Below are 72,089 nucleotides of genomic sequence, written 5' to 3' on the forward strand. Positions count from 1 at the left end.
GATAATGGAAGTAACATTTAAGAAAAAGGGATGAATTTCCAAGCAAATCCTTAAAAGTGAAGGGCTTGTAGATGATTTTGGGTATACAATTTTGGAATTAAAAATCACATACTTGATGAAAATTATAACAAAATCATGTGGATCTGTAAATATGAAAAGAATTCATGATTGCAATATTTTACATGTGATGGGGCATACAGTGAATTAATTTAGGAAGCTGAAAACTATATATCTAAAGAAGAGAGGCATCCATTGCAGGAATTGGTGTATTTCCTAGTTTATATTAATGAAAGGAAAATATAAATGGCACTAATGTGCTGGAGAAAGTGCCATAATGCAAAGTTGATATTGAGAGTGACAGCTAAGAAAAAGATGGAAAAATGAGTGAATTCATAAGAAAATCCTTGAGAGGGAAGGATTTGCAGGTGATTTTGGGTATACAATTTTGGATTTAGAACTCATATAGTTGATGAAAATTATAATAAAATCTTGTAGATGTGTAAATATGAAAGGAATTCATTATTTCAATATTTCACATGTAATAGAGCATACAGTGTGTAACTTCAGAAAATTGAAAGCAGTACACTTAAAAAACATAGGCTTCCATTGTATTAACTGGTATATATTTTACAGTTTATATTAATCAAAAGAATAAATAAATAGCACTAGTTTACCAGAGAAAGAACCATAATGCAAAGTTGAAAGTGAGAGTAACACCTAAGAAAAAGGTGGATTTAGAGGTTAATTTAAAAGCATATTCTTGAAAGCGAAAGGCTTTAAGGTGATTTTGGGTATAAAATGTTGGAAATATAATTCAAACAGTTATTGTGAATACTATGTTAAAAGCCTTTAAAAGTGTAACTATGATAAGAATTCATCATTGTAATATTTTGTATTTTATTTAAAAGAATAATAAATTAATATTTTGAATTGAAACTTTACATTATGGAACGATGAGAATATTGGAAAATGTTTTGTTAGATTAAATTAGTTAAAATAATTGATTAGTTTGAACTCCTATATTCTTACAAAACGTTATAAGATCCCACCAAAAACAAGCTTCGCTTGTAAAGAAAGAACGGCAAGTACATAAGTCGTATCTAACATAATTAATATAGTAATATAAAATATTTTAATTAATAAAAATAACTAGTGAAATCGAAATGCTAGGCAAATATAAATTTTTGTTACCATGATGAAAGTTAAAATTTGGAAAAAGGAAAATAGTAACACAAAAATTATACTTGCCGGGCCCGTAATATTCATGTGTAAGTCGCTATCTTGCAATTTAAGCGTTGCTTCTCATAAGTTAAAATCGTGGCTATTTAATACGATTGCATACGACGGGCCACCGGCAAGTATAATTTTTGTGTTACTATTTTCCTTTTTCCAAATTTTAACTTTCATCATGGTAACAAAAATTTATACTTGCCTAGCATTTTGATTTCACTATTTTTTTTAATTAAAATTTTTTATATTACTACATTATTCATGCTAGATATGACTTATGTACTTGCCATCTTTTTTTTTTACAAGCGAAGCTTGTTTTTTGTGGGATACTATTTTATCCTCTATCCCCCTCTCACGTTCCGCATCCCTTGTACATATCTTCTTTGTTCCGCCCTTTAGTCCCCGTTCCGTCCCCACATTATTTCTCCGACTCTAGCAGTTCCGGCACTCATCGGCGTTCAAAGTCCACGCCACCAGAGACAGCATTATCACCTCATCTCCAAGCAGTGGTCCCAACCAAGTTTCGTGCCGAACTCCGGAATGGACTAGAATAAGGATCGATCCTGCCAATTGATTGAAGATTAATAGGATCACGCCACCTGTCACCTATCCATCAGGGCCGTTGATTGGCTATTAAGTAATGAAGAAGACACAGAACTAGGTAATTAAGCCAAGAAGAAGGAACAAGGCTCACTTCTTGTGACGCCGCACGGTGGGAAGAAAACGGTATTTTTTGACAAAAATCTGCCTACAAACGAAATCTCAATCGATTTAAGTATTTTTTTTATATTGCACGCGAATATATCTAGTTTTTGGTCTTACTGCAAAACAATTAATATCTTTTACCATAACCTGGAAATAGTTGCTTCAATCCTATAAAGATGTAAAACGTGTAGAGTACATGGATACATTTTTTTGTAAATTGAATCATTTCTCATTTTTCATAATTCTATTAGTATATGCATATGTGCGCACATGTTTTCATGTACTAATAGAATTATGAAAAAGTATAAATGATTCAATTTACAAAAAAAATGTATCCTTGTACTCTACACGTTTTATATCTTTATAGGATTGAAGCAACTATTTCCAGCCTATAGTAAAAGTTATTAATTTTTTTGCAGTAACACCAAAAACTAGATATATTCGCGTGCAATATAAAAAAAATACTTAAATCGGTTGAGATTTGGTTTGTAGGCAGATTTTTGTCCAAAAATACCGTTTTCTTTCCACTGTACGCCGTGCCGAAGATTGATCCATCGAGCGATTCCGCTACCGCTCTGTAGTATCTCCTCGCCGTCGTGCAAAATATGTAAGGAGCCTCAGATCAACCGATTCGGACTGTCTACTTGTGTCGCCGTCGGATATACAGATTGCTGCCTACATTGGAAATCCGCGAGAGTGTAAGCCGGTATTGTTCCGTAGGAACAGTCTTCACAAACCATATATATATACGACATCAAATACACAGGAACGTGCATGTCGTCCAAGACCGTTCGGCGGCTTGACGGTCGCTGTTGTTGACGTCTAATGGGAACCAATAGAATCGTTCGACATCAGGGAGGGATATAACCTTTTCGTGCGGACCGGCATACTCAGTTCGGATAGAGGACAGCGAGCACGAATTTGTGATACAAATTATATTAAAACTGTAAAAGTGTAACATTCAATAGACGGGGTTTTTTGCAATAAGCTTTTTCCCCAAGAGCCGAATAAATGCAAACCATAAGGCTCAATTAATGTGTATTAATTCACTAATCACCTTACCTAAATATGTAAAGAAACATATACACGTAACAGGTATTGCTTCTCATATTTTCCCTGATTTACCCCTTTTCTCACTTCCCGTTCATCCCCCAATATACAGGGTGTAACGAAACGACCGCCTTTTCTCGTAACTGGAGGTTCGAGGTGACCATCCAAATGCACGTGTAAAATTTTGTTCTAATCGTTCAAGGGGTTTAAAAGTTATTTCCATTTAAAACTCACCCTTTTTCGGTCCTTTTCGAACGACTTTAACTGTGCAAAATAAAGTGGAGAAAGTGAAAAAAACAATTGACGAACACCCCACTAGAATGTAAAAATTATCGATCGCGCGCGATAATACATTTGCTATTTATTTCATTAATTTGGCTATTAGATTAATTTTAAAAATAGCAAAATCTATTTCATTACAATTCCAAATCAATTCAATAAAAGTATCATTGACTGAATTGACGGAAAGAGGGAGAAGATAGAATGAAAAGGAAAATATCAAAAGCTAAGATGTCACGCGACTGCACTGATAATTTAATAGGAAACACATCAAGGCATTTTCTTTCTACAAACGAAGGTAAAAAGAATGATTTAAAATCAATTCATTGATGATAGAAAAAATTAAACTTACCCATTATTGTTCTCCAAGTTCCTTTACACCGAAGTTTTTGAAAAAGCTTCAAACTGGCTCCTCGATGGTTTCCAGAATGCACACTTTCATTGATTTTGCATTTAAGAACTCGCGAATTTAAGCAAATTAGGTGTTAACCTATGTTTCTTCAAAACACCGGTTAATTTGACACTTTTTGAACTGTTTGAAGTAGGCTGAAAAGAGAGACACAGAGAGATAGAATAATCAATAATTCGTTTCGACCACTCTTAATCACCCTACTTCAAACAGTTGAAAAGTGTCAAATTCACCAGTGTTTTGAAGAAACGTAGGTTAATACCTAATCTGTTTAAATTCACAAGTGTTTAAATGCAAAATCAGTTATAGTGTGCTTTCTGGAAATCATCGAGGAGCCAGTTTGAAGCTTTTTCAAAAACTTCGATTTAAAGGAACTTGCAGAACATTTAATGGGTGAGTTTAGTTTTCTCCTTCATCAATGTATTGATTTTGAATCATTCCCTTTAGCTTCGTTAGTAGAAAGAGAATGCCCTCATGCATTGTCTATTAAGTTATCATTGCGCTCGCGCGATATCTTAGTTTTTGATACTTTCCTTTACATTGCGTCAACTCGCTCTTTCCATCAAATCAGTCAATGATGCTTGTACTGAATTGAATTGGAATTGTAATGTAAAGGATTTTGTTATTTTTAAAATTAATCTAATAGTCAGATTAAAGAAATAAATAGCAAAAAAGTATTACCGCACGCGATCGATAATTTTTACATTCTAGCTGGGGGCTCATCAATTGTTTTTCACTTTTTCCACTTTCCATTATGCAGTTAAAGTCGTTCGAAAAGGACTGAAAAAGGGTGATTTTTAAATAGAGATAACTTTTAAACCTCTTGAACGATTCGAACGAAATTTTACACGTGCACTCAGTTTGTCACCCCGAACGTCCAGTTACGAGAAAAGGCGGTCGTTTCGTTACACCCTGTATCTCTCTTCTCCCCAACCCTACCGCCCAGATCTCCCTTATTCCCCGTTCCAAGTAAAAAGTGATTGTTGAGTGCAAGTGCGTAATATGACCGAATTGTATAATAAGTGTGCGGGAGTCCTGGCAGGGCTACCCTTTATTTTGTATAGCTTCCCCCCTTATATCTTCCCGTTCCGTAGATATTTGTTAATAAAGCAAGTGTCCTATAAGTTTAACTTTGATTTTATACATTTCTCATAGTCAGATTGGGACGAATAATTTGATAGGCCCCCTGTTATAATATACTTATTTACTATTTTTAAAAAATATTCTATAAGCTTTTACAGATATTACAAATTACAAAAATTCATATAAAATAATAAGAATATTTACGATATTTTTATAGGATAGCAATTCTTGCCCAATTAATGAACAGAAAACTTGATGGAAAGTCTAATAGAGTGCCAGTCACAGTGTTTTATAGTACATACTTTCAAAATACGAGCAAAGCGCTGATAATATTTCTCCGACGTTGCCACATTTTAACGTAAAGCTAATAATGGTTGGGTAGAAAATACATCATACATTTTCGGTATTTTCGAGTTAATTATTGAGCATTTTTTATCGGCAATCCATGTTTTTAGCGTTATCAATAAATGCCTCATCATTTCAGCTTACATAAACAATAGTTACATTATAATCTGTAGTAATTAACGTAACTAAAATTTACAAATTGTAGACAAATTGTATCGTAACACATAAGCAGATATTTGAACTTATAAATTTGAACTACCGACCGGTCCTTTTGACCAGTTGGTATATTTAAGTATATTCTGCACATATATTTGTTAACAAAGTAGCAGTGAAGGAACGTTTTAATTTTTAATATTATCGAATACACTGGTTTAGAAAAAGTTATAATATTACTATAAAATATGGAATGAAATTTAAAAAAAAATTCTTATGTACAATTGTTACAACCCGTGAAAAGTACGGATCGGTAGTTCTAAGTGTTAAATTTGAAACATTTTTATTTTTTATATAGGGCGTATAACAGCAATGATACTATTAATTTTAACCATATATTCTTGAGGAAAAACTGAGTCGTAAAGTCATATATTATAACATCCCTAACATATTAATTGCTGAGATAAATAAATTTTAAACCGATAAATCAAGGCTTTGATTCCACGGAAATATGACTTTACTGTCAATCTCTATGACACTTCCCTTTCTATAAACAAAAGAAGCTCATGCTTCTCCACCGTTCCGTATTGCCACATGTACAATCACCTGTATATATGGTGTCCCTTAATGCATTCAGGAACTGCGTTTTAGGGCCCCTCACCATCACTAACTCTAAACGGAAAGCAGAAGTTACCATACAATTGAGATTAAATAATCTTGGAACAATAAAATTTAAAGTTTTTTTAATTCAAAATGTATGCAAATTCGAGCTTTCCGGTTTGAGCTACTGATGGTGAGGAACTTTATAACGTGGTTCCTAAATGTGTTAAGGAACACCATATATGCCGGTCATTGTACACATGTAAAACTCTACCAAATATAAATATAACTTAATGACGTCCTGCATTCCTGATTTAGGGGCTATATGAATTTTATTTTTTGGCTATTTTTAAAAGGATCCTCGAACGCAGCTATTAAGTTGAAAATTCTGTTCAACAATACAGCGTTATTTGTAGATTAATTTTGAACTCGTCTTATTTTTTCGGTCATATGCCTCATGAACAGCTATATCTAAGAATGTAGTGAAAACATAAGTATTTTATTAAATAAGCAATGTCAAGAAAATCTTTGTTCGCTTTTTGACAATTTTATTGCTCTATTACATAGAGGAGATTGCTACATTATTAAAATAGTGAAATTATTTGAAAATCATTTTTCACACATATAATGACATAATCTTATTTTAAAAATTCGACATAAATGGAGAACGTGAAGGATCCCTTTAAAAATAAACATGCCATTTTTCGTTTTATGCAGGGACAAGTCGCAAAATTAAGGATAATGTTTTGTTAATGACGTAGATTATTATTCATACGTTCTGCACGCATTTAAATACGAAAAGATTCAAAATAAGTTAGTAAATACTTATGCTTTCCTCTTCCTTTGATTACAATTTCCTTGATAGTTGATGAATTGGTAAATATTTTATTTAAGATAATACTATCTTCTAATTACAATGAACTAGAATCTGACCTAGCAATTAGTTAGTTTTACTGGCAAGTTCAATTAGTTAGGAACTGTGCAAAACATTCTAAACAAAAACTATGGATAATCTACGGCATACAAAAAAATTATTCTGAATTTTTTGTTTTGCTCTTTCATAAAATGGAAGAAGGCTTATTATTCTTAAAGGGATCATTCAATCTCTTTACCTATAGGTCGATATTTCCAGAGAAAACTATGGCCTTACTTGAAAAATCTATTTTCGAGTCATTTTGCTCTTCCAATCAGGCACAGCAATTTTCTCTATATAATAGAACAGTAAGAATCTCAAAAAGCAAACACAGATTTTCTTCAATTTGCTTTTATTAAAATAATACTAATTTTTTTACTACACCTTATTAGATAAAGCAGTTCATACGGCGCATCACGAAAAGATAAAATGACTTCAAATTTAATCTATAAATAATGTCGTACTATTGACCAGAATTTTAAACTTGATAGATGCTTTCTAGGTTCCTTTTAAAAATAGCCAGAAAATAAAATTCATTTAGCGCCTGGATCAGGAATGTAGGACATCATAAGGTTATATTTATAATTGGTATAGTTTTACATGTGTACATGTTTCAATACTGAATGGTGGAGAAACATGAGCTTCTTTTGTTTATTGAAAGGGAGGTGTCATAGAAATTAACAGTAATCATTTTTCCGTTGAATCAAAGACCGGATTTATCGATTTAATATTGGTTTACTTCAGCAATGATGGTTTTACGGATGAAATAGTATATAACACACCCACACTTTACGATTTAGTTTATCTTTAAGAATATCTGGTTAAAATTAAAGATAACATTGCTGTGTTACATCCTGTATATACATAGCAACTTAGCTCCATATTCCACCGTAGTATGTATTTATGCCTATATAATATATCTTTTCAATTTTTAGTGATTCTGCAGAATATAGTTTTATGATCGAGCTACCTTAATGCAGAATTATTATAAGAGTGATCATTTATTGTAAAAATACTGTAGTCTCCACGCCATTCTATAATGGTGATATTATAAGTGTTGTTTTACATTATGCACTTGGGAAGTCAAAATCTTTAATAATATAAAAACTGTCGATTTAGATGTAAGATGTAAGTATATAGTGTTAAGGAAGAACAATACTAATATACCTCCAGAAATTTTCCCGCTTTCCTCATGTAAGGACACGAATATTGATGCAATCAGAAAATTACCATATAAAAAATCTTTAAATATTTACAACTTTCTTCATAGTGCTTTTATCATGTATATAAATACATGCATACTATGAAAGATGGAAAAATAAATCTATATGACACTAAACAATGTTTGTTAATGATTTCTTTAGCGTATCATATTATTTTATTGTTAGCCTTCCGGCTTTATTGCTACGTTAAAGTCACATGCACTTGAAAATGATATTAAAAATCAGAGATTATTTGCCGAAGTCATATAAATTCTAGTGAATCGTGAGCGCAGTAAAATAATAATATGATAATAATTTTATATAAATACTCATTCTAAGGTTCGCACTTAACAAAACAAGCAACAATGTTTAATAATTTTGCAATATTTTTTGTCGCTCTAAGTGTAGCTTTATTTGGTAAGTAACACATATTAATATTTTACATTTTGAGATAACTGAGTCAATCCTGGTAAATAACTGTTTATAATATTTTGTTTCCAAAATCTGTCGAAAGCAGTTACAAAAGCATATATTATGAAATGCACAAATTCTATGCCAAAATATATAAATTACTAGTAAAATAAAAAATCAATTGCCACCTATTAAATTACATAAAATATTTATTTTAACCCCTTGACTGTCGACGCCATGTGTGTGTATACGTCTCTGCCAAGTGGCCAAATGTTGCTAGGAACGCGTATGCACTTCATTATGATTATTTCGATTAAATTAGCACAGATCTTTTAGCAACTTAGTATTGAAAATTGTTTATAGTATTTGATATTGAGGATAACGGACATAACTTAAGGTGGTCTTAAATTATAAAAGTTTAATTGATTTTCGCAAAATTCAGTACCTAGGTTGTTCTTTTAATGCTAATTAGAATTCTTTAAATTTTCGAGATTCAAAATAGTGGAACTAAAATAACGTGCGCGAACGTAAAAAAATAAAAAGCCAAAAATTTTAATAAAATATAGTAACTAGAATTTTTTGCGGCACTGCTTATAAATTTATCATGAAATTTCTGAAATTAATAATGAATGAAATAGTACGACAAGCCGTAACTTGATATACATTAATTAAAATAATTTACGATAATTGAAGAACGGTTCAAAAAATACGTAATGAATAAACGGTAAAATATTGAACTATATATTTTTCTTTAAAATAACCTGTGCTAAATAGTGATTTATCGCCCCACACTACACTGTATGGAAGTGGCAGGTAGATTTTTGCTTCATTTATTAATTTTTTAGTTTTATTAAAATAGGGACTGCAATATTTATATTTAATATGATAGGGTCTCATTTGAATATTTACAAGTATAATTTAAAATGTTTTTAGAAGATTTCTGTAATTGCTCAGTGAAAATTTGCTACAGAAGGTTCGAAAATTGTTAACAACCCAATTTTTATATAAACTGTTTAATTTTATAAAACTTTTGGCAACATTATTAAATCCGCTACATTAAATATATAATCAATCTTTGATTTATATTTAGGAAACAAAATAAAATCCACATTATACAAATTAAAAAAAAATCGGATTAGATTTGATATTGTTATCGCCATACGGGATACGATATTATATATATTTTTAACTTTAATTACAAATTTATTGTCAGAAGAACGAAATAATTTAAATATGAGGCGTTCCACATCAAATCGAACATCCTGGGACTTTTGCATTTTTTATTCTTTCCATCATTTTTTTTTCTGCTAGTACTGACTGAATTTACCCTTCACGACTTTTTTCAAAATTTTTCATGAAGCCATGCGAAAGATATGAATTTTGGAAAAATAATGATTTTCATTAATACTATATTTTAAATGCTCATTACTCTGTGAATTATAGTTGATATTGATTTTCCTCCTTTTGAATATGTCTATTTTTAAACACACTTTTTAATAAACATATATGAAAATTAATTACAAATACATTACTATGAAGTATTCTCGTATAAACATAAAATTTTCATTTTTAACAATATTTGTATTGATTGATTTTGTTTTTCAGTTTTTTATAAAGAAAATGTTATTTTTTAAATAGATTTCAAGACTAATCCCAAAATGAGTAAATTATGGGAACTATTTTTTTTCTTTTTCGAATTTTCAATTTTATTTTTCAATTATTCGTGATAGTAAAAAAGGGAAAAAGAATTTTATACTAAGAAACTACTGACATTAATTATTTTTCTAACGCATGGTGATTGATAATTATTTAAACAGGGATTTGGGGTAAAAGGTATAAACAAATAAAGTATTTATTATACTAGGTTATGTTTTGTTTATTAAACATTATATAATTTGTACAAGTTTAAATAAATATAATTCGAAATTCAAAGGATATAGAAACAAATGAAAGAAATAATAAGAATCATATTGCACATTTATAATAGATAATCAAATTTACAATTAAATTAACCCTTTAATGTACAAATTTATAAAATTTGCACATTTATTTCAAACACGTGCTATTTAAAGAAAGAAAGTTCTGAATAATTAAAACTCCACGTACATATGTTTCAAGGGTCGCTCCTTCGACTGGTATATTCAAAATAACCAAAATATCAATCTACGCCTTCTATTTTCCAAAAATACAAAAAAAAAACATTTTTTGAGTAGGCATTTTCTTAAATCGAATATTTACTATGTTATCGGTACTTTAGTAACTTCTAGTTAATCAGTTACGTGTTCTCGAAATATGTATTTCAAATATATGTATTCAAATTTTTTTGTTTTTTTTTTAATGTTTTCTATTTCAAAATGGCGTGTGAACGATTATATTTGTTCTACGTTGAGAATATGGCTATATTGCGGATCTTTAAAGTTTTTTTGCAACATATTTATACAAATTACGTTATTCTCAATTTTGTATTATCGATTTAAATGAGAAGGATGGTATATTATCCTAAAAAATAGAATTTGAGGATGGCGACTGTTATGAAACTACTAAAAATAGGTATTTTTCAAGTTTTGTTATATAAAAGAAGGATATAATCTACCAAATACCATTCTTGGCATCATCTTTATTATAAAAAAACATCTTATTTTCAAGCCTGTCTCTCCCCTTTGCAAGATAAGCGACAATCTAAAAGTATCCGCGGTTGAAATTTTAAATACTTTCCCAAAACTACATATTATCTCTTGCTATAGAGTTCCCAATTATTCGGTAACTGAACAAGAATGGAATCGGCTCTTCTCTTCAATCTCAACCCTTGGATCGTGTCTTATCCTTGGGGATTTTAACGCACACCATCCATTTTGGAACTGTCCAAAAACAGACTATCATGGTACCTCTCTTTTTAATGCCATAAATGCAAGTAACTTCATTTTGGTTAATGAACAATCCTCCACTCATATTGACTTCTATCGTAATTCATTTTCCAATCTAGATCTTATCCTCTCATCTCCCGACCTCTTCGATAAAATTGACTGCCAAGTGTCCGACGATCTATGTGGCTCCGACCATTACCCTTTACTAATCAATGTTACCGCTTCCAAACATAAAAACTCCCTTAATAAAAAAAAACATAGAATAACATCGAAAAAAACAGACTGGACACTCTTTCACTCCATTATGTTAGACTCCCTCCCTTTCTTCCTCTCTTCTAAGTATGCAAATTCCAATATCCAGGACAAGTATAACTACATATGGAGCCTAATTGTTGAAGCCACCGAAAAATCTACTCCCACAAAAATCTCTCACCAATCCAAATTTACACACAACCCTACTCCTTGGTGGGACAATGAATGTGACAAAATGATTAGATTACGTAAAGCTTCCCTCAAGAAATGGAGACATTCTCACAAAATTGAAGACTACATAGAATATAAAAAACATGTGGCTTGTACTAAAAAAGCCTTCAAACAAAAGAAAATTGCATCTTTCCACAATTTTGCCGATACCATAAACTTTAATACTTCCCCCTCTTATGTATGGAATTGTTGTAAAATCTTAAAAAATCGATTTGCTCGCATATCCTCTAATCCCTCCTTTTTTCCAGATCCAGATCAAAACCAAAAAATCTCCCTTCTTATAGACAAGCTTGCTCCTCCCTGGGTTCCATCCTGCCCGACAATTTTTGAAACTCTTGAAAGTGACACAGTTCCAAATCCCACTTTCGCTTTTCCTACATGTTCCTCCTCTTCCTCGTCTCCGCATCGTTCCAAATCCTTTCCTTTCACATACCTAAATGACCCATTCCATCCCGAAGAGTTGCAGTTAGCCCTTTCTAAATGCAGTATTAAAGCCTCCCCTGGCCTTGACCAGATGGAATACTCGCTCTTTATTAATCTTCCCCTATCTATTAAAAAAGTATTTCTCGATCTTTTCAATGAAATGTTTCTTTCCCAACAGTACCCTTCAAGCTGGAAAAATAGTCGTACTTTTTTCATCAAAAAGAAAGACAGCTCCAAATTTCGCCCCATATCGCTTACTTCTTGCTTCTGCAAAATTATGGAAAAAATGATCAAAACCAGACAACTATGATGGATAGAAACTTTGGACATACTTCCTCAAACTCAGTCTGGCTTCAGAGGGGGAAAATCATGTTCCGATAACCTAGCTACACTCCTTTTAACGGTGGAGGAATCTTTTCATAAAGAACAGGACGTATTGGCTTGTTTTCTGGATGTTCAAGGAGCATTTGATAATGTCATTTGTGATATCCTAGCCGCTAAACTCAAAAAACTGGGATGTCCAAACAAAATTCTCAGATTTATACACTTTCTCACTTATAGGAGACAAGTGACATTTATGCTTAATTCCGTTGAACACATTAACAGAACTGTCTCCAAAGGATTACCTTAAGGAGGCGTACTGAGTCCACTGCTTTATCTTATCTATGTAGCAGATATCATGAAGGGTCTAAACAGAAAAATTGTTGTTTCACAATTTGCTGACGACATTGGAGTTTTCCTTCCTATTTCATTCCCCTCTCAAAAATTTATTCTGGAAGAATCCATTATGAACATAGGATCAAACTTGTCCAACCTCGGACTATCTCTATCCCCCGAAAAAACTGTCTTAATCCACTTTAACAAAAAAGGGATTAAACCAGGTACCTGCTCCATTAAAATCAACGGCTATAAGATTCCTTCATCTGCATCTACTAAATTCTTAGGTATTATATTCGACTACCAACTTAACTTTAGAACACAAATTGAAGAAATACGTAAAAAATGTTTTAAAAACATTAACATAATTAAATTTATCAGCGGTACAGGTGGGGTGCTGACCCGCACACAATACTCAGTCTATACAAAAGTCTTATTCGTTCTGGTCTTGACTACAACAGTTTCATTTACTTTCCTAAAAAACAACGCGAGCTCCTAGCAATTGAAAGAATCCAAATCTTAGCCATTCGCATAGCAATGGGATACAGAAACTCTACCCCCACAAACATTCTCTTAGGAGAATCCAAAATCTGTTTCCTCGAACATCGCTCTAACTTTCTTTGCAACATATTTATAGCTAAATCCATTTCTTATAATTCTTCTTACATCTCTAAACTTATAAAAAAGCTTATGTCTTCTCCTTACTTGGATTCCATTATCAAATCTTCTTCGACACATCTAACCACTTGCATTAAAAATATACGTCCATACCTTCCCTATATCAGAACAGAAGCCAAATTAACTCCTTTTTTAACTGATTACTCTCCTTGTCTTTCATTTGACATTGACTCGTCTCTAGGTCTCATGCTTAAATCCTCCAATTTTCCAAACCTTCTCTTTCTAGAGCACCTTTCCAATCTTCCACCTAACACTGTCACAGTATTCACTGATGGCAGTAAAAACAATGAGCTTAATAAAGTAGGTGCAGCCTGTTTCTCCCCAGAAATTGAGATCCTCAAACAGGTTAGTCTATGTGGCTACATGTCTTCTTTCACGGCAGAATGCATAGCTATTTTACTGGGTCTTAATCAACTAATTGACTCCACTTTCAATAATATTCACATTTACTCTGACTGTTTGAGTGTCATCAATGCTCTCACCTCTCCTTCTTCTTACCAAGCACATTATAACCCATATTTAACAGAAATTAAAAATCTTATTGGCTATAAACTCAAAAGGAATCACTCAATCAAGTTGTTTTGGATTCCAGCCATTCAGGCATCTGTTCCAATGAGCATGTAGACAATCTTGCCAAACAAGCCACAAAACTTGACATTTCTCCCCAATACCTATGTCCTTGGTCAGACTTTTCACAATCCTTCAAAAATCAAGCCCTCAAAAACAATCTTAATTCCCTTAAGGAGGAGGCTAAATACAAGGGTGTTAAATTTGTCTCACTTTTCTTCCAACCGAAGACATCCCCTTGGTTTTAAAAAAAAAACCTTGCTAGAGACTTTATTTGTTGGGTCAATAGGATTCGTTCCAACCATTACCATCTTGGTTCCTCGTTGGCAAGAGTTGGATATATTCAGAACTCAAATTGTCCATGTGGTTATGATCAACAGGATTTAAACCATGTCATCTGGCAATGTCCATTACTCTACAAGGGCAGAGACAGGTTGCTTGCTTTTCTCAATAAATTGGGGCAGTACCCTCCTTTCACCATAGATTCTTTTCTAGGAGTACCAAATATTTAACCGCTGTTGTACATTCACAAATTCCTAAAAAACCATGAATTGCTCATATAACCCTCCCCTAGCCCTTCACACGATACTAATACTAATAAGACTATGCATTATAACATTATGTAATTTATAGAGCGAAATTGTGTCCTAATTAACTGTACAATGGAATAGCCATTCTGTGACCAAATAGTATTAATGATTTAATGTATTACTATTTATTAATCTTGCTTATAACCTAATAACGGTTCAGAAGTAATTAAAAAAAAAAAAAAAAAATACTATTCTTATGTGTCCCTATATGATCAATGAATTTCAATCTGATGTAAATTTTCGAAATTTAAAATGGTCGATTTAAAACGGCAGACCCGCCATACACCAAAATTCGAATAAAAAGAATATAAGGAGTATTTTTGATTTGGAATCTCACGTAAAACATGACATTCTTTTTCATTCGAATTTTGGTATATGTCGGGTCCGTCGTTTTGGATTAACCATTTCGAATTTCGAAAATTTACCTTACATTGAAATTCAGTGATGATAGGGATACATACGAATGGTATTTGGTAGATTATATCCTTCTTTTACGTAACAAAACTTGAAAAATACCTATTTCTAGTAGTTTCATTACAGTCGCCAACCTCAAATTCTATTTTTTAGGGTAATATTGGATCCTTCTCATTTAAGTCAATAATACAAAATTGAGAATAATGTAATTCGCATGAATATGTTGCGAAGAAACTTTAAAGATCCGTAATATAGCAATATTCTCAACGTAGAACAATCATAATCGTTCAAACGCCATTTTGAAATAGAAAACATTAAAAACAATCAAATTTGAATACATATATTTGAAGTACATCTTTCGAGATCACGTAACTGATTAATTAGAAGTTACTAAAGTACCGATAACATAGTAAATATTCGATTTAAGAAAATGCCTACTAAAAAAATGTGTGTTTTTTTTAGTATTTTTGGAAAAATGGAAGGCTTAGATTGATATTTTGGTTATTTCGAATATACCAATCGAAAGAGCGACCCATAAAACATGTATGTGGAGTTTTAATTATTCACAACTTTCTTTCTTTAACCCTTATGTGCACAACCGGGTACCCGTGTACCCTTTTGGTGCTGTTTATGGTTGTAACTAAGAAGAAAATTGAAGTATCGTATTAAGGCTTTAAATCCCCTTTCGTTATCTTATTATAAAATGAAACAAGTATTGATAAATTCGTTTTTAATTTTTTTAAATAAAATAATTAATGATAAAGTTGAAATACCAAATGGCACAACCGGGTACCCGTATACCCACTAGACTAAAAAAGATGTATTAGCTCAGCTATTCATTATTAACTTTTAAAAATGTTTCATTGGTATAACGGGTATACAGAAATTTTCCGTGACATTTTATCCCCTCTTAATATTTTACCCATCACACACATAAAACTGTGGTTCAAAACCGGTTGCGCGCTGTCTGAGTAATACTCAGACCCTAATTTTTTCTTGTTTCTTAGCCATTCCAATTTATACTAATAGTTGTAGAAACTTTTAAAAAATTTTTTATTTTTGTTGCTTATTTATAATACGAAATTATTTAAAACGTTTCAGTTTGCACAGAAACTTAAAAAATAAAAAAAAATAAAGTGGATACACGGGTACCCCGGTGGTGTATAACGTATATGAAGTTGGTTGTGCACATAAGTTTAAGGTAGTGTCCAGTAAATCGACCGGATTTGCAGGTTTTTTTTCAGCAATTTTTTTGAGTACCTAAATGAAATGCAGAAAATCTGAAAATTTTATGTTATTAATACTATATTGAATTATACAAAAATATATATTTTTTTAATTTTTACGATATTTTATTTAAATTATATGAGGTCAAAGTAGGTGGAAAAAAACATGTGCTGCTAGCCCGTGAGGTATCTCCAGATTGGGTAATTAGAAACAATAAAATGCAACGGATTATTGTGCGTGCGTGTGTGTGTGTGTGTGTGTTCAGTAGGATTGTCATTCTGGCAGGAACTAGACAAAATTAATTTGGTTGAAAAATAACAAAATGGCGAACTTCGAAAGAAAAGGGTACAATTTTTATAGAGTAAATTGGGTTGTAAATTGAAAAGAAATGGATGAAAAGTAATTATTCTAGATCCTGTCAGAATTACAGATGTGTAGAACAGCCTGCAAAAAATTCAGCCCAATCGGTTCAATAGAAAATCTGTTATGCCTCGGGCTGACCGAAAAAACGTGGTTTCGAGAAAAACGCGTTTAAAGTATGGCTATCAGAACTTTCATCCTTAAACTAATCGTCGATCCCTGCTGCGTACAACAAGCCTTTGGTCTTTTCATCCATATCAAGCACGGGTAAATATAATTATATCCTTTCGTATATCAAAAAGTATGCGAAACTCCAAGGAAATATTAATATAATGAATCATAATAGCGAGAAATAACCGTTAGCAGCTGTCGCGCAACTTACAGCGTTCAATTAAGGTCGATTTATACTATACGGCACCAGACCAACACGACACGGCACAGCACCGACCGGCACAGCACGGCAAATTATATGTAGCATTTATACTATACAGCACTGGACCGGCATAACTGGCACAGCAAAATAAATTTTTTATACTCCAAATCCATTGCTGTTTGCTTCAAGACGTGTCGGTCCGTGCCGTTTCCTAATTCAAACTATCCGGCAGACACCTTCATGACCCGGCAGCAACCTGCACGGACCGGCAAAACATTCTTTGCCAGAATGTCGGTCGGTTCGCGCCGGTCGGTACCGTTCTGTTGCTGTACCGTGATGGTCTGGTGCCGTATAGTATAAATCCACCTTTATGCAGCGCTCTTGAATATATGTTATATCTTTGTTAATATTTTGTATGTCGGTTTAAAATTTATTCATCATATTCTAATGTTGGTATACTACCGAAATATGAAAAAAAAAAAATTCAACACAAACAATTAGACTACTACCTTAAATAGCACGCGATTGAAATCAATGTGAAAATTCTGTAAATCTGTACATTTAAGGGTTAATGTAACTGCAATGATGCAACCAACGCTGATGGAAAGAAAAAAATGTCGTAAATATTAACGGGAATCCGTATACCGACATTACAGAGCGAAAACTATTTCGCATGCAGCTTCGTTATTTGTTGACGGATTGTAAAGTTATTACAGGTTTTTGGAAATGCCAGAAGCTTATCTACTAAGTTACGTTAGGAAAATTAACAAAAAATGAAAAAAAATTTTTGTTTAAATAAATATATTAACATTATTGAGAAACAACAATTAAATCGCAAAATCCCCCAACGTACTTTACTAGATAATGTTCATACGTTTCCAAAAAGTCCACATAAATGCAAATCCGTCAAGAAATGACGATGCTGCATGCGAAATAAATAATGGAAGAATTTCGTGTTCGGGAAGTCGCTAACACGAAATTCTTCCATTATTTATTTCGCATGCAGCATCGTCATTTCTTGACGGATTTGCATTTATGTGGACTTTTTGGAAACGTATGAACATTATCTAGTAAAGTACGTTGGGGGATTTTGCGATTTAATTGTTGTTTCTCAATAATGTTAATATATTTATTTAAACAAAAATTTTTTTTCATTTTTTGTTAATTTTCCTAACGTAGCTTAGTAGATAAGCTTCTGGCATTTCCAAAAACCTGTAATAACTTTACAATCCGTCAACAAATAACGAAGCTGCATGCGAAATAGTTTTCGCCCTGTAATGTCGGTATACGGATTCCCGTTAAGCAAAATTATTTGTGCGAGATTAACATAAACTTTAAACAGTGTTATTTACAAATCAACCTATAAGCAATATTGAATAAACTTTAAATTAATCTTGCACACACAGTTTAGTTAAAATCTAGTTAACTTTTGACTTCCCACCACAGCATTTGCTGGAGATCACTGCAGTCAAAATAATTTAAATTTAATTTGATCACAGGATCATAAACGTGCGGTACTAGCTCTTATTATTCCTCCCATCTGCAATTTCTGAATTTCGAATTCTCTACGTATTTACACCTGTAAAAAAATAGACGAGGTTTACTAAACGGAACTTAACTAAGTATAATAAACGCTTTATTTGTTTATACTTTATACTTTAAATCACTCTACAGGGTGGAACGTTAACGTCCCACTTCCTTGAAAAAGTTGACTCCTAAGACCTTTCTAAATAAAACGCCCCGTTGGCCGTTATTAAATCTAGCCACTGGTTAAGGAGAGGTAAAAGATTAAATTTTGTATGCAATTATTGATTACCCATATGATTGCAGTAGTATTGGAATGTACGTGTGACAAGTGCAACTTGCAAGTATCAGAAAGAAGTTGCTGCTATGACGTTTCATTCTCCCCCTTTATTGATTTTTTCTGAATCGATGAGAAGTTGTTGCCGGTTTGCTGTTTTGCCTTTTTATTGATTAATGGCAAATTTTCAAATTTAATTCACGTTTTCGCGCAAAAAATAACGCGTACGCGCAATTCACCTACGGAGAATCCTGGTTAAATGTTATTGCACGTCCCTATACAATTTAATTTCCGATGCCAAATAATTAATGGGCAAATCGGTATATTGCAAATAAAATTCTATGAGGATTTTACAAACTTTAAACCAAAACTATGCTGCAGTCAATGAGCGCTAGCTTGGGCACATCAGAGCGCTCATGGGCGCTCATTGACTGCAGCACGGTCTTGGTTTAAAGTTTGCAAAATACTCATAGAATTTTATTTGGAATATACCGATTTGCCCATTAATTATTTGGCATCGGAAATTAAATTGTATGGGGACGTACACTAACATTTAACCAAGACTCTCCATAGGTAATTTGCGCGTACGCGTTAGTTTTTGCGCGAGAACGCGAATTAAATTTAAAAATTTTCCATTAATCAATAAAAAGGAAAAAAATAGCAAACCGGCAGTAACTTCTCACCGATTCCGAAAAAATCAATAAAAGGGGAGAATGAAACGTCATAGCAGCAACTATTCTCTGATACTTGCACTTGTCAAACGTACATATCAATACTACTGCATTCATATGGGTAATCAATAATTGCATACAAAATTTAATCTTTTCCTCTCTTTAACCAGTGGCTAGATTTAAAAACGGCCAACGGCGTTTTGCTTAGAAAGGTCTCAGGAATCACCCCTTTCAAAAAAGTGCGGGGTTAACGTTCCACCCGTATAAATAATTAGCAATCACCATGCGTTAGAAAAATAATTAATGTCGGTAGTTTCTCAGTAGAAAATTCTTTTTCCCGATTTTTATTAGCACGGATGATTGAAAAATTATAATTTAAAATTCGAAGAAGAAAAAAATTGTTTCCATCATTTGCCCATTATAAGATTATTCTTAAAATATATTAAAAAAGTACCAGTTAGTTTATAAAAAAGTTAAAAAAAAAATCAATCATACAAACATTGTTAAAAATGAAAATTTTATGTTTATATGGAAAAATGTCATAGTAATATGTTTGTAAATAATTTTTAAATATTTTTACTAAAAAGTGAGTCTAAAGCGAAGTTATTAAAAACAAGAGAAAATTAACTCGACAATAATTCATGGAGTTATAAGCATTTAAAAAAATAGTGTTAACGAAAATTATAATTTTTAAAAAATTCATATCTCTTGTATGGCTTTATAAAAAAGTTTGGAAAATATCATGAAAGGGGCAACATCCACCAGAATACTAGCAGAAAAAAAATTATTGAAAAAATCACAAATGCAAAATATCAAAGGTGTTCTATTTGGTGTGTATTTAACGCCCCATATACAAAAATATAAAATAAATTTGAATCGCCTAAGCATTTTGAACCCCCTTTAAGGATATCGAGACCGACAATCAAAGGGTTAAAGAAATTTTTGCAAAATTTTTAATTATTATGGTTATTTCATTCTATCTCATAATAGTGCAATAGCTGCTTAGATAACTTATTTAACTGGTTGATTGTATTTACATAGCACCTAATGTCTCGTTAAAATATCTTTCGCACAAATTAGATATATTCATATTTTTAGGCGTTCTGGCCATTGAGTTTAAAGGTCCATCCTTTGGCGAGATTGCAAATGCCAACGAGGCTCCTTATATGGCAGCTATAATACTAAATGACAAATTTCATTGTAATGCTGTCATTATTAGCAAAGATTTTGTAATGACTTCGGCAGCCTGTGTTCTTCATATTAAAGATAATCTAGACAATATTAAAGTCCGTGTTGGATCAGTTAAGCTTTCGCATGGTGGTGAAATTCACGCAGTACAAGCTTATTATATACATAATATAAGCAGAACCCAAGCCGATCCTGGTATTTTGTACACACTCGGCGCTTTAAAGGTAAGTCCTGTTTATTTATTTAATTGTGCAGGTTTTAACACCGAAATCGCATCAGAACAGAAAGAGAACAAGAAGCACATGACGGGGGCTGAGGCACATGGTTGTTCAGAGATCAACAGAGAGTGGGATCAAAAGTCGGAGAAAGGGAGAGCTATATTCTGGTAGATATTTGGCATATGAACCCCTTTCCTTTTACCTTTAACGCTACACGAGTAATCACAAGTTTTTTTTGTCTCTCTCTCTCTCTCTCCAAATCTCCGGACAATAGTTCCTCTGTCCTAGCCACGCGCGCACGTGTGTTCTCTGTTCCCTTTTGGTAATGGTGTGCCTTTTGTGATATACCCTGTATATCGCAATAAAGAACAATATTGTTTCAGCTGAAGACTCCTATCGATATCAATTCTTCACAGAAACCTATTCAATTTTCCAAAGCACCGGAAGGTCTTTATAAGGACCTAGTCGCACGAATATTTTATGAAAATTGTAAGATTTTTTTATATATAAATACTATAACATCTAATTTCTAGTAGAATCTTATTAGACTTCTCCCGCTTCATAGATTTTTAATTGTATCACTTTAATGCAGCTCAAAGTACGCTGTTTTTAATATTGATTGTGTCAATATTATATGATAGAACTATTTAATTAACTATGTTGTAAATTATATCTTTCTATCGGAGATAAATAATTAAAAAATGTGTATAAATTTAAATAAATCGAAATTTATAGAATTATTAAGACTTTATCAAACAAGTTTATATATAATGTATGTAATTGTGTTTACATAACTCTGTTGTGAGGTATCGATGCAATTTAATCTATAAGCATTTCGAGAATAGAATTGACATTATTACAGGTTATACCAACAATGATGTTTTTAATTTTAACCACATATTTTTGGGACTAAATTAAGTAGAAAAGTCCTATACTATAAGGGTCCGGAGAAGCATCATTGCTGAGATAAATTAATTTTAAACCGATAAAACAAGGTTTTGATTTAATGGAAAAATTACATTATTCTCATTTTCGTAGACAGTTCCTCTTAAAAAAACAAAAGAATTTTGCACTGCTCGATCGATCCTTAATGTCGTACACGTAAACATACACGCACGCAACTACGCCGATTATTAAGGGGATCCATTGCGCGTCGAGAAAGTACTTCGAAATTATCTTCTACAATTTAAAAAATTTGAATATATTCATGAGGACCAAATTGGCTCGTATTGATCTGCTTAATTAACGTAACGGCTTATTTTCTGGATAAAAACAAAATTTTTTAAATCGGATATTAATAATAATATTTTATTTCCCATCAATAATTTCGAAAAAGGGAGCCTTTACGACGTTGCGCCAAACTTCAACGAGTAATTTAAGACCAACAAGAAGCAAATATTCCCATAAATGTAGAAGATTTTTTGGAAATACTATTGTAGCGCAACAATGGCAAATTTGCAAATTTTTCCTTGTTGCGCTACAATAGTATTTCCAAAAAATCTTCTACATTTATGGCAATAATTGCTTCTTGTTGGTCTTAAATTACTTGTTGAAGTTTGCCGCAGCATCGTAAAGGCTCCCTTTCTCGAAATTATTGATGGGAAATAAAATATTATTATTAATATCCGATTTAAAAATTTTTTTTTTTTTTAATCCAATAAATAAGCTTTTACGTTAATTAAGCAGATCAATACGAGCCAATTTGGTCCTTATGAATATATTCAAATTATTTAAATATGTAGAGGATAATTTGGAAGTACTTTCTCGACGCGCAATGGATCCCCTTAATATTAACTCCTGCCGTTCTACTATCCTGATCCGAGCACCGTATAAAATTTATTTATCGTCTATTTTTAACAGAATCCCGATAACCTACTTATTGATGCTAAAATTCTAAACAACAACATTGTTTTATTTGAAGGAAACTGACATGGTCCTAGTAATAAATTTATCATTTCGCCGGGGAATATGCAGTTAAGTAGAAAAGACTTACTTTCTTGCCATAAGTAAGTCTGCTAATATTTACAGCGAAATTATTCCAAATCTGTTTTCGTTCGTCAGTCGCCTGAAGTAATGTTTCGTCACTTTATCTCGTCAGTCATGTTAAATCGTCGCTCTTTGTCTATACTATTTTAAAAACTGTTTAAAATGTCTCCCCCCTGCTTCGATACAAAACCGCGCTCGTTGCAGCAGTTCTGTCTATACGTTGTCCATCGTACGTTCGTCTATGTTTGCAATCGCCGCCTTTAAACGTTCGAGCGCTACTTTCGGCGAGCAAGGCATTGTAACATAAACTTGATTTTTCAGGTGACCCAAAAAAAGAAGTCCAGCGGTGTCAAATCACGAGAGCAAGGGTGCCACCTCACAGGTCCTCGATAAGCGATCCATCGATTTGGAAAATAATCTTCCAAAATCGTGGAAGCTCGTCGAGTGTTATGAGGTGGTGCACCGTCCTGCTGAATCCACATTGTGATTCGCAGGTCTAACGGTACATCTTCAAGAAACCCAGGGAAATCTTCCATGAGGAATCTCGCATATGCTTCTTCGTTAATGTTCTTTGGAAGGATGACCGGCCAGATCATATGAGTCCCTATTAACCCGGCCCAAGCATTCAATTTCCACCTATGCTGGTAATTTCTCACACATACGGCGTGTGGATTAAACTCGGCGTAGGTATGAGAGTTATGAAAATTGAATGTTCTGGCACGATTAAATAGGGACTCATCAGTGTATAAAATTTTGCGACGAAAATCAGGATTGACTTCTGATTGTCTCAGAAGCCAACTACAAAAATTAACGCCCCTTGTGCGAAATCACTTTCCAAAAGATCCTCAACGGGTGTTTGATCTTACGGATAGATATTCTCATAGCCTTGAGATTTCACTGTACCATCATATACGAGATTTTGACTTCTCGAGCTATTCGGCGAGTGCTTGTTATCGGGTCAGCTTCTACTAAATTTAGTACTTTTTCCGTAACGCATCTGTCACATATGTTATATCCGCCTTTCTCTTGTTTTGGAAAAAAAGAACCCGTATCCACCAATCTTTGATAAAGGTCTGTAAATGTCTTCCTATATAGGTGTCGTCTGTTTCGATATATTTCTGCGTAAATTCTCGCTGCTTCTGCCACCACTCCTCGAGCTTCTCCCAGGATGAGCATCATTTCAGCGTGTTCTGCATTGGTAAATTCTGTATTTTTAAAATAATATCAACTATTACTTATTTTCCGGGATATGCAGTTCACTTCCACTTTATCCGAAAGATCCGAAAAGACCGATTGTTTATTATTGTGACACTTGACAACGCATTAGAAGAAGATGCCGAAAGATGCTTTATCTATTTATTTCGAGAACATGCGACTGGATAAAATGTCGAATTTTATCAATGAAGAGTATGCAGAGATAATGCTCATCCTTCGAGGAGCTTCAGGAGTGGCGACGAATATTTACAAGCAAAAGTATCTAAATCGCAGAAATGTTTTCTAGAATTTTATAATTAATAATTAAATCACAGGGTTTTTGTTAAAAATAGATGAAATAGTATATTGTGAAACAAGTGCGAGAAGCATGTGTTACACTTATTACTTTTTGAAACATTATGCGAGAAGTTTAATAGAGGCCCGAATTTACATATGGAACTTAAGCTTAGCACGATCTTAGGTAAAATCAATTGTCTTACTTTAACTTTTAATGCAGTACTATGTGCGGTCTTCATCTTAAGTAAATTTCTAAGCTGAAATTCGAAGCAAAAAGTGGTCAAAGGTGATATAAGGTGGGCGCAGGCCCCAACAGGGATCGAGGTGGCGAAGCCCCTCGCGGGGGGTGGGTGCGGGGTCCTCACTGGGGGTCAAGGGGGCAAAGCCCTTCGCGGGGGTGTGGGGGCGGGGCCCCCACTGGCGGTTGAGGGGGCAAAGCCCCTCGCGGGGGAGTGGGGGCGGATCCCCCACATAGAAAGGGAAAAACTCTAATTAATTTACATAAAACATCACATTCACGATTTTCAATTTTTCGATAACCGAATCGTTGCAGGACGTACGATTAGTATGAATACAGATGCTTTTGCCCTGTAGACTGTACTGGAAACTGTCATTTTTCATGGGAAGTGGCTTGCTTCATTTCTGCTCACAAAAAATTGAAAATCGTGATGTTTAATCAATAAAGTATAGCTTTCTTTTTATAATTTTAGGAGTCTCCAATCGATGCAGAACACAGTTGCTGCATAATAAAATTAATAATTAACTATTAAAGCTTTCTAATTAAAAAATGTTAAAACGATTTTTAGATGGAATGTTAAAAAAAATAATCGTTATTAATCAGATTTGTATAGATTAATAGAACATCTATAGATAAAATTAGTACAATTAAGTTTCATTAAAATATTTCTTTCTTTTAATAGAAATGTTTAATTTTCAGAATGTTCAAAGATCTTATCAATTGTGCACAATTATTTGTACAGTGTGAGAAACAATAGTTTATCACTCGAAATTGCTTCTCGCACGCGTTTACAAAGAGTGCGCAAAACAGCTGCTTCTCGCACGCTTGCCTTGCATGAAACATCCCACTTCTCACATAGTGTTTCAAAAAATAAATTTCATACGGTGCTCGGATCAGGGTTGTAGAACATTAAGAGGTAATATTAATAATCGGCGTAGTTGCTGGCATGTGTTTGTGTGTGTACGACAATACTGATCGGTCGAGCAGTACAATCATCTTTTGTCTTTTAAAAGGGAACTGTCAACAAAAGTGAGAGTAAAGTAATTTTCCAGTTGAATCGAAACCCTGATTTATCCGTTTTAAATTGATTTATTTCAGCAATGATGCTATTACGGTATTAATGATATATGACTTTTCGACTTAGTTTCTGCTCATGAATATGTGGTTATAAATAAAAGCATCATTGCTGATACACCCTGTATAACAAGATTTGGTAACTAATCGTGATTGATTTGCCTGTTGAGGTGATAATATTTGACGAGGTTTATCTGCAAGGAATGGCATTTTCAGAACAAATCCTTTATTGATTGTTTCATTAATAGTATCACAAAAACTTTGATCAACTAAAATAACATCACCGTTTTCGAACGCCGACCAACTAGCATATACATCATCAATCAATAGTGCATTCATAATTAATGCATTATTTTTAAATTTTTTATAAGGATTCCAGACATTTGTAATGTAATCCTTTATGAAAACCCATGATAGGTTAGACTAAATTACGATGATTGTGGCCGGAATAAGTTTTTCTTTGGAAGTCGAAATTATCAGTTTTTCGAATAAATAAATAAGTTCCATGGAAAATCACAATGATCTTATCTTTTGATAGTGCGTGGATTCATATTGCAATCTCATTATTATGCTGTAGTATCAAATCTCGGGATGCTGACAGTGTTAAATATTCTGCACATAAAGTATTAATGAGTATTTGGCGACATAAATCTCCATATGAAATTATTGTTTGACACGTAATGCTATAGCGTAGAGCTAATTCATCAAAGGTTTATCTACGGCGTAACCGTAAAAGTTATACTCCTAAAGCAACCTCCCTATCGTTTACTTTTATATCTATGTGTTTCATAAAAAATTAAAAGATATTTAAATTGTTCACAAATCAAACTTGTTTCAAAGATCAAGAGATTGTCTTCCATACTACTAAAAAATATACAATTATTATTGGCTCTTTCAATCTAATTATACTTGCAAACGTCTTGAAAGAAAAATGTGCCTCTTCAGCAGTTAAAAGTACACTGACCATATTTGTATTGCAGCCGCTTGAAATAATTGAATTATTAGTATCCCAATGGACGGAGCAAGCGCGCGCGTGTGCATCATACTTAATATATATTTATTTTTGTATATACAGGGTGTAACAATGATGTTCGGCCAAACTTTAAGGGTGGTTGCATGACATCATTGTAAACATTTTTTTTTAACAAACCTTTAGTCTATCTATTTATCTCTGCTTCCTCTAGGTTTTCGAAGTTGGCGCGTTTCAGTACCATGTGCAGGGCCGTAACGCCTCTCATATGCCTGGCTATAACCCCACCAGCTTTCACTACACCACAATTCAGTTAACTTAAATTCACATTTACACAAACCACAAATAAATATCGTTAATGACTACGTATTGATGACTTACGATATCAATTGCACTGTTAGTTGTACTGCTGCTGTATTGTGTTTACAGTACAAATGTTGGAAATATTTTCCGTTAACGGCAAGCACTTTTCACACCACTTGACCATTGGAATTCGTACTTTATTAAAAAATGTCTAATTTTTCTTAAATGTCATTGAAGGCTATAATGATACATATCTGCTGTAAATGCAATACAGCAGCAGTGCAACTAACAATGCAATTAATCATAAATCATTAGTAAGTGATCATTAATAATATTCATATGTGATTTGTGTGAAAGTGAATTTAAGTTAACTGATTTGTGGTATTGTGAAAGCTGATGGGATTTTTACCACGCATATGAGGAGCGTTGCGGCTCTGCATATAATATTGAAACGCATTAACTTCGGTTGTCTCAAGGAAGCAGGGATAAAGAGATAGACTAAAAGTTTGTTAACAAAAAATGATCATAGTGATGTCCTGCAACCACCCTTAAAGTTTGGCCGGACATCGCACATTATTACTCCCTAGATATTTTATGGCATTCATTTTTTAGTATACAGGGTGGACCACATAATTTGCCCCAGCCAGTGAAAGTCCGCTGGAGACATGTGGTGGGGGGCTACGCTTATAATTGGGAGTTGATAAAACGCAGTGAGACGGCAACATTTCTAACGTCGCTGCTATATCACTCATAGTAGTCTCTCTCTCTCTCTCTCTCTCTCTCTCTCTCTCTAGAAGCCAATGATCAATCGGTGCTTCAGAGAGAGAGAGAGAGACTACTAAGAGTGACATAGTAGCGACGTTAGAAGCGTTGCCGTCTCACTGTGTTCCGTCAATTCCCTATCATACGCGTAGCCCCCTACCACATAGCTTCAGCAGACTTTCACTGTTTGGGGCGAATTATGTGGGGTCCACCCTGTATTGGTGGTCTCAATTAGCATAAAAGGAAAATAATTTTCCCAAAGTTTGAAGTATTGATGTCATCCATGTCGGCCGTAATTATAAAAAAATGCTTTTTGGTTTTTCTCAATTATCTCCAAAACGGCTGGGTCTACAGTAAGCTAACAAATAAAGGATGGACAAATGATTAAAATATATCCAATTATGTACAATTAAGTAATTCTACTAAGGTTGTTCGAGCGCCAATGAAATTTCTTCAGAATTATTTAAATTTTTAAAGAAACGTTACTTAGGCTTAAAGGAATAATCTACTAAAATATAGAATGATATTACCGATGATATATGCAAGAAATAATTATTGGAAATTGGCACTTTTAACATGTAGCCAGATGGGCAATCTAAACAGTTTTAAGAAACTTATAATGTCCCGTATTGCAATGACTGCTCAAAGCAATACAAAACTGTAGTAATATATTTCAAATTATAAGCAATTATTTAATCACCGAAAATGTGTATATTACCGATAATAATCTCCTATTATTACTCGTCAAAAATTAAAAATCTCGTACTTGTCAATATTATGTATGGAAACGTAGCAACTACTCAGCTCATATTCGCGTATTTCTTTTAATTGTTTTAAAAGGTTAATAAAAATGAATAAAAATAACACTTAAATCATATATTTTTTACAAATTGACTTTCTATCATAACCAGAATAAGTAAAGTACTACTTTCAATTTTGTAACTCCCTGTAACTCTATTTGACTAGAGTCGCGCACGAACCACCTTAAGCGACCTAGGTGCTTCCATTTATAAAACAAAGCTTAAACTCACCGCCATCTCTTCATTCTTCGAGGAGATATAACAATTTTTTTACATAATCTACCTACTAATACAGTAATTCTCAGTTTTTTAAATTTTTGGGTTGGTGTTACGATACTATAAATAATTTAAATGGTTTTTAATACAAAAATCAAGAGAATTAACGCCTTAAGAGAATTTATTTATGTAGAGAAATGTTCAATTACTTTGTATAAATAATTTATTATCTAAACCAAAATTTGATAAATGCAATTAATTAAAATGTGAAGTTAAAATTAAATATTTGTATTGTTTTGTTAATGTATAGGATAATATTCATACTACATAAGAGCTGGCTGTGTCACTTACAAAATTATGAAGGACTCTGGTGCAACATAATTCGTCAAACAATTTGAAACTCAGAAAATCGTCGAAATTTAGGGCTTATATTTAATAACGACGAAACTAAATCCAGATATTTGAGTTGGCAGCACTGAGAAATATAGCTTTAAACCATTATCAAATAGAAGAACGTATGTACAAACGTAATTCCACTTGAACGATTCTTTTAAACCTATATTTAATGTGATATATATACGATAATATTTAAGAATCCCTTAAGGTTAAGCGTTTAGCGACCTTTATAATACGATCACATATTGTTAATAACCTAAAATTGCTAGATGACTTTATTCTTCTAATTAATTCTTATTAACCTAATAATGTTTGAATATACGTTTTTCAATATCCATGTTTAAAATGTTACCGTGTGATTGATTTCACTAAAAAGAAATGTTGGAACCGCTGTTACTTATCCTTTTTGGGGTACTGGTTTTAATGGTAATAATTGCAAGTTTCTGGCATAAGTTTTATTATGGAAAAATTATAAATTAAAAATAAACATAATTTTTTTATACCAAAAATTTTGTTCTTAAAGTTATTTTGGTTCTCTACTTGTTTTACAAATTCAAACGAATAAATTTACCATCCATAACAATTATAGTAAAAATTGTTGGCTTTATATTATTTTAATATATTTTTGTGCAAAGACAATGGCGCTGGGAATGAAAAATATTATTTTTTAACGTCACCATTTTTTTATCGAATACTATTGACTTTGGCAAAAATTGTTTACTAATGAAATTGTCTTCGAATCATTCAGATAATTCCCTTAAATTTTTCAGTTGTTTAGGCAACTTTAAGGAAACTCTAATTTTCATTTTTTCAAAAGTCAAAATTTTATTAACAAATTCCGAACAAATTTAAGGGTATTACCAGATTGATTTTAAAACAGTTTCCTTATGACCGGAACACCCCGTGTGACGACCGGTTTTTTCATCTTTTTTCGGGAATTTTTTTTACAACAAATAATAAGATACAAGTTTAAAAATTTGATTCCATATTTATTAATATTTTGATAATAATCTTAAATTTTTTAATTATAATATCTTCATAAATAAATGTGTGGTACCACTCCTAATTCATCCATGTCGAAAAACGGATATCAATTGTCCCCACGATTCCGGCTGATTGGCTTATCTAAAATTAATAAACCAAACGGCATTTTAATCTGTAGGATTGTAGGTATAGCGCCAATTTTGACTTTTTGAAAATTTGGAAAATTGAAAAATTTACATAGGTTAAGAAAATTCGATTTTTCAAGCTTTCTTTTTCGATTATTTTATCACGTAAAATAAGCGGCTTGGAAATTTTAAATTACCCTAGTTTGTCCTATACCTATGAATGTGTTGAAGATACCACTCAAATTTCAAAGCAATTGATCAAGCCGTTTTCCTGATATCGTGGAAATCAGTTAGAAAAACATAGATTCGAGAAAAATACGTTTGAAGATTCAGTTAAGCTTACTCACTATTAGTTTGCGTCTGGACCATAAAGAGTTCCTTCTTAAATCTTAACTTCTAACCTCTCTGTATACTTTTTTTTAACCCGTTTCGGCCGAAAACGACATTCTCGGTACACCGGTCTTTCAGAGCTTATAACTAATGTTGTAATCATTAGCAAAATTTGGGCAATACATGATTTTAAAGCTTAAAAATTGTCCTTTCCGATGGTAAAATGGAAATTGTTATAAAATATGGCTAATTATGTGAAGATATCATTTAAACACAAAAAGAACAGAGTTTTTTCAATCTTTTTTTTTTAATCAAGTTTTCAAAGATTTTTCCTTCAACAAATAACTTTGGACCTTTTTAACCAGTGGAATAATTTTCTAAAGTTAAAGAATACATTATTCAACAATTAATTTTTCTCTGCGGTAATCTTATAATGGCGCCCAAACCGCAAAATTTTTTCCAATACATGTATGAATTTTCTCCTCGTAAACGAGAAACTTATCAGCAGAGTGTTAAGAGGAAAAAGTTTTTATAATCTTTGAAAAAATATGTCTGAATTTTTTCAACGGGTTTTAATTAATTTTTTTGTTTCCTAAATGACACAATTTTAGCAAAACCGAAAAATTGCTCAAATCGCTTCGAAAATATTCTGATATATTCTTCAGTTAATTTTGAAAACATTTTATTCTTGTCAATTTTTTCTTAAATTAAATCGCATCTATCGTCTGTCTGCCGTAAATACTATTCACGTTGCCCAACTTTGACCAACATGGAGGTCGACGAATTTAGATACTCTCTTTATTTCTTTTTATACTTAGATGTTTTATTATACTATTTCATGAACCTTTCACACTTTCCACATTTTCACGAAATATGCGAACAGATTCAAATTTCGATGAATGCAAAGAGAAATGAAAATTACGAATGGTTCTGTCGAAAATCGTATTGAATAAGAAAAAATTGTTCCCTTGCAGATAAAAAATATTCCAAATCTGAGCTTCCAGTACTTCTGTAGTGCAAAAGTAACAAAAAATGACAGAAAGCACCGAAAATGAACAGAGTTACCAAAATGTATCCCGAAAGCGAAAGAAAATGTTATTTCGAATTTTATAAATTCTTTATTCAAAAAAAAAGTACGTTTTAAGATAAAATTGAAAAAAATAAAATTTTTGCAAAATTAGCTCAAGAATAAATAAGAATTTTTTTGCAACGATTTGAGGAATTTTTCGGTTTGGCAAAAATTGTGTTATTTGCGAAACAAAAAAATTAATCGAATCCCGTTAAAAAAAATTCGGATGTAATTTTTAAAAAATCTTAAGAACTTTTTTTTCTTGGAACTCTGCTAATAAGTTCCTCGTTTACGAGGAAAGTATTCATAAATGTTTTGGCAACATTTTTGCGTTTTGGGCGCCATTTTAAAATTACCGAAGGAAAAAATTAATTGTTGAATAATGCATTCTTTAAGATCAGACATTTATTCCACCGGTTAAAAAGGCTCCAAGTTGACTACTAAAGGGAAACTTGAAAATTCAACTTTAAAAAAAAGAGTGGAAAAATCATGTTTTTTGTGTTTAATCGACGTTTATACATAATTAATAATATTTTTTAGCAATTTTGAATGCACTCTAGAAAAGTGCAGATTTCAAACTTTAAAAATATTTACCTCTCAATTTTTTTAACGCTTGTAAAATTAGTTGTGAGCGGTGACAGAACGGTGCACGTTGAGTGGCATTCTTAACTGAAACGGGTTAACGCAACCACTTAAAAGCGTGCTTAATGTAATGTATTTTAAACATTTGTCTATCCTTCAGTTATCGGCTTGTTGTAGGCCCATCCGTTTAGGAGATAATTGAAAAAAGCCAAAAACCATTTTTATATGATTACGGCCAGTATGAATGATATCAATACTTTAAACTTTGGGAAAATATTTTTCTTTTTATGCTATTTGAGACCCCATATAAAAGAATTGAAAAGCTTTAGGAGCATTTTTAATATTAAATCTGGATAGACCCTTCGTTCTCAGAAGAACGAAATCTGAATTTATAATAATATAAAATATAATTGAACCACCCGAATTGCCTGCGTATATATAGCTCACTGTAGACATTTTGAGTTCGTTAGACAAAGGGTATATTTATGGCCCCTTCAAACCATAATTCAACATAAGTATTCGAGCATTCTAAAAAACAAATTGTCTTTTTCTGAAAAAACAAGGCTACCTATTCATGAACCTACCTTGTATACGTATCGAATATGACGACACACTTTTGGGGTGTGAGTTAATAGGGGAGCCTCGTGTAACATCACGAAAAATTAGCAGATTTTGGGATTTTTTTTTCAGGGATAAGGGAATATATAATCGAATTGCTATTTTTGCTGTTGATTATATGTATTCTCAAAAGTATTGTCATATTGTTTTTTACATTAGTTAAGTTACAAAAAAAGTTATTTAACTTTAATGTTAAAGCGTCCGCATGAACATCCTTAAACGGCGTGACGTGTAGCTTCCCTAAAAAAGCAAATATTCATGTTTTTCTATTTTTACTACAATCCTAACAAAATTCCTCTCTGGATGAACTTCGTTTCATTGAAAAAAAAAATGATAAATTAAACATAAGTCTCAACTGTGAAAAGTAAAGTCTAATTTTGACATTTTATTTGTTCATTTTTAAAATAGATTACTAAATATTAATTCGCAAAATATTTTTAATTTGAGGTTCATCTATAGGGGAATTTTATTGCCTTTAAAATAAAAAAAAATTTAAATCGATTGAGAACTTTTCGAGTTATGCGTTAAGCCAATACGGAAAAAGTGGTTTTGAGAAAAACGCATTTATAGTTTCCAGTAGGAAGGATACTCTCAGCTTACGAATGTTAACAGTATCAATAACTGTTGACTATAACAAATAGTTTTACCAAACTTATTTGAAATGTAGTCTTAGACAATGTATAAAAACAAAGTTTAACTGTACACAGAAATAATAAAAACTGTTGTTTCTAGCGGAACAGTACGCTCCCCGTAAGCAATATTATTGCATAACGTACAACTACAAAAATCTCTATAACTGTGTACTCGGCTCGAATTTTAATATAATATTTTAATGGTAATATCTTTAGGATATGTACTATACATATATGAAAAAAATCGATTTTAAAATCTTATTACATGAAGCTCCCCGCTTAATACATTATTTTGAAAAATCTAATATATTAGCTATACGTTTTAGATATCTATTAAATTTGGTTTAATTTGTTAGAAGTATTTAAAGAAAATTATCTCTAATTAGCACGTTAATTAATTAATAGGGCACGGACAACTTTTTGGCTGGGGAATCGACGCAAACAGCAATTCTGAAGCTACACTGCGAAAAGCGGAAATAATAATTGAAAGAGTTCCTCACTGTAGAGCTATGATCATTGAAGCTGGCTTACCCTATTATGACCATTACTTCTGTGCTTACGGCAAGGATGGCCTTATCGTAAGTATTGCATAGAAATTTGTTTTCATAAATCTCTAAAATCTTTACCAAACAAGCATTATAAAATTATCAATATTTTAGGGAAATAATGGTGGTGTTGTAGTTTTGGATAATAATCCTATTGGAATGGCTATATATAGCAACTTACCCATTACAAATACTCTAGGTGCAACGAAAGACGGCAACGTCTTCATTTATGTCGATAAACTAAAAGGTTTCATTGATCAAATGCTAAAAAATCCTTAATACAAACTTTTAGCTATATCAAATGTATTGTTAAAAAAGTAATATGATTTATAATACACATAAATAATTTGAATTGTGAATAGTAATAATGTTAATAAGAAAATAAAATGAAAATATTTTTTCGCAAATTTAAGATTTTAATTTACTCACACTCAATATGCATTAACCCTCGAACCCAACACTATTACCGCACAATAAAAATCTTAATTAAAAGTTTTTTATACCCCGTTACTTTCGTGAATCTGCGACACTGTAAAATTTTAGCTACCCTTAACTAAACAACGTAAATATGTAACTGCTGTTACGTACTGGGGAGTCCTGGCCGCCTATCGGTCGAGTTTCAGCTGACTTGACACTACAGTCTGAGTCAGTAGAACCGCTGATTAGGTTTTGCGACTCACAGTACAATGAACTAAAATATTACACTCCGAGCGGTAAGAATGTAATGAATTGACAGGATTCGGGGTGAATGATAGTATGTATATACATACGTTGGAACAGCAGATTTGACACAAAACTATGTATTTTTAGGTATTACAATTTTACTTACAGTAAACGCTAGTTATGATGCAACAGCATTCGCAGTTTATTACTATTCTTTACAACTATTAGAGAGGAGTAGTGGTAGCTAGGGGGTTCCTGTGACACGGGGGTGAGGGGAGTGCGGGTGTGCGGGGGGGAAGTGTCTTGGGTTCCTGTGACACGGTGGTGAGGGGAGTGCGGGTGTGCGGGGGGAAGTGTCTTAAGAGAGCTGGGGTATATTGGGAGATGAGGGGGAGTGCGGGTGTGCGGGGGGGAAGTGTCTTGGGTTCCTGTGACATGGAGGTGAGGGGGGTGCGGGTGTGCGGGGGGAAGTGTCTTCTTAAGAGCTAGGGTTTATTGGGTGATGAGGAGGGTGCGGGTGTGCGGAGGAAACGCTTTGGCTATGGGGAGTTAGAGAGAGAGAGATCCCTCTCACCCTCTCTTTCTCTCTTAGAGTCTCTCACCCCTCTCCCATCAGCCTAGGGCCCGGATGGTTAATTATCCTACGGGTCCACTAGTTCTCTAAGGCTTACCCCCTCTCCCATGTCACTAGGGTCCGGATGGTTAGTTATCCTACGGGTCCACTAGTTCCCTAAGGGTTACCCCTCTCCCATCACCCTAGGGCCCGGATGGTTAGTTATCCTGACAGTTACCCAGATAACTTTTTTTTGTATTTTAGTTGGTGGAGGAAAAAGTTTCTTTTTTCTCCACTAGGTGGCGATCACGAAAATTACTGGGGCAGCTACACCGCTAGGGGTCCTAAGCATCTTACGGACTGCCATTTTTGTTTTCTTAGTCCTGCCCTCGGAGGATCTTTTCTCCCTCCACATACTTATCCTAGACCCTCCCACTATTTTCCTACTATGGACCCGCCATTTAACTTGATTTCACATTTAACCATTTTTCTTCCCTCTCAACCTACCTCTACACCATTGAAGGGTCTTTTTCCCTCCACATACCCATTCTATTCCCTCCTACTATTTTCCTCCTTGGGTCCTTCTTTTAATTTCACATTATACCTTTCTTGAACCTTGGGCACAGATTCCTTTTTCCTTATACAAGCTGTCGATAAATATAAAGTGAAAAAAATATGCAGTATCAAGTGATTATTAATTTAGCGTATAGACAGAATTCTCCAGTAATTCATATAATTACAAGAATAATAGATGAAATTATGCAAAATTTATCACGAGCGGTAAATGAAGAAACAATCGAGACGCATGGAATGGAGTATGAAAATAGTAAGTTATTATGAATGAGATTGCATCATACATTTTTCTAAAATCTGATGATTTTTTACAGTAACACGCTGTATACAACTGTTGATGAGAGGTATCAGAATGATTGAGATAGAGGCAGGGATAATTCCGCAGGAAGAGGAGGAGGAGCAGGAGGAGGAGGAGGATGAAGAGGAGACAACGATGGAGGTAGCAAGGGCAGAAGAATAGCTTGATATTTTAAAATATTATATGTTAAAACTCTTTTTAGTTATATATATATTGAATAAAAGTATTATATGTTAAATCTTTTGAATATTGAATAAAAATTACTGTAAGCATATTATAAGTGAATAGATTATTCATTCCATCTTCCTGTAAACATGCTCTACATGTCACATAGTTAACAGACATTATTTTTCCTTTTGCGAAACAATGGGGAGTGAAATTCTAGGGACCACCCAATGTTCCTCCTATGAGCTTTCCCAGGGCTCTCTAAAACTGACCCGATACCTTCTGACCATATTTTACCCTCTCAACCAGCCTCTATCTATTTTTTCGTGACTTTTCCTCCCTCAAGCAGACCAGACAAATCATTCAGCCTCTAGCTATTTTTATCTCAAGACTTTTCTCACAAGCAGAGCAGACAAATGATCCCACGTGCTAAACAGAGTCACAGTGTGACGTAAGATTGTCGAAAAGCCATTGATGCGCTCGTAAATTTTAAGCTGCACTCAGGATATGTCCTTAAGATGCTAGTATTCCCAACGCAAGTAATAATGAACGTATATTTCACGACTCGTTTCTAAATAATGAAAAGTTTATATTTTAAACTGTCATTACTTTATCTGAGGAACGTGACTATCTGCACCATCTAGTACGTGTTATGACACGTTTGAATTAAATATATTTGTTTTAGATGACGGTTATTTGATCTGAAGAACGTGTATCTCACGACTTGCTTTTAAACAATGAAAAGTTTATATTCTAGACTGATGTCACTTTATATAAGGAACGTGTATATAATTAAATGGATTTATTTATTTTAATTAACAACTACTTGATCTAAAGAATACATGTATCAACAGGTTTAAAATAATGAATTCTCTTTGAAATCTACAATCATGAGTGAGTAACCCATCAAAAATGTCGTTCGCCTGCAACAGTCCCTCCACTCTCAATTTCCAATAAACGTGTATATCTTATCCCTTCCTACAATATTATTCAAAGCCACCCAAGTTTCGTTTGCCTGCAACACTTCCCCTACTCTCAATTTCCAAGTGTGTATATCTTATTCCCTCCTAGGATATTATTCAAAGTCACCCACGCTAGCAATTAGGAAATTTTATTCAGTCTCGATTAGAAGCGTGAAGCAGTCGAAAGTTCAAGTCTGTAACGCTGCAGTCATAATATTTTATTGTGGTGTAATAGCAGTATTGAAGCTTCAAGCAGTGCAAAGTACCAGTTTCACGTTGCAAACAGAATATTTTTTTATTGTCACGTAATTGTCGTAGACAATCTTTAGAAGGTAAGAATTATTTTTTCTTTTTTACGTTATTCTCTATTCTTAATATTATTTTATTATTATAGAAATGGATTTAACTAAGATTAATGAACTCGCAACTGTAGAACCAAAAACTTTTATAAAACTGAATACTTTGGAGATTGGGGGGTCATACCGAATAACTGAATTATCGAAAATTAAAACCAAATATGGAGAGAGAATAATAGCAAAGCTGCTTACGAAGGAATGGTTCTTCTTGCCAGCGAGGATGATGGCATTACTGGAAAAACCAGAACAATTCAAGAATTTTCAAGATGCAGCTTCAAATCAAATATTAACATTCACGTATCATGGTGGAAATTACAATAATATGACATTTGCAATTGTTAGTCAAATTTCAAAAGATTAATTTAGAAAACATTTGTAAGGAATGATTTAAACACAAATAAATGATTATTATATCTTATTTATTATTTTTTTTCCTTCATTATAATGATAAGCTTAACTATAGTCTATTAGCGATTAACATACATTTCTAACTATTAGCGATTAACTTACATTTCTAACTATTAACGATTAACTTACATTTCTAACAATACTTGTAAGCGGGTTATATTCAACAATTTTATCATGTATAATTAAACAATACGCAGTAGTATTACTTGCAATATTTTTAGAACAATCGATCTCTATTTTAACGTCAACTGTGCCAGATTTAATAGATTCGTTTTGATGCGAACAATCAATGACAAAGAGAGGGCCATATTCTAAGAAATTGTTGTAATCAAGCATTGGTTTCGACGGTTTTTCTCCAGCATAATAGGATTGGATAAATTTAACATACATATCATATAGTACAGAAAATCGTGATTTTTCAGTATCAGTATCAAGTCGATCATACGGATAAAATTCAGAATTAAGATAGACTTTAATATCACGAACAAAACTATCATCGAAGTCAAGCACCTTCATATGCTGCGTATTCTTCTTATTTCTTCTAAATGCTAGAATAACGTATCGAGGCTTCTCCAATTGTGTTGCAGCTTTTACAGCCCACGTATGCCTCTGTGTTTCTGGTAGAAGCGGGTATTCGTAGAATTCCCAGGATCGAAAAGCCATGGTGAGGCTTTTGTTTTGGTCGATAATACGTAGAAATTGAAGTTTTGTGTATTCATTCAATGATATATGAGGAATTCTCCATTGCACTTTTTGAACATCAATTTTGGAGTCGGTGATTTTCGTTGAAGAATATATCGAATTCGTATCATTACGCGCTCGAATGAGAACGAGCTCATGACGTGCATTTATAATGACTCTTCTATAGTCTTAACAAAAACCCAACAGCATTTTCAGTGGTACGCAAAAATTAAAATATTTCATAGGCTTATAATCTGATAGAAAGCATCCTGAATGGCGTAGACTCGTACTCTCCTCCCCAGTCAGAGAAATGAGATTCTTCATGGAACTAGTAATACCCACATTCTTACTGCGGTCAATCTCAATACCATTCAATTCATAGCGAATTTCATCGAACAAGAATGCCATGGAATTGCAGTCAAGTCCCACTGTATCTTGAACTGTTGCACCCTGAGCACGAGTGCCCTCGATTAATTTTCCCTCTATGTATAGGTAACTCTCACATGGTAGAAGAATTAAATCTTGCTGTTGTATTGGAATTCGAATTTCGTCACTATTTCCCAATGATGCATTTGCATACGGATTGTAAGCATGTATTTCCATTTTAGTAATGCGATTGTCGTACACAGGTTGTGCGTTTACGTCCAACAGGTCCATTTTTATTTCTGACCTTGAAACCCAGTGATTGAAGAAAGGTTATATTTTTTCTTGTTAGCGGTCTTCTAACGTAATCCCCACCCAATGTATCTGCTCCTGCAGCAACTGTTGGACTGATGATAGGCTCATCTGGTATCGGTGATTTATAAGTATTCTTGTAAGTTAGCATTTTCTAATGTGTAATCGAATTGTAATTTCTTCCCCACCGAAATTTACTAGACGGTTTTCCTGATCGAGAATGCGCAAAGCAAGACGGTCAATTACTTTCACAATGACTGGCAAGTAAATGACGTTTTTCGGTGTTTCCGTGATTTTATAGCCTGGTGGCACGCTTGGAAAAAATTCATGTATAACATGTTGAGGTTTGCCGTTTGTATATGCACCAGCAGTAATATTACATTCAATTCGTAAAATATTGACCCTTATAATGTTTACGGGCTGGTCTGATTCGGCTAGAGTGTTCGGCTGAATAATTCGATCTGACGAAAAACCCAATAAAGAGCCTATATTATTAGGTTTTGTAAAATCGATCAGATATTTACACTTTATTTCACTTTTCAACGTATTATTATTAGCACGTAGAATAATGACATCTTCATTATCCGCCTCATGCATCAATGTACGCAAAAGATCATTTATAGCACTCAATTCATAACAACCTGGAGGGTAGTCAGATCTTCAGTATCGTAGTAAAACTTATTGTTCGACTCATCAACATTAGCGATTGAATTGAAGCTCTGAAAGTCTACGAGACCAAGTTCATATTGCTCCTCCCGAAGATTGATCGGTGGGAAAAAATCTGCCTCTAATATGGACTCGCGGTCAGACAGCGTAACCGTTAAAGACATTGTTCACGTAGAAACTTGACACACAACTGACCGCATATGCTTGTATCATACGATTGATATTGATCGTGGTTGTAGTAGATTATAGCAGAAGGACCAAAATAATCTAAAAGTTCAATTGGAGGTTTCAAATTTCCAAAGGAGTCGAAATACTCTACGTAATTATTACGTTTAACGTAGGCAACCCAATGTGTACCAGAACCTTTATCTTCATCAAGATTCACGATTGCACACTCATTGCATAGTACGGTTTGCGGTAGAGATGTGCGCATAAAAACTCCTCGAAAATGTGGTATATCCTGACATGCATGTAATAATTGAATATTACTAGTAGCTCCAGATTTCGGGAGGTTGCTTATTTTTTTTTTGCGAGGTTTTTTTCCTCCTTTTCAAACCCTCCCCCCTTCGTCCGTAAGGGGTTAGGTATAAACCATGTCCACGCCTGCCTTCTATTACACGATTGTGACGCTGTATCTCTTCCAATTGTCTCTTGGATGCTTTCGCATCGTTTACAGCTTTTGTTATACCTGCTGCGCCCCCAGCTAATGCGCCCACTGCACTCAACAGTGGGAGCAGAGGTAATAAACCCCCCCCCCCTTTTTTTTTGAGTAAATTGCTTTTTCCTCAATAAACCTCCTCGTTTCTTCGGTACACGAATTTTTCTTTTCTTCATGCTTCTTCCATGCACTTGTAGGCCTAAGCCAAGTTTTCGTTTTACATTCATGGATGCCCAGACTGCTGCTGCAGCTGCTCGTTCACGTAAAGATGAGTCACTAGCAGTAATACGTTTTCGTGCACGCTGTGCAAGAACTTTATCAGCCTGGTGACGTGGTGGCAGATCCTTATATATTGAATATGCGATATCGTGTTCACGACAGGCTTCGTCTAGAGGATTTATACCAGGAACACCACGTGCTAACCGTTCTCGAAGTCGAGTACCTGGTCCGCAATAATTGTAGCCAGGTATGTGTACTTCGAACGGTAATTTATTCAGTATTTTATTGAAAAAAGTTCCACAACCGTAGCTTACCATGTGGAACTTTCTTTCTGTTTCTCATACAGAGTTTGCTGACAAGTCCAGCAATCTTTTATTGAAGGGAGCGGTCCATCAATGTGATCTGTATTAGGTAGATTATGATGTTTAAAACACCAGCGATATTGTTGTACTTCAGGATCTGCACGAATATGTTCAGGCAATTTATTCCAAACCTCTTGAATACTACGCGGAAAGTACTTTAAAAGTAAAATTTTCGGTATGTATTCAAACTGCTCAGCGGTTAATACCTCCAAACTTGACACATCTAACACTAATAACGGCATGATGAGAACTGATCAAACAATTCATTTCATTCCTATAAATAGGTTGTATGACCACAGAGTTTTCAGTCATGGACTTCGTAAAGCAGCCGCTCGGTATTCGTGTTTCTAATATAGATTACCGAACAACCGATAAATGCATGAGACGTCACGGACCTCTACTCCCATCAACCATACGCTGTATAGTTTGTGGCCCTTCAAATTGTGGAAAAACAAATGTATTGCTGAGCCTTATAGAAAGCCCTCAGGGTGTGCGATTTGAAAACCTATACGTTTATTCAAAATCGTTGCAGCAACCAAAATATCGATACTTGGAGCGACTATTATCGGACAATCAAGAAATTAGTTATTTCCAATTTTCTAATAATAGTGAGGTTATAAAAGTAGCTGAAGCACTACCAAATTCAATTTTCATATTTGATGATGTTGCAACCGATAAGCAAGACAATATAAGAGACTACTTCTCCATGGGTAGACATTCTAAGATTGATTGTTTTTATCTTTGTCAGACTTATGCAAGGATACCAAAACATCTAATACGTGATAATGCAAATTTTTTAATTATTTTTAAACAAGATGGAACTAACCTAAAACATATATATAACGAACATGTAAATACAGATATGGCGTTTGAAAAATTTTATGAATTGTGTTCAAATTGTTGGAAGCGTGATTATGGATTTTTAGTAATTGATAAAGACAGTGCAATGCAAAATGGACGATATCGAAAGGGTTTCAATAAATATGCTGTAATTAAAGAGTGATGTTAATGGTCAAAAATGTTAGTTTAACCTTAAACGTTGAACAAGTCTATATATTGAATAGAGAATAGCTTTATAAAATGAAGGAGAAAAAGCTTCTAAAGAAGATTGCTGAGGCAAGTGAAGTAATTCGTCAAAAATATCGCGCACTCAAATCAGACAGAGTAATGATGGAAGACAGTTTAAATGAAACTTTTAAACCAATAGTTGAACCATTAAAGAAGCTCACCGAAAATAATCAAGCAATTTTCGTTGCACCGAAACATGAGATGAAAATGGAACCTATAAAGAGATCTCTCTCGCACGAGGAATCTTTCATAATTCCGATGAAACGAAGAAAGTCTTATCTCACATCGACTCCACAGCGGAAAGATTTCATACGCAGCTCCAGAATTAACGTTCAAGGTCATTCATCGGATGATGAGCAGGAATATCCACAGTCGCACGAAACACAGTACCTTTCTCTGGAAGATGATGAAGAGGAGGAGGAGGAGGAGGAGGGGGAGGGGGAGGAGGAGGGGGAGAAGGTGAAGAAGAATAATGAATATGGCACGCAAGATTTAGCGAAACAAATAGAATTACCTGTCCATACATCCATCGAGGATGTAAAAGATGCTAATCGAAGTACGATAAAGTCTGGTTCAATTGCATCCAAATATATAGAATTGTTGACGAATAATGCTAAGGATAAAATTGACAGTAATTTTGGAGTTAAGTTAGATAAAGTGACGAATAAAATGTGGCTTGCGAAATGTGCTTTTAATGTTGATGATTACAGTAATTTTATTATTATCGATAAGGAGTATTATCCTGGCACGAAAGGTCTATTTGAATTGATCTTCATGAAAGAACCTGAAGACTATACTAAAGATGATTTAGACACATATAAAAGTATTCTTTCTCAAACTATTGTGCACAGAGCAGATAACATTAGTACAGGAAAGCTTCGTGGGAATAAGGGACATAAATGGAAGAAAATAATTAGTGAATTATTTCCACCGAAGACAAAACTTGTACAAGGCAAGGGATATATGCGTGTTAATAATAATCCCGTGAGCTATGTACATTGGAACGATCCAAACGAACTGGTCGAGCGATTAAAACTATTAATTGCATCATCTGCTGCTGGTCATACGAACCACCGTAATGAGATACAGTCAATAATTGAGGAGCTCCATGAAGAAGGTATCATCTTATAAAAGAGTTTGCAGTTTCAAGATTTTCTCAGTTTAACGTACTACTTCACTATGACGATAAATAAATTTGGAGCTGGTTTCAATACTGGTAAAGTAAGAAATTATTTTCACAAAATTGATGATGATACGTTAAAGTTTGATAAATATAAGAATGCATTTAATGCCAAGAAGAAAATAATTTCAAACTTGGGATCTGATGTTACTGATGAGACAAGTGCGGTGAATATCAATGTTCTGATGAGTAATTTGACACCATTGCGTGATAGCTTTACAAAAGAAATGAATGAATATAGTGTGAAGCTGAATGAATATGCATTAAAATGTGAAATTCTTGAGGAAAAAATGAGAAATCTGTTGAAAAAACGTATCGACGAAATTGATGAAAGAATCGAAAAATTGAATGATAAAATCGATCATAATAGTTACAAATTGGCAGGATCTAAATAAGAGAAGAAAGCGTTATTCTATATAAAAGAGATTGCAGTTTCAAGATTTTCTCAGTTCCACGTACTACTTCACTATGACAATAAATAAATTTGGAGCTGGTTTCAATACCGGTAAAGTGAGAAATTATTTCCACAAAATTGATAATGATACGTTAAAGTTTGATAAACAAAAGAATGCATTTAATGCCAAGAAGAAAATAATTTCAAACTTAGAATGTGATGTTACGGATGAGACAAGTGCGGTGAATATGGCTGCGCTGTTACGTAATTCGATGACTGTACGTGATAGCTTAATGAGAGAATTGTTTGAATACAGTGAGAAGCTAACTCACTATTACCTAAAATGTAACATTCTTGAGGAAAAATTTACAACTCTAATGAAAAAAATCGATGAAATTGATGAAATTGGTATAAGAATCGATAAATTGATTAATAAAGTCGATCATAATGATTATAAATTGGATCGAAAAGACAAGGAATTACGAAATGATATGATTGTTGGATTGAAAATTGTTGTAGAATATTTCTCTAATCAGCTGGCAAAAAAAGATTTTGCAAATGAGAAGAATAGAGAAGACGATATAAATTATGCCTTGAAGAAACTTATACTACCGCCAGTGCTTGATGACCTGCTGTAAACATAACACGTAGTGGAATAATTATGAGTAGTGAGGAGAAGAAGCAATTGGTAGAAGAGTTGCATGTGCCTGCCAGACGGAATTTTTTACGTAGACGGGTAATAATACGAGGCTTCGATGACCTCTGGCAAGCAGACCTGGTAGACATGAGAAACTATGCAGACGCAGGCTACCACTACATTCTCACAGTTATTGATGCATTGTCGAAATATGGCTGGGCAATAGCCCTGAAAACCAAGTCAGGCAAGGAAGTGACAGCTGCATTGCTGAAAATTCTGAAGAGTGGGAGATGTCCGAAAAATCTACAGACCGACGATGGCAAGGAATTTTATAATAGTGATTTCCAATCGCTTATGAAAAAGCATGGAATAAATCATTACTCAACATACAGTGTATTGAAAGCAACCATAGTCGAGCGTTGGAATCGAACGTTGAAGACAGAAATGTGGAAAGGATTTACGTTGAATGGAAATTACAAGTGGAGAGCTATGCTACAACAACTGGTTGACAAATACAATTCAAAAAAACATCGTACTATAGGAATGCGTCCAGCCGATGTGAAACCTGAACATGCTAGTAAGCTCTTAGCAACAGTATTCAGTAATATAAAGATCGTTGGTCGTGCCAAGTTCAAAGTCGGTGATTTTGTACGAATCAGTAAATATAAGAATGTATTTGCAAAAGGCTACACACCAAATTGGACAACTGAAATATTTGAAATTATAAAAGTGCAGAAAACAAATCCTGTTACATATTTACTAAGGGATTCTAGTGGTACAGATATATATGGTGGATTCTACGAATATGAACTTTTAAAAACTGCTAATCCTAATGTATATCTAGTTGAGAAGGTATTACGTAAGAAGGGGGACAAAGTCTTTGTAAAGTGGTTAGGATTCAATAATACACATAATTCATGGATAAATAAAAACAATATTTTGTAACATACAATTTATTAATAAAGAAGCAATTATTTAATCTTCATTTAAATCTACTTCACTTAATTCTATTTCATTTATCCTATAATGACCCCATGGTAGAGTTGATACAGTACCTTGTACAATATAGCGCTTTTCATCATGTGGACTGAGAGAAATTTTTTGCTGTACAATTGAATAAACATTATGCAATTTTGAACGAATTAAATTTTGATTATGGATATGAACAGTAAAATTTTGTAAGCAGTCTCTATAATCTTCAAACGTTATTTTTCTAGCGATAACGCAACTCTTAACGCCCTTAGCTTTTTTAAAAATTTTATCTTGTATTCTAAATGTATACATTTTCGATCTCAGCCCAATAAACTCAGTCATAATTCTCCCGTTATTCTCATCTTTCATCAAACCAGGCACTTTTTTATTTACTAGAGGTAAATTATACTGGTTATTAGGCGAATAATCACTAGTATCGAATCTTGAAAGATTTTCTCTCATGATCGTGTAAATGTCATCGCATTCGATACTGTATATCAAACTATCTGTATCGGTATACAATGCTCTACATTTACTACCAAACGTTGGAAGCATATATTCATAATGGAATTCGTATAAACATGTTTTTGAAATATCTAGAATACTCATACCTACATATATAGGTTTATCAAATTTCGCCGTTAATTTTTATAATTCTATCGCAACCAAATTTTCGTTGAATATGGCACTACTGTGAAAATTTGGTTGGGATATCAATGCTTCTGCTCCATATCTTCCTTCCCACTTACTAACTAGCCTCACATCAAATCTATTTCTTACATTTTCCATCGTCTTACCGAACACTGCATTGTTCATTAGTTTGAAAAGATTTTTCTCAAACTCATTTTTAGATGCAGCTCGCAAACGTGTGTTTAAGTCTATATATTTGTTTAGCCATGCAGATTGCTGGAATCTTAATCCGCGATGGATACGTTTCAGTACCATTCCATGACGAATACATTGTTGTAAAGCCCGATAATGTATAACATAACGCTCCTTATTTTCGACAGTTGCAAGTAGCTTTTTCTGTCGTGCTCCGGGCGGAGCCTCACGTACCGGATAAAATGGCAAGTCAGAGTGATTATCATGAAGTACGCTTGGATACTCCAAGTCTACCTCTAAAATAAAACCCTCAGATGAATCTATAGGTATGCTAGAGATATCAAAGTTGTTAGTATCTTCAATCCAGCGAAATCCATGAGTAGGTAGAGCTTGACACATTGCCTATCCGTATAGATTATTTACATCATAGTACATTAAATATTTGCTTGGTTTTGTTGAGTCATAATCATTCATATACCGATTGTTTGCTTTTTCATAGCGGTGAGAGCACTGACTCAAACCACCACGTATTCCGCGTTCTACGAAAAGCAACATTTCAACATCAGTGAAAAGTTCCAATTTTATTCTAGTATATTTAAGCATTGCATCCCAAGTGAAGCCTGGGAGTGTAAAATAATGTGCAGGATCCAAATTATAATTTTCCATGCAGCTATCGCGAAAATTTTCAAAAACGTCTGTCAGTAATAATACGTCAGTTTTTAAATAGAGATCGCTGTACTCCCCAAGTGTTTGTATTTGAAAATTGATCCATACCTCCTTAGCATGATTATATGCCTCTTCACTAATATCACTGTCAGTTAATTTGTTATAGAATAACTTGCGAGGCGGTAAAGCATTTTCTTCCAGACGATTCAGATTATCTACGTAATCATAAGGAAAAATACCTTTTGTTGTTAGTAGATTAAATTGTTCCGTATTTAAATTCGAAAATTCTGACTCTAAGTTTTTCAATTGAGATCTCTCCAAGTATGAGCTCAATTTGTCTAAACTTGATGCAAGAAATTTAAATGAATCAATAAATCTGAGCTGAATATTATATTTCCGTATGTATTTTGTAAATGAAATATACTTTTCCTTATGTACAGGTAGCAGGTATACTGAACCCTCATACATGTTAGCGATCGCATTGAAGATGAAATGTGCATCGTAATTAGATAAATTATGAAAAATTACTGGAACAACGTGCGAATCTTTATAGTTTAAATTACAATTGTTGTGAGAGGGTCCCCTATATTTACCTGTTAAATGATCATGATCGCGAACACGTATTTGATTTGGAAGAAATGGCTTTTTACATATATGACAGTCGGGATCATTGTTATGACGAAACTTTTCGCTAATACTTAGCGTTCTCATAGGCACTACAGTCTTTAGTTTTTCGCTCGCTATGCTAGCAATTTTATCGAGTTCGCGCACAAACCATTCTATACACTCGAGTCCACGATATGATTTATAGGTTGAGAGCGATGAATCACGAACGCTTTTAAAATAATATCCTACACTAAAGGGTAAATGTTTTTGATAAATACTACTATTACCGCTCATTTCATTCACTTTCTCTAATAAACATTCAATGTCTGCATATACGACGAATGGGGTCCTCTCATTGTTCTTGTCATTTTTAAAGGACACCCAACGGTCCTCTTCAGGTAGCAGTATACGGACATTTATATTGAGCTGACTGCAATCACGTTTATGAGATTGAAGTTTATCCTCATTGAAGAAATAGTGTAAACATCTAAGAGAAAAAATCATATTAGTATATAAACATTAAATAAAATTATATTAAAATATAAACAGTATAACATACCGATTACAAATAAGATGAGATTGTTTTTTTCGAGTCAGTTGTTTCTTTAGCAAGCGAGAAAGATTCGTGATACATAAAAAATGTGCTGCACCTTGATGTTCGAGAAGAAGAAGATTCGCATGTTTCGATTACTCACATTTTGTGAGTTGAAGAGGTGCAATAATTTTATTCTCCTGCCCTTCCTGCTCATCCACCATGGTGAAAACATTAATCGACACATCATTATCTTCTTCAAATTTAGGTATCTGCCTTAATGTGGTTGGAAATGTTATACTTCTGACGTTGAAAACAGATTTAAAATGGGGGTATGAAGATTGTCGTTGTGGGTTTTTAGTTGAAATAGCCGGATAGAGTGCAGCCGTTACAGCCCATGCAAAACATGTATTATCATCACTCTGTATGTTTATCACTGCATGTTTGTTCTTAATAAATTTTGGAAGGTCGATTCCACAGCCTGCATGTAGTGGATTATAATGATTAATATTCACAATTAAATTTAATATTTTTTCCAAAGCCCACCCACTATCACGCTCTTGAAATTCACCTAATTTTGTTAAAATTTTATCTATGACGTTTGTTTTATACCAATCACTAAAAGTATCAGTCTTGAATAAAATCACATTTTTTGTGGAAATATGTTTGATATCACTAATTTCCTTGCAAATAAATTGTCCGTTGAATACCATATTTATCATAACAGCGCTTACTTTACTGAATACTTTGTTCATGTAGGATTGCAGCATTTCTGATGCTGCCAATAGAAATTCATGTGGTTCATTATAATTAGTGTTTACTATCATACCACTACACATTCGACTTTTAAATGATGAATCAAGATCTTTCCAAATAAGCTTTTCCGCATTAATGCCCGCTCCAATTGAATTTTTATTTTTCGCCGCATGGAGAATTAACTTTCGAATACATTTTATTTCTGCAAGACTTTTCTGTATAGCATCTGGAGTTGCATTCCGGTTGAATTCTCTCAAATTTCGAATATAATCACGACACTTGCAAACCCACTCGCGATAATCATGCTGAGTTCTTAAATCGGGATTCTTAAGAGCGTGTTTTGAAGAATAACTTTTTTCTCTTGCTGCTCTGATTAATCGGCACTGTATCTGAGCAATTTCCGTAAATATTTTCTGCCTTGTCCCTATACGTGAATTGCGGCTACCAACTCTCAATTTTTTAATGTAATCGCGACAATCACGTACCCACTCACGATATTCATCCTGGCTATTTAAAATTCTATTTAGAAGCGACATCGTAGATCTTTCCGTTTAAATGATCAGCGTGAAACTAATGAAAAATATTAGATGGAGAGCCCTTCAAATAATCAGTCTCCGAGACACTTCAGTGACATAAATACTTTACGGATCAGGTTTCGCGTTGAAGAAAAAGAATGCATTCATGTTTAAAATACACATATATTCTAGATTTTTGATTCATACATATATTTCATATAATATACATTTCTCAGTGCGCATATACCCTCATGATTCGTGCAAATAGGAAGTTGTGAATTATATAAACCATGTTCTAAATTATAATTTCCCCACACATATTCATCTACATTACTAATTTCTAAATCACAAATACTCCATAACCAATTTAACTTTTCCAACCCTTTTACAAAAACCGTTTCCTCATATACATATTTTTTTATATTTTTATATTTATAATATGGTGAATAACCATCCATCCAATTTAAGCCTTGATGATTGAAAAAGATTGAACTGAAAAAGAAATTCCTTATTCATTGAAAATAATAATTCGTTATTGTTTGTTATAAAATATACTTACTCTGTTTTCTTTCTCTCCTCTTCACTTAACCAAGTATGTGGAAAGGGGGGTGAAAATAAAATATGATGCACTTTTAGTTCTTATAAAACTGCAAATTCTTTAACTATAAATGTCTTATCCATTAAATAGAATCCTTGAAAATCGACGAACGTTGGGATCATCATGTTAGCGTTTTTTATACTAAATTTATTACACTTTGCCTTTTTTTTAAATATATTCTTTTTTTGTTTCTCTAAAGTTTTCCCCTTCTCTTCAAACCAAGTATTTCAATTCTCCCACTATCCTTAACTATTCACTCTTTGGACCAATGGTGTTTCTAAGAGTGTCTGGTTAGTCACCTTCCACCACAGATCAAATTTTTCACATCCCTTACAGCATTTAAAAAATCTTGAGAAGCGTGTAGGGTAGTCTTCAGTTCAGTTTAAGCCACAGAATCTTCAGTTCAGTTTTAGTCACAGAATCATCAGGTACTCTGACATTACGCATCATTTAAGAGATATCACGCACATAATAGATGTGGATGGATTTATCGTTAATAAGAAGATAGTGTACAAAGAAGTGGCTATTAAAAATATATACTCTAACTTAACACATTATGGTGCGTTTAAAGTTAGTGGATCAATGAACACTTTAAGTATTGCTGACCGGAAAACTGCATCTTTTGTGTTTAATAATGTGTACGGAATTGCATATGGAAATATGGGAAATGAAAGATATTCACAAAATGAAATATATGATTTTCTAAAAATCATTGAATGTGACAGTTTGCAACCAGTGGTTGCATATAAAGGCGGACACTTCGAACGTGACTTATTAAATATAATGTATATTAATAATGTCAATTTAGAAAATTTTAATTGTCCAAAATTCGATTGCTTAATTGAATATATAAAAACAGACATTATTCCTTGTGAGCTGCATAAAATTAAAATTACGCGAAAAACACAAAAGCCTGTCCACTGTGTGAAACAGGAGGTAGATGTTTTCGCAAAGTGGGTGCGGAAACAAATAAAAGGTAAATATTAAAAATTAAGTTCGCAATTTACTTGATATTAATAAATTTTTTTTATGTTTCAGAAGCTGTTATTAGCTGAATGGGCTAAATATTATTGTATATTCATTTTTATATAAGTTTCATGTTCGTTTTTAATTATATGATAAATGTTATTTAATAGTCTCTTTCTTTTCCCCTACTCCTATTTCCCTTAATTTAATCCGTAAAAGAAAAAAAGAAAAACAGAAAAAAATGAAAAAAGCACTTTATAATTATTACTAACTCATAAAAGAAAAAAAATCTACCTAGTGCTCAATGTGTAAGGAAAAATGTAAAATCAAGTTAAATGGCAGGTCTATAGTAGAAAAATAGTGGGAGGGTGTAGGATAAGTATGTGGAGGGAGAAAAGACTCTCCGAGGGCAGGTCTAAGAAAAAAAAATGGCAGTCCGTAAGATGCTGAGGATCCCCCTAGCGGTGTAGCTGTTCCCCGTAATTTTCGTGATGGCCACCTAGTGGAGAAAATTGGAACTTTTTCCTCCACTAACTAAAATACAAAAAAAGTTCTCTGGGTAACTGCCAGGATAACTGACCATCGGGGCCCTAGGGTGATGGGAGAGGGGTAACCCTTAGGGAACTAGTGGACCCGTAGGATAACTAACCATCCGGGTCCTAGGGTCATGGGAGAGGGGGTAAGCCTTAGGGAACTAGTGGACCCGTAGGATAATTAACCATCCGGGCCCTAGACTGATGGGAGAGGGGTGAGAGACTAAGAGAGAAAGAGAGGGTGAGAGGGATCTCTGTCTCTCTCACTCCCCACAGCCAAAGCATTTCCTCCGCACACCCGCACCCTCCTCATCATCCCAATGAACCCTAGCTCTTAAGAAGACACTTCCCCCCCCGCACACCCGCACTCCCCCTCATCCCCCAATATACCCCAGCTCTTAAGACACTTCCCCCCGCACACCCGCACCCCCCTCACCACCATGTCACAGGAACCCCCTAGCTACCACTACTTTAGAATTTTTTAAGACAACAAAATGTCATATATGTAAGAAAGATTTTCTTGAAAATGATAAAAAGGTAAAAGATCATTGTCATTTAACTGGTATATTTAGAGGAGCGGCACATAGTATATGTAATTTAAATTATCGTGATTCCCATATTTTACCAATAGTTTTTCATAACTTAAGTAATAATGATGCGCATTTTTTAATAGATGACGTAGCTTTATTATTAAATGGTATTACTAAAGTAATTGCTTTAAACACTGAAAGATATGTTGGAATTATGAAAACAGTTAAGATTCATGAAAATAAAAAAAATTTACAAATACGATTTATTGATTCATACAGATTCCTAAATACATCTCTTAGTAAACTATCGCAAACATTGTGTAAAAGTGATATGAAAATTGTAAGAGAAAATTGCATGAATAATACCGAGTGTGAATTAGTTACGCAAAAAGGTGTATTTCCATATGATTATCTTGACAGTTGGGATAAATTTGAAGATACTACATTACCAAAATATGAAGATTTTTATAGTGAATTAAGTTTATGTAATATAATATTAGAGGAATATGAACATGCAAAAAAAGTATGGAACATTTTTAACATTAAAAATTTAGGCGAATATAGTGATCTCTATTTAAAAACTGATGTTCTTCTATTAGCCGATATATTTCAAACTTTTAGAATGAATTGTTTATCAAGTTATGGATTAGATCCTGCTTATTATTTTATTCTCCCGAGTTTTACATGGGATGCAATGTTAAAGTTTACAAATATAAAACTAGAACTATTAACAGATATTGATAAGGTAATGTTTATTGAGCGAGGTATACGAGGTGGTATTAGTCAATGTTGTAAGAGACATTCTGTGGCAAAGAATAAGTATATTGTTATGGGTTCACACCGCGACAAACTAATTCAAGTACTTTTGGTACAACTAAATTTATTCAGTCCTTGTAGAATTATTTTACAATGTTCGTTTATAAAATAAATTAATAGTTATACAAGTTTTTAGAGGTTTTTGATTAAATGGTTATCTAATTGAAGTTAGAATGAATTTAGGGTAACTAGAGAGCTAATGCTCGGATAAAGTCGGATGACTTGTTCTAGTTACTGCTGGGCCTGGACTGATCGGTCAGGAACCGAGCAGTCAAGTCGTTGCCTCAAAAATGCATCGATTCTCATGACCATATATGGTATGGTTATAGGGAATCGATCGTGCGTCAACGGTTACTAAGTCGTACGTCAATAAGTCGATTGTTCTAATAGCTGACTAAGACTTTTGGCCACGCGCGCTCTGAGGCCCTGGCAACAAAGAAGTGCTGTTGCCTAAGAAAGAGGTTCAGGTTGCATACGAATGACGCCACACGGCGCTTGGAAGAATGCAACCGGAGCCTTTTTGAATTTAACTAATTTTAATTAATTAAATATTTTAATACTAGTTATAAGCTAGTTATTGGCTAGGTTCTAGGTTAATAGAGAAAGTAATAGAAGTAGTTATGTGAATATAACACCCCTCCCCCCCCCTGGGGGAAGAGTACCACAAGGGACTCTTAATTGGTTACAGCATGGACATATGATCGGAGTTTTGAGAGTTAGCATCCTCTTGCATCTCCATAGCTTCTTTTTTTATTACTCTGGTCCTTGGCTTGGGTGTGGGCCTACGTTGACAATGGCGCCATAATGCGTAGAGTCCTATTCCAAGTAGAAGTAAAACCAAGGCTGAGTAAGAAGATACTGTATGGTGAAACAGGTAGTGACCCGTCCCTTGACCCTTTTTTTCTAGATCCTTCTCAAGGTCCTTTAGTTGAACGCTGAGGGTGTTAAGTTCGTTCACTTTGCTTAACACATTGTGAAGTCGAGGTATCTTGTTGGTGTCCGCTGTATTTATGCTGTTTTTGGGATCAATTGTATTTAAAGAAAAGTTATAGTTTGGAATGTAATTCCTTCGCTTGCTTATTCTATAGGTTTGTACGGTTTCCAATACAAAATCAGTAGCTGTTAGCAAACAATTATTGTGTAGGTGAATTGTCCCGGAGCCCATTAAATCTACGCTAAATTTCGGTTTATTTTTACAAATTATCTCTATTATTTCTTTATGCGGAGTCGTAAATATCCATGATGATGGATTGTTCATTGGTATCAGCATTGGCTGAACCAGGTGTATTGCTTTATGTTCGCATGTATCTGTTTCTATCGCTTTTAAATATAAAGCAATTTCACACGGGTTTACGCTTTTTATCTTTATCATCGGTTTTTCTAACGGGCAAAAATATTGGTCGTTAATTATATTACACTTTTCTAATTCTTTTAGGTCATATTCCGTGTATCTTTCTGTTGTACTATCTATTGCTAGGTATTCTCTTTTCAGGTTTATTATTGTAAAGAGTGTTTTTGAAAAGTTTGTTGGAATCGGAATAGGATATAAGTGTATAAGCTCATACTCTTTTGGTGTAACTAATGGTATACTTAATATTACTATTAGTTTATTGGTTTTAGACCAAATTGTCGGTTTCATTAATTTTGCTATTAAGTGTATGTTTAAATTGTCTAATGTTATTGGGAATTGCGTACCCGATGGAATGTGTTGTACCGCATCTTTTAAATATTGTAAAATTTTTTAATGTGGGATAACCTTTGGATTGATTATTCCATCTGTTGCCTGTATTGCAAAATTTAGGAGATGATCGGTATCTATCATTAACTGTTCCGCGGCAAAATCTACATTGTACAAGGTTTCTTTTTCCGCTTGCTGCGTAAGCACACTATTCACCGTGCGTGATAGAATTTCTTCGTTCGCGTACAAATTTCTTACGCTACTATTAAATATTTCTAAATTTCTATCAATAATTTATATTTGGCTTTTTAACGCTTTTTTGTTAGTATCTACTTCATTATCTAGATCTTCTAAATGTTTATTTATTTTTTCTTCATCTTCGCTATCCATTGTTCCGAATAACGATTTTCCTAATGAACCAATCGCATTAATTAAACCTCGCTTTGACCTATCTGTGTGTTCTGTTATTTCGGTAAGTTCTTGTAAGTTTCGTTTTGTCGTGTTTAGTTTGTAGTCTATGTCGTTTATCGTGTTCATGCAAGTTTGCTTGTTGTTGTCGTTAGTACAAAATCGTTGTTGCGTCATTATTTTTTCTAGTGTCCTGTGTCTCGTATAGTATTCAGTGACGTCCGTTGTAATTACTAGTTTCCATTTTTCTTTATAATAGTTTATAGTTCCAATACGCTCGTAAAAGAGTCCTGGTTGTCCAACTATAGGGTCTATTTTGACTTGTTGTCTCGTCCGTCCAATATGGATGATTGTTAATAACAATAGGAACCTAAAAATGAATTTTACTTATTAGTAAGTGAAAGATTTCTTTCCTTTCTTTTTTTTTTCCATATTGTACGACCCGTGGCTTGAACGTTCGGTCGCCAGGTCAGCTTTTTTTTCTATATGTGTTCTTAAGTGGGGATTTTCCTATATAATGTGCGTTTTTCGGACGAAGAGTCATTTTTGTCTTTTCTTTCAAACCGTTCAGTTGTGTCATTACGTTTGTCAAAATGGTCAGTGCAAGAAAACAGGAGTTGGCAAGGTACCGGCCAGAGGATCGAGGGCTCTGCAATGAGCATGGTGTTCCTCTTTTTGGATTTTTTGGTGATTGTAAGTATTTAAATAAAATTACTTTTTACCTTTGTTAAGTATTTGATTGCGACTACTTTTTCTAATCTTATATTGTTGTTTGTTTTTAATTTAGTTCTGTGGAAGAACCTACGGGCGATTACGGCCCGACAACGATATCGTCAACAGGAGAGGCATTTCGCGGAGTGCCGTGCAGAGTTCGCGGAGCAGGACAATGACTTCCCCGAAGTCTTTGACTATTTCGGGATCCGGTGGCTACAGTACACCGGCGTTGTACCACAACGTGGCTGGGGGTACACCAATCGTCAAGTGGAGTACCCAAATGATTGGTATCCACATGCTCCTACGGAGGACTTCGTCCTGTGGTTCCATGGATTAATCGATTAAATAAGAAAATCTCATGTACTATCACGCATTCCTTCATTTTTTTTATAATAAAATTATAATTTTTATTTTAAAAAATTTTTATATGTCTGTATTTCCCTTTCCTATTGATCTTTTGAATAAACTATCAATTTTACCTAATTTCTTTTTGTATTTATTTAACTTTCCTTACCTGTTAGTATATAGTTAGTATAAGATAGCTCAGGTTTAATTTTAATTGCGATTGATTGTTTATTTGCAGTAGAGTACATTGGTTAGTTAAAAAAAAAATTTAATACTAATTATTAAAACTACGCGATTATTTACTATACTTATTTGACTTCTTTACATGATATAGGGTTTTAATCTGTTTACGTGTACATTCACGAATTTCTTTCCGGTTAGTATTTCATAGTTTAGATCGTTTCGTTTCCTTGTAACCGTATAGGGACCATCGTAGATAGGTTCAAGTTTCTTCGGTCTACCGTGCCGAATCATTTCCCTTTTTAATAATACTTTATCTCCTATATTAAAGTCAATTTCTCGCGTGTTTTTATCGTATTGTAATTTAGATTTTTCTTTTTCTTTTATAAGATGATCTTTCATCATGATACCTGCCGAACGCATTCTTTCGCGTAATTCTTCACGGTAATCTCCGTATGTATATGATGGTTTCGGCGGTGTTTCTAGCGATGTTGGGAGTTCTATTTCTCTTCCAAATAATAATGAAAATGGAGTTTCATTTGTTGCTGTATGAGGGGTTGTATTGTATGCAAACATAGCGTATGGTAACCACTCATCCCAATTGTTTAAATCGTCATTAACGTAGCTTTTTAAGTATGACGTTAGTGTTCGATGCGAACGTTCTAGAGCTCCATTTGATTGTGGGTGGTATGCAGTTGTTTGGATTTTCTCAATTTTTAACAATTTGCATACATTTTTGAAGAGTTGACTGACAAAGTTAGTACCTTGATCAGTTAATACTTTTTGTGGGATTCCAAATATAAAAAGTATTTTTTCCACAAAGTATTTAGCCACTGTAGAAGCAGACTGGTCTGGTATTGGTAAGGCAATACTATACCTCGTAAATAAGTCTTGGAACGTCAGCGCATATTTATTTCCACGTGGTGTTGGCGGGTAGGGTCCAATAATATCAAGTGCTACCTTTTCGAAGGGTTCTAACGGTGTATCCGTAATAAGCATTGGAGCCCTTTTTACTCCCCCTGTCTTGTTCCTTTGGCATTTGTCGCATTTTGCGATGTATTCCTGTATATCTTTTTTCATGTTGGGCCAGGTATGTCGGAGTTTAATTCTTTTTAATGTTCTGTGTATACCTTCATGACCTCCAAAGGGTGTGTCATGGTATTCGTACAGTATGCGAGCTATTTTTTCAGCGGAATATGTCTCTTCTTTTTCCAATATTTCTGACTCGCTTTCTTCCTCTGATTCGCTTTCTTCTGGCCTTGACGAGTCAGCTGTGTCGGCGTCAACGTTCGGCGTCTCCTGTTCTGGGTCCACGTTCGGTGTCGCTAGTGATGTAACAGTTTCAGCTGTCGTCTCCTCTTTGCTGATTTTTTGTTTCTCCTGTATCAACTTAGGATCTGCTATTGGAGATTTTATCTTATTATTTGTTGGCGGCTCTGAGGGTATCATTTTCGCTGTAGCTCTTGTAACAACATGTATTCTACTAAGAGCATCTGCATTGGTGTTTTGTTTTCCTGGTTTATATTTTATTTCGTAATCGTATTCTTCAAGTTTTAGTCTCCACCTCATGAGTCTTGATCCTGGATCTTGAATATTGAATAACCATGTCAGAGGTTGATGATCTGTAACTATAGTGAATTTTGTTCCATATAAGTATGGTCTGAAGTTTTGAACTGCCCAAACTATGGCTGCTAGTTCCTTTTCGGTTGTACTATAGTTTATTTCTGCTTTGTTTAATGTTCTGCTGGCGTATGCCACTGGCAGATCTTCTCCCAGAATTCCTTGTGACAATACGGCTCCTACTGCTAATTCAGATGCATCCGTAGTTAAAATGAAAGGTTTTTTAAAATCTGGGTATTGTAATATAGGTGCACTTACGAGTTTCCTTTTCAGTGTATTAAAAGCAGTTTCTTCCGCCGTAGTCCAATGGAAATTTTTTCCCTTTTTTAAGAGTTCTGTTAGCGGTTTGGCTAGGTCAGCAAATTGGTCTATAAAACGTCTGTAGTAGCCTGCTAATCCTAGGAATGATTGAATGTCTTTTACATTTTTGGGTCGTGGATATTTTTCCACAGCTGATGTTTTGCTTGGATCAGGGTAGATTCCTTTATCCGAAATTATGTGTCCCAGATAACATGTTTCTTTTCTCAAAAAACGACATTTTTCTGGTTGTAGTTTTAATGTATTTTCCCTTAATCTGGTAAACACTTCTTGTAGCCTCTTATTATGCTCCGTTAAAGTAGGTGCATGGATTACTATATCATCCAGATATACGTAGCATCTGATTCCATGTAGTCCTGATAACACTGAGTTCATCATACGCTGGAATGTTGCGGGTGCATTTTTCAATCCGAATGGCATACGGTTGTATTCGTAGTGTCCCATTGGCGTAGAGAATGCTGTTTTCTCCTTATCTTTTTCTGCCATTTCTATTTGATTGAAGCCTGATGCCAAATCTAATGTTGTGAAATATTTAGAATATCCTAATTGATCTAGTATTTCCGTTATATTTGGTAAAGGAAATGCATCTCCTACTGTTACTTCATTTAGTTTACGAAAGTCTACGACTATGCGCATCTTCGCATTTCCCTGGGCATCGGGTTTCTTAGGAACTACCAGGAGTGGTGCATTCCATTGACTTTTACTCGTACGTACGATGCCTTCTTTTTCCATCTGATTTATTTGTTTATCTATTTCGTTTTTATGTTTTTCTGGCAGACGGTAAGGTTTCTTGAAGATTGGGGTGGTCCCTTCTTTTAGGGTGAGTGTGTGTTTTACTGCTTTTGTAGTCAAAAGACGATCTCCTTCTATTTGGAATATATCGCTGAAGCTTTTACAAATCATGTATAATTTCCGCTTTTCTTCTTCATTGAGATGGGCTACATCTATGAGATTTATCAGTTTATCAATTCTATCTTCATTGTAATTGTTTATGTGATAAATTGCTGGAGGTTGAGAGTGCTCAATGTTTTCTTCGGGTGGGTCGGGAATTTTTTCTAGTTCCACTATTGGGGTATCTATCTCCTGCTCGTCTTCTGTAACATTAATTATGCTGACGCAGCAGGTAGACTCAGACGGCCTGGTGACACAGTTTCCCTTGTATACGCCTGGTCTAATCTCTTGAGCTGTCGCTAGCCCCTCACTCGTGCTATGTGTTATCGCCGCCACTAAAGTTTCGGTTCTTGGTTTCAGGGTCACTGTCCGGGGAACTGAGTAGTGCATTTGCCAGCTGTGTCCTAGCATTGTAATTGAATGATCTCGGTTTACCGTGTAAACATTTTTCTCCCAGAAATCTACACCTAAGATTCCGTCTGCGATTAATGGGAATGAACTAGGTATTACCTGGAATGGATGCAAAATTACGTGTTTCCCTATTTTCACATGTAGTTCCACTGTTCCTGCAGTGGTGAATGGGTAGTTTCCTAATCCAGTAACGGTGTTTTCCTTTTGGTTGATCATCGTTTTTCCTTGGAGAACTCCTGCCTTGATGATAGAAATATCAGCTCCCGTGTCAAAAAGTAACATAGCTGTCCTTTTTTTAAATTCTTCAGCTTGAACTTCTATTAAATTTTTATGTGAAGAGTTCTGTAATACGTTTAGTCTCGTTGTGTCGAGTCGTACTCGTTCCTCTATTTGTGACTCTGCGGCACTTGTTTGTTGAGTGGATTCCCTTTGTTTTTTCCTTTTTAAGGTTCGGCACTCTTGGACTGTATGTCCAGGTTTTTTGCAATAATTGCATACATCTGACGCTTTGATTATGGATACTCTCTTTTCTTGAGGTCTTTTTGCAGTAGTTAATCGTGCGTAGCAATTTTTTGCGAGGTGTCCCTTTCTGTCGCACCTTTCGCAATGTAGATTATCGTTTTTCTTATTGTTACCTGTATGGGAACCTTGTTGAATTCCTCTCTTATTGTGATTAGGTTCATGATAAGATGGGTAGGTACTATCTTCTTCGATAGCCATGGATATAGCTTCTTGTAGAGTGAGGCATTTAGAAGCCTTCACTATCGTTGCAATACGCGGATTTAAACCGTGATTAAATTGAATCAATGCTTGTTTTCTCAGCAATCCTTCTATTGCGGCATTACTATCTGCTGAGTTTCCTGGGTCTAGGCTTAACTGTAATAGCTCAGTTAGCAATCCTTCTATTCGGTTAGCGTATGCTTTAACTGGCTCGTCCTTTCTTTGACGGCTAGAATATAGGTCATTTTGTACAACTGCTACTGATCGTTTAGGCCTGAATATGGCTTCTAATTCTACGACTAAATCGTCGATTGTATCTATGGCCCTATGTTTAAGTTCATGGAACGCTCTGCCTTTTAGACTTGAGAATCTAATGAATTGTAATAAGTCGCTCCGATCTCTAGGTGCAATACCGTCGTGAATAAGGTATGCTGTACTTATAAATGGATCTAATCCATCTGGACTTCCTGAGAAAGTGGGTAACATTTTCATAGCTGTTTCGAACGAGAATCGGGGTTTCGGTTCGTCTTCGTTATGAGTTAATTCTTCCCGTTCGTGATTTGAACCATGGTTTAATGGTTTAGAGAAGGTCCTCCGTGAAGGTCTCCTTATTGTGGAACTTCCGCAAGGTCGCGGTTCGTTTTCTGTTGCATAATAAATCGCATCCTGCCGGAAACGTAGTTGTCTAAGTTCTTCTCTTAGCCTAGCAATCTCTTCTTCGAGAGGGTTGACCTCCCGTCGTAAGGTTTCAGATAATCTGTTTATTTCGGTCGTTATTGGCGACTGAGACACCCTTGGGGCAGGTGTAACAGGTAATCTGGTATCCAGAGTTCTCTCTGGATTTTGTTCAGGGACCAAACTTGGGTCATGAAAAACAACACGATCGCGATTTGCCATGATGGAGCTTCCGCGCCTACGAGTAGTTACGTTACGTCTAAAAACACTGCGGTCTACGCTCCCAACTAATGGATTTCGGTTTGTGTTTGATGTGCTAGGAAGTGCAACAGTATCGGTCACTTCTGGGCTTTCTGAATCGAATAATGCACGTTCGGTATTTTCCTGCACTTCGTGCAAGAAGGAAGTTACTTCGTCACTGATAGAAACTTGATTAAATAAACGCCTAGAAGTTGCTGTGAGATTTGGAACCGATTGAGTCCGGTCAAGGTTTCGGTCGTCTTGACTCATGAGAAAATTTTTCCTCTAAATTTTAATTTCGCTCGCGGGGCTCGCGTTTACAATGATTCGCAAAGTAAATGTTTGCTACTGATTTTTTACAAGTTGGAACCGTACTCACCAAAGATCCATTCTTCTTCAGTTGAGTCCTGATGTTGTAGGTCCTCTTGTAGATTCCTTGAGTAAGCTGGTCGGTGATGTTGAATCCTCTAGGATAGGCAGTGATCTTCTGAATGAACGAGGTCGAAATGTTGAGACTGCGATAATGATCGATGAGTCCCTTGAGGACTGGAGTACTGAGGGGTTGATTTGAAGTGAGAATTCCTCCAGTTGTTGCCGTCGTAGTAGTTGATGAGCGTAAGGAAATCTCCTTTCTTTTTCCTGCTGCTTCACCAGTCGATAGATCTTTCAGCCTATCCCACCGCTGCCACCACTTTTGTTATGGGTTCACACCGCGACAAACTAATTCAAGTACTTTTGGTACAACTAAATTTATTCAGTCCTTGTAGAATTATTTTACAATGTTCGTTTATAAAATAAATTAATAGTTATACAAGTTTTTAGAGGTTTTTGATTAAATGGTTATCTAATTGAAGTTAGAATGAATTTAGGGTAACTAGAGAGCTAATGCTCGGATAAAGTCGGATGACTTGTTCTAGTTACTGCTGGGCCTGGACTGATCGGTCAGGAACCGAGCAGTCAAGTCGTTGCCTCAAAAATGCATCGATTCTCATGACCATATATGGTATGGTTATAGGGAATCGATCGTGCGTCAACGGTTACTAAGTCGTACGTCAATAAGTCGATTGTTCTAATAGCTGACTAAGACTTTTGGCCAAGCGCGCTCTGAGGCCCTGGCAACAAAGAAGTGCTGTTGCCTAAGAAAGAGGTTCAGGTTGCATACGAATGACGCCACACGGCGCTTGGAAGAATGCAACCGGAGCCTTTTTGAATTTAACTAATTTTAATTAATTAAATATTTTAATACTAGTTATAGGCTAGTTATTGGCTAGGTTCTAGGTTAATAGAGAAAGTAATAGAAGTAGTTATGTGAATATAACAATATGCATGATCTTTATGATCCTATGAAGGATGATGTTTATTTAATGTATTTTGATGTTAATAATTTATATAGATGAGCAATGTCACAAGCATTACCATATGCAGAATTCAAATGGGTTGATAATTGTGAGAATTTTGATGTTAATAACATAGACACAAATTCTACATTAGGTTATATATTAGAAGTCGATTTAAAATATCCGCAAAATATTCATAATTCTCATATAGATTTACCATTTTGTCCTACTCATGATTTATCACCGGTAAATAGTAAACATAAGAAGCTTTTAACAACGTTATACGATAAGAAAAGATACGTTATACACATTAGAATGTTGAAAACATGCTTAAAACATGGTCTTCAACTGGATAAAATACATCGTATTTTACAATTTAAGCAAAAAGAATGGTTACGCGTTTACATTGAATTGAACACGGAATTACGTGTAAAAGCTAATAATGATTTTGAAAAAAACTTATATAAATTAATGAATAATGCCGTTTTTTGGTAAAACAATGGAAAATGTTCGAAATCATGTGGATGTAAAATTGTGTACTGTATGGGACGGTCGTTACGGTGCTAATTCATATATTTCAAAACCTAATTTTCATAGTAGAGTTATTTTTAATGAAAACTTAATGGCGATTAACATGAATAGATTATGCATAACGATTAATAAACCCATTTACGTTGGTATGTCAATATTAGATATTTCAAAAATTTGTTTATACGATTTTCACTATAATTATATGAAAACGAGCTTTAATGATTGCGCTAAAATTTTATATACGGATACTGATAGCTTGATTTACGAGATCAAACATTTTGATATTTATGAAACTATTAAAAGAGATTGTAGAACAATGTTTGATACCAGTGATTATTCGACAAATAATATTTTTAAAATACCATTGGTTAATAAAAAAGTGCCTGGGCTGATAAAAGATAAAAATAATGGATATATAATGAAAGAATTTATTGATTTAAGATCAAAAATGTATGCCATACAAGTTTTCGATAAATGTGACATAAAGAAAATTAAGGGAATTTCATCAAATGTTGTAAAAAGAAATATTACTTTTCAAGATTATTTAGATTGTCTATACAATCAAGATATTAAAGTAAGTTTACAAGGTAGAATAAATTCTAAACTGCACAAAGTGTATAGTATTTTAGAAGAAAAAATAGCTTTAAATCCATACGATGATAAACGTTTTATAATGGATGATTTTATAAATACACTACCTTGGGGACATTTTAAAAGTAACGAAAAAAAAAAATGCAAAGATAGAGAATAATATGTATGTTAAAATTTATTTTATAAAGCAATTTTAAAGAATAATAAAAATACATATATAAAATTAGAAATTTAATTATAACAAAATTTTTTAAATTTATTACTTATTATCTATTACCCAATTTCTAAATATTTGAACTTCCGCGAATGGACAATGTACTCTTGTATTTTTTATAGTGTACATTCTAGCATGTAATTTACATTTTGTTTCTTGAAAATTATATAATTCTATAAGATCATTAAATTTAAGACATCCAAATTTTTCAATATTCACATACTCCATACCTAAATTTTTCAATATTTTTTGCTCAATGATACTTCCTTTGTAGCCAATTATTGCAGACTCTATGTCATAAAATTTTTTTTTACAATTACTTAAAATAAAATCATTCATATCACTTTGTTCATATTCCTCAAAACGATAATCTTTATATAACATTCCATGTAAATTTAAATATAAATATCGTGCACTTATTTGATCTTCTTTACGTAATGCATAGTAATTATCATTTAACTTAAAATTAGCTGTATATATAAATCCATTATTAATATCTATAAGAGCTGCATCTTTAAATTTAATTTCATTATCCACGTTAAAACCATCTACATCAAATATATGTGTAATTCTAAAATAACGAATATATATTAGTTATTAAAAAAAATAATATTTTGATAGAAAATATCACTTACTTATCCATTTTGAAATTAGTAGGTGAAGAGAGGGAGAGAGAGAGAGACGATTGAAAGTTTTATAGAACTGTTTAAAAAAAATTAGTTGTAGAATAGATGTTATTGATGGTAATGGAGCTATTGATATAGAAAGAGTTACTTCATGCCTTTATACCCTATTCTCCCCACTCCAACGTTTTAGATATATATATATATATATATATATTGAATAAAAGTATTATATGTTAAAACTGTTGAATATTGAATAAAAATTACTGTAAGCATATTATAAGTGAATAGATTATTCATTATATCTTCCTGCAAGCATGCTCTACATGTCACATAGTTAACAGACATTATTTTTCCTTTTGCGAAACAATGGGGAGTGAAATTGTAGGGACCACCCAATGTTCCTCCTATGAGCTTTCCCAGGGCTCTCTAAAACTGACCCGATACCTTCTGACCATATTTTACCCTCTCAACCAGCCTCTAGTTATTTTTTTCGAAACTTTTCTCACAAACAGGCCAGACAAATGAGCTCACGTGCTAAACAGAGTCACAGTGTGAAGTAAGATTGTCAAGAAGCCATTGATGCGCTCGATACTTTCTGACCATATTTTACCCTCTCAACCAGCCTCTAGCTATTTTTTCGTGACTTTTCCTCCCTCAAGCAGATCAGACAAATCATTCAACCTCTAGCTATTTTTTTCTCAAGACTTTTCTCACAAGCAGAGCAGACAAATGATCCAACGTGCTAAACAGAGTCACAGTGTGAAGTAAGATTGTCAAGAAGCCATTGATGCGCTCGATACTTTCTGACCATATTTTACCCTCTCAACCAGCCTCTAGCTATTTTTTCGTGACTTTTCCTCCCTCAAGCAGATCAGACAAATCATTCAACCTCTAGCTATTTTTATCTCAAGACTTTTCTCACAAGCAGAGCAGACAAATGATCCCACGTGCTAAACAGAGTCACAGTGTGACGTAAGATTGTCGAAAAGCCATTGATGCGCTCGTAAATTTTAAGCTGCACTCAGGATATGTCCTTAAGATGCTAGTATTCCCAACGCAAGTAATAATGAACGTATATTTCACGACTCGTTTCTAAATAATGAAAAGTTTATATTTTAAACTGTCATTACTTTATCTGAGGAACGTGACTATCTGCACCATCTAGTACGTGTTATGACACGTTTGAATTAAATATATTTGTTTTAGATGACGGTTATTTGATCTGAAGAACGTGTATCTCACGACTTGCTTTTAAACAATGAAAAGTTTATATTCTAGACTGATGTCACTTTATATAAGGAACGTGTATATAATTAAATGGATTTATTTATTTTAATTAACACCTACTTGATCTAAAGAATACATATATCAACAGGTTTAAAATAATGAATTCTCTTTGAAATCTACAATCATGAGTGAGTAACCCATCAAAAATGTCGTTCGCCTGCAACAATCCCTCCACTCTCAATTTCCAATAAGTGTGTATATCTTATCCCTTCCTACGATATTATTCAAAGCCACCCAAGTTTCGTTTGCCTGCAACACTTCCCCTACTCTCAATTTCCAAGTGTGTATATCTTATTCCCTCCTAGGATATTATTCAAAGTCACCCACGCTAGCAATTAGGAAATTTCATTCAGTCTCGATTAGAAGCGTGAAGCAGTCGAAAGTTCAAGTCTGTAACGCTGCAGTCATAATATTTTATTGTGGTGTAATAGCAGTATTGAAGCTTCAAGCAGTGCAAAGTACCAGTTTCACGTTGCAAACAGAATATTTTTTTATTGTCACGTAATTGTCGTAGACAATCTTTAGAAGGTAAGAATTATTTTTTCTTTTTTACGTTATTCTCTATTCTTAATATTATTTTATTATTATAGAAATGGATTTAACTAAGATTAATGAACTCGCAACTGTAGAACCAAAAACTTTTATAAAACTGAATACTTTGGAGATTGGGGGGTCATACCGAATAACTGAATTATCGAAAATTAAAACCAAATATGGAGAGAGAATAATAGCAAAGCTGCTTACGAAGGAATGGTTCTTCTTGCCTGCAAGGATGATGGCATTACTGGAAAAACCAGAACAATTCAAGAATTTTCAAGATGCAGCTTCAAATCAAATATTAACATTCACGTATCATGGTGGAAATTACAATAATATGACATTTGCAATTGTTAGTCAAATTTCAAAAGATTAATTTAGAAAACATTTGTAAGGAATGATTTAAACACAAATAAATGATTATTATATCTTATTTATTATTTTTTTCCTTCATTATAATGATAAGCTTAACTATAGTCTATTAGCGATTAACGTACATTTCTAACTATTAGCGATTAACTTACATTTCTAACTATTAACGATTAACTTACATTTCTAACAATACTTGTAAGCGGGTTATATTCAACAATTTTATCATGTATAATTAAACAATACGCAGTAGTATTACTTGCAATATTTTTAGTACAATCGATCTCTATTTTAACCTCAACTGTGCCAGATTTAATAGATTCGTTTTGATGCGAACAATCAATGACAAAGAGAGGGCCATATTCTAAGAAATTGTTGTAATCAAGCATTGGTTTCGACGGTTTTTCTCCAACATAATAGGATTGGATAAATTTAACATACATATCATATAGTACAGAAAATCGTGATTTTTCAGTATCAGTATCAAGTCGATCATACGGATAAAATTCAGAATTAAGATAGACTTTAATATCACGAACAAAACTATCATCGAAGTCAAGCACCTTCATATGCTACGTATTCTTCTTATTTCTTCTAAATGCTAGAATAACGTATCGAGGCTTCTCCAATTGTGTTGCAGCTTTTATAGCCCACGTATGCCTCTGTGTTTCTGGTAGAAGCGGATATTCGTAGAGTTCCCAGGATCGAAAAGCTATGGTGAGGCTTTTGTTTTGGTCGATAATACGTAGAAATTGAAGTTTTGTGTATTCATTCAATGATATATGAGGAATTCTCCATTGCACCTTTTGAACATTGTTGCCGAATATTTGTACGTGATACGGGGAAGGAAGTTCATGCATAAAATAAAGTAGTCGAATTTATTGGATAATTTGTTTTATGTTTATTTCCGATCTACCGGAGGGAAAACCCTGCGAACTAGGCAGGGAAGAAAAACCCTCGAACCTATTTAATACGTAACTGAATTAACAGGGAATTACAATGTTTGAATGTTTACCTTTTACCACTAAGAAATGTCGCGGGTGTCGCTGAAGTAACCAGTCCTCGAACAAGGAGGGTGATTATTACAAAACATAGGATGTTGCTTACAATGGTAATCGGTGCAGTCGTCGCTTCCACGGTTCAAGCCAGAGAGAGCCAATCCTCATATCGACCTGACTGACTAGGTTCGATCGGGAGGGGGAAAAGGGCCCCGTGACCCGCCGATTTCGCACGGAAACTAACGAAGTCGATGGGTAGCGCTATTGAGGATGCATGGACTATCAGCGCTTGGAGAAAAGTAGCGAAACATCCCGCCCGCCTTCGTCACTTCGACGAATTTAAGTGGTGTGAGAATCCGCCCGCCTTGACGAATTTAATTCTTCCATGGGCAATGGACTAAGCCGCACTATCGGTCTCTTCAATATAGCTGAAGCTGTTCTCACAGAGACGACACGTATTAATCCATCCGATCCCGGATGGACTTCAATCACTCGCCCCATCGGCCATTTGGAAGGTGGAAATCGGTCGTCTCGAAGAATGACCAGCTGGCCCACTGCAAAATTCTGTGTAGGGCCTCTCCACTTGTTGCGCTCTTGCAGGTGATGCAAGTACTCACGGGACCACCGTCTCCAGAAAGTTTGCCGCATTTTTGAGACTAGTTGATATCTGGATAAGCGGTTTTCTGGAACCTCAGGAACAGGTATCTCCGATATAAGATGCAGGGAAGAGCCAATTAAGAAATGAGAAGGCGTTAATACTTCCAAATCTTCAATATCTCCGGACATCGGATAAAGAGGTCTTGAATTTAGGCAAGCCTCTGGCTGCGTTCCGTTATTACTGCCAGTACAGTACATCTCTAGTAACAGTGACGTTATTACAGTATACTGCAAATAGCGTTCCGTTATTACTTTAGTACTGCATGGCAGCTGTTTGAAATGTAAAACGGAACAGACTACTTACTTGCATTAAAGCAAACTTTTAGCAGACGATACTGGAAAATAGAAATATTATTCATTTAGTGTAACAGTTAAAAGTAGTTGAAAGTGAAACGACTTATCAATTTTTATATAGTTTCTAAAAATGTTTCATTACCATTGATATAATGGAAAAGAAAGAAATCATTTTATTAGCAGTAAACTGTATGATATCTGATTTAATTGAAACAGATACATCAGATAGTGATGAAGAATATTTTCTGGATGATATAAATAGAATAAATTCTAATTTTTCTCCAAGAACAAAGATAAGAAATTATTACAGTGAAGTTGTATGTAATTATAGTGATGCAGACTTCAAATCACATTTTCGGTAAGTTTTAAAAATATAAATAATATTCAGAAATTTGAATATACATATAAAAAGTATTTAATACTTTAGTTTTACATAATATCACATTTATGATATTTTTTGTTGTAGAATGATGCGAAGCACAGTGGCCTTCCTTACTGAGCTATTAGCACCCTATTTAGAAAAGAAACCAACAAAATATGGGCGTCAACCTTTGTTGCCAGAAAAGCAAGTACTACTGACCCTTTGGCTTATGGCTACTCCTAATTCATTTAGGTTAATTTTAAAATATACTTTTAATCAATCAGCAAATAATAACACAAGAAATTAATAACATATTTTATTTGATTTTGTCTAATATTATAGATGTGTTAGCGATAGGTTTGGAGTAGGTAAAGCTACTGCCTGGAGATCAATCCGAAGAGTAACAAATGCTTTATATAGTCTGAGGCATACATTTATAAAATGGCCTTCTACTGAGGAGGCAAGAGTCACAATGAGCAAAATTAGGACTAAATATGGGTTTCCTAAAGTAGTAGGAGCTATTGACGGAACCCATATACAAATATCTGCTCCAAAAGAAAAACCTGATGCCTACATAAATAGGAAAGGGTTTCACTCATTACAATTGCAGGTAATTTTTAAACTTTCTTTGTCAAATATTGTTTTTATGTAATATGATCTTTGTAATATATTAAATGTTTTTTAGGCTATTTGCGATCAAGATTTAAAATTATTCCATGTATATTGCGGAGAAGTGGGATCAGTACACGACATGCGTGTGTTTAGATTAAGCAATATAACAGACATGCTTAATGATGATAACTTCCCCGACAACAGCCATATCCTTGGAGACGCAGCTTATGAAATCCATAAGCATGTGATGGTACCATTCAGGGACAATGGCCATTTGACAGAGGAACAAATAAATTTCAATACCATTCTTTCATCATCAAGAATGATTATAGAGAGATGTTTTGGGCTTTTGAAAGGCAGGTTACGAAGTATTTTAGACAAATTGCCTATGACCAGGACTGACCTAATACCAAAATACGTAATAGCATGTTGTATTTTACACAATATTTGCATAGATAGAAATGACATATTTGAGAATATATTTATTCTTATAAATAATGAAAGAAGGGAAAATTATTTACATAATAATAGAAATAATGATTCGAAGTCAGAAGGAATTGCAAAACGAAATGCTATCATGCACTTATTAAGTCATCAATAAATGTATATCTGGTATTGTTTAAAGACTTTTAATTTATTATATCAAACTAGTTATTGTTTAGCATAATGCATGAAACTATATAAATATTAAATATATTTTTATATTTTTTAACAAAGTTTTTAATCTTAGTTTTAATTAATATAATTATGTAATACTATATATTCTCTTTAAATATAAATCTTTATATTTCTTAAAATATCACATTTTTCTGTACTATTATTGACTCATTCTTAAAAAATATCTTTAATACTGATGGATTCTTGAAGTAAAGCTATTTCCCAATTCTAATTAAGAGCTTCTTTCTATTTTTGTCCAATTTCCTTAAAACAAAAAAATAAGTAATTAATAAAACAAATGTGATTTAAATATCTTTCGGAAGCAAATACCCTGTATTATAAATTTTAAGAATTAAAGCAATATAATGGTCTTTATTATTATATACCTTTTTAGCTAATTTTTCTAAAACATGTTGCAACTTATCCAGCCTTTCCATTTTTTCCTTATGTCGTGTGTTAGCATCTTGTCGGCTCATTTTTTTTTCTCCCAGCAACAACGCTAATACATTTTTTTTCATTCTTTTTTGTTGAATATCTGAAAATAAGACATTTAATTTTATTAATTAGAAAAAAATATATATTTAAGACACACAAAAGTAAGGACACCGTCTTCTGTCATTACTTAAATCAGAAAACTTTTATTTCAAATTTTTCTATTATTTAAGATTTCGATTTATTCTTCAATAAAATGTATGGAATATATTATATGATTGTACCTTCATTTTCTTTCTCATCTTCCACAGATGTTCCTGCAACCGCAACAGGTTCAATCCAAGGTTCTCTTTCAAATATTTCTTGTAAAATCTAAAAATAATAAATTATGTTTTTGAAAATGTATATAAACTGTATGATAATGTACTCTTACCTCATAATATTTACAAGTCTTTCTCTCATTGCCTGATATATTATTATGGTCTTTTACTTTTTTAAAAGATCTTTTTAAGGCTTGCATCTTTGTGTTACATTTTTCAGGACTTATTTTATAGCCTCGATTATCCATTTCCGATGAAATTAGTTTAAATAAATTTCTTACACTTAATTTTTTACTTTTATTTTCTTTATATATCATTAATAATAATTTGGTTTCTGCTTCGGACCATAAATGCTGATCTATAGCGATGTCTACAAATATTATATAAAGAAAGTAAATCTTATAACATTAAAAAAGTTAGTACTTACGAATATCGTTTTCATTAGTTACAGCAGGGGTTATAGGTATAGGATCATCGGGATCATCTACTAATTCTCCCTGTAACTGGTGTAACTGATGATTTCCATGTCCAACGAATCTCTCGTATAAAACTTGAGCAAATGTTGAATCTTAAAAATTGCGTGTATTTTAAAAGCATAAAATGAATTAAATATTGTAATTAAAAATCAAATGTGATCATAAATTGATATACCGGAATTAGCTTTTGCGGCAGTTGCAACATCAACAGTTACTCTAACTTCTTCATTATTTTCATTTAGAAAAATAATTTGAGTCATTTCACTTTCAGAATTCATAGTGCCCGCCATATTGTTTTCTGTCTTTTACTGCATTTGCCCCACCTCGATGAGCCCAGTAAACGCAGTAGGAAATGACGTAAATTAATGACGTCATAAAAATTCTCTAGGACTTTTGCGGTATACTGGAAGCTTACTGCAAACTATTTCGGAACGATTTGAAGTATACTTGCAGTATACTTCCAGTTCATGCGGTAATAACGGAACGCAGCCTCTATCTCGGACAGTGCAGTAGAGAATTCTTCAAATGTGAGCTTATGCTCACCGATGACTCGAAGGAGGTGATGCTTGGTAGCCTTTACTCCCGATTCCCGTAATCCTCCGAAGTGTGGTGAATTTGGTGGAATGAAGCTCCAAGATGTTCCCTGCATTGCCAGTTGTTCAGCAATGTCGTGGTAGAATTTGGAATACGCTGTAAACATTGTTTGTAGCTCCTTGTCCGCACCTTGAAAATTTGTCCCATTGTC

General features: G+C 33.9%; 4 protein-coding genes across 4 annotated transcripts in view; 2 read left to right on the top strand and 2 right to left on the bottom strand.

Moving 5' to 3' along the window:
* Positions 1–8,283: 8,283 nt before the first annotated feature.
* Positions 8,284–34,422, top strand: LOC136778017 (hypodermin-A-like). The gene is made up of 5 exons (XM_066734624.1): positions 8,284–8,386; positions 20,587–20,900; positions 21,278–21,383; positions 33,876–34,048; positions 34,130–34,422. Exons 1-5 carry the CDS (start codon positions 8,335–8,337, stop codon positions 34,292–34,294), a joined length of 810 nt encoding a protein of 269 aa, XP_066590721.1. The 5' UTR covers positions 8,284–8,334; the 3' UTR covers positions 34,295–34,422.
* Positions 34,423–67,874: 33,452 nt separating this feature from the next.
* On the bottom strand, positions 67,875–68,390 carry LOC136777950 (uncharacterized). The gene has a single exon (XM_066734523.1). The coding sequence runs from the start codon at positions 68,388–68,390 to the stop codon at positions 67,875–67,877; it is 516 nt and encodes a 171-aa protein (XP_066590620.1).
* Positions 68,391–69,061: 671 nt separating this feature from the next.
* LOC136777951 (putative nuclease HARBI1) lies at positions 69,062–70,060 on the top strand. Its single transcript, XM_066734524.1, has 3 exons — positions 69,062–69,099; positions 69,190–69,457; positions 69,533–70,060. Exons 1-3 carry the CDS (start codon positions 69,077–69,079, stop codon positions 70,058–70,060), a joined length of 819 nt encoding a protein of 272 aa, XP_066590621.1. The 5' UTR covers positions 69,062–69,076.
* A 1,705-nt stretch (positions 70,061–71,765) lies between these two features.
* Positions 71,766–72,089, bottom strand: part of LOC136777952 (uncharacterized) — a 3,531-nt gene continuing 3,207 nt past the window's right edge. The window contains exon 1 of the mRNA XM_066734525.1: positions 71,766–72,089. This exon is cut by the window's right edge and continues 3,207 nt beyond it. Coding sequence (XP_066590622.1) covers positions 71,766–72,089 — 324 coding nt within the window.

Source organism: Prorops nasuta, unplaced genomic scaffold, assembly GCF_024137725.1.
Source record: "Prorops nasuta isolate Cenicafe-Biocafe unplaced genomic scaffold, Cenicafe_Pnas_1.2 PNAS00013, whole genome shotgun sequence".
NCBI classification, from domain to species: domain Eukaryota; kingdom Metazoa; phylum Arthropoda; class Insecta; order Hymenoptera; family Bethylidae; genus Prorops; species Prorops nasuta.

Excerpts from the sequence above, each read along its gene's own strand:
- LOC136777950 (XM_066734523.1), bottom strand. The coding sequence starts at position 68,390 with ATGTACTGTACTGGCAGTAATAACGGAACGCAGCCAGAGGCTTGCCTA.
- LOC136777951 (XM_066734524.1), top strand. The coding sequence starts at position 69,077 with ATGGCTACTCCTAATTCATTTAG. Across the intron at positions 69,100-69,189 it reads GCTACTCCTAATTCATTTAG|ATGTGTTAGCGATAGGTTTG; the intron begins GTTAATTTTAAA and ends CTAATATTATAG. Across the intron at positions 69,458-69,532 it reads TTCACTCATTACAATTGCAG|GCTATTTGCGATCAAGATTT; the intron begins GTAATTTTTAAA and ends AATGTTTTTTAG.
- LOC136778017 (XM_066734624.1), top strand. The coding sequence starts at position 8,335 with ATGTTTAATAATTTTGCAATATTTTTTGTCGCTCTAAGTGTAGCTTTA. Across the intron at positions 8,387-20,586 it reads TCTAAGTGTAGCTTTATTTG|GCGTTCTGGCCATTGAGTTT; the intron begins GTAAGTAACACA and ends TCATATTTTTAG. Across the intron at positions 34,049-34,129 it reads ACGGCAAGGATGGCCTTATC|GGAAATAATGGTGGTGTTGT; the intron begins GTAAGTATTGCA and ends TCAATATTTTAG.